The sequence below is a fragment of the Gordionus sp. m RMFG-2023 genome, chromosome 1, assembly GCF_954871325.1.
Source record: "Gordionus sp. m RMFG-2023 chromosome 1, tfGorSpeb1-WG-v2, whole genome shotgun sequence".
Lineage (NCBI taxonomy): Eukaryota > Metazoa > Nematomorpha > Gordioida > Chordodea > Parachordodidae > Gordionus > Gordionus sp. m RMFG-2023.
In genome coordinates, this window is record NC_088775.1 from 92,873,381 (window position 1) to 92,945,469 (window position 72,089).

General features: G+C 29.2%; 3 protein-coding genes across 4 annotated transcripts; 1 reads left to right on the forward strand and 2 right to left on the reverse strand.

Moving 5' to 3' along the window:
- Positions 1-17,102: 17,102 nt before the first annotated feature.
- Positions 17,103-28,283, reverse strand: LOC135931150 (ESF1 homolog). Its single transcript, XM_065468053.1, has 12 exons — positions 28,254-28,283; positions 27,841-28,210; positions 26,502-26,671; positions 25,473-25,593; positions 23,720-23,789; positions 22,657-22,770; positions 21,655-21,904; positions 21,329-21,587; positions 19,424-19,678; positions 18,878-19,041; positions 18,339-18,626; positions 17,103-17,367 (listed from the first exon to the last, which is right to left on the reverse strand). The coding sequence occupies exons 1-12, from the start codon at positions 28,263-28,265 to the stop codon at positions 17,224-17,226; spliced, it is 2,217 nt and encodes a 738-aa protein (XP_065324125.1). The 5' UTR covers positions 28,266-28,283; the 3' UTR covers positions 17,103-17,223.
- An 11,682-nt stretch (positions 28,284-39,965) lies between these two features.
- LOC135931719 (peptidyl-prolyl cis-trans isomerase D-like) lies at positions 39,966-58,333 on the reverse strand. The gene is made up of 9 exons (XM_065468991.1): positions 58,256-58,333; positions 58,050-58,214; positions 57,906-58,006; positions 57,658-57,852; positions 54,286-54,429; positions 53,788-53,894; positions 46,178-46,279; positions 41,929-41,986; positions 39,966-40,412 (listed from the first exon to the last, which is right to left on the reverse strand). The coding sequence occupies exons 1-9, from the start codon at positions 58,320-58,322 to the stop codon at positions 40,221-40,223; spliced, it is 1,131 nt and encodes a 376-aa protein (XP_065325063.1). The 5' UTR covers positions 58,323-58,333; the 3' UTR covers positions 39,966-40,220.
- A 512-nt stretch (positions 58,334-58,845) lies between these two features.
- Positions 58,846-68,826, forward strand: LOC135931364 (DNA-directed RNA polymerases I and III subunit RPAC2-like). Of its 2 annotated transcripts, XM_065468423.1 has the most exons (6): positions 58,846-58,969; positions 59,011-59,108; positions 59,154-59,230; positions 64,600-64,680; positions 68,003-68,087; positions 68,688-68,826. In XM_065468423.1, the coding sequence occupies exons 1-6, from the start codon at positions 58,943-58,945 to the stop codon at positions 68,695-68,697; spliced, it is 378 nt and encodes a 125-aa protein (XP_065324495.1). In that variant the 5' UTR covers positions 58,846-58,942; the 3' UTR covers positions 68,698-68,826. The 2 variants fall into 2 exon arrangements, with proteins under 2 accessions (XP_065324495.1, XP_065324496.1); XM_065468424.1 differs by lacking the exon at positions 68,003-68,087 and having other exon boundaries at positions 64,600-64,679.
- Positions 68,827-72,089: the final 3,263 nt, after the last annotated feature.

A 72,089-nucleotide genomic window follows, 5' to 3' on the forward strand; every position in this document is an offset into this window, starting at 1 on the left:
AAAGAAAGAAAGAAAGAAAGAAAGAAAGAAAGAAAGAAAGCAAAACTTTATTTTAAAACACAATATTGATATATTTAAGAAAGAAAGATAAAAAATTTTGTTAAATTTTGCGAAAAAAATATATTCTTCAGAGAATTACAATTTCAGAAAAAGAGGGAATTTCCGGCTGAAAGCCTCAAAAAATACTGAGATCTCAAAATTTTTAGAATGAATTATGAATAAAAATAAAAAAAAATAATAATTTGGAAAGAAGAAAAAAATTAAAGAAATCAAATAACAAAAGAGAACAATTAATTGGAAAGAAAATAAAGTGAAAAGAAGTGAAAATAATTTATGGGGGGAAAAAAAGAGAATGGAGAAGAGATAAAATACAAATAGCAAGAATTTTTAAAAAGATTAGAAAGAATAATAAAGGGGGAAAAAATAGTTTAAAAAAAATATACTATGTACAAAATCTTGGTCACTGACAGGTCATGTGATTATAAATAGACGAATAGGAATTTTTCTAAAAAAAATCAGATGTTTTAATATCAATTTCTTTGAGTTGGGGACCATAAATCGAAGCCCTAAAATAAAAATTATATTTATAAACATTTTAACCTTTTCAAAACATCAATCAAATAAAATAAGTGAACGTTAGTTTTTGAAAAAGTATCACGATACTTTTATTATTTACTAGTGAGTTTTCACTTTCAAAGATACTATTACGGCAACCGATTATTATGAATCGATCATATATTACAATGATTCAAAATTAATTTGGTAATATCGTAGAAAGAAGAAAGAAAGAAAGAAAGAAAGAAAGAAAGAAAGAAAGAAAGAAAGAAAGAAAGAAAGAAAGAAAGAAAGGCAGACTAATTATCTAACTTTGAGACCCACCCCCCCAAACACCCACACAAATACTAGAATGTAAATAATTTAATTTTTAGACCAATAGCAATCTCAACCAATAGCAATTTAATGCCAAACTACATTTCATTTATATTTAAAACATTAGGCGTCATGGTACCAATGAAATCAGGTATTTCCTATTTTATCGGTTCCAATTCCGAATAGTTAACCGGAAGCTTGAACCGTTAACTATCCGAACACCTGACCCGAAAGTTTCGGTTTAGATCTCCGGTTATGACTCTCTTTTTATTTGGGAACACAACTTGGTTGTGCATATAATTAATACTATGTTTACTCTTTTTCCTAGAGTAATTTTTTTTTATATATATAAAATTAAATATTATTTATTCATTTTGGATTTACAGGGTTAGAATGATATACTTTATTCGTTACTTAAAAGTATCGCGATACTTTATTCGTTGATAAAAGAGCTATTTTACTGCCCTAAATTTAGATTCAAAATTGTAAATGAAATAAAACTAATCGTTTGTCCGAGTTCTTCCTCCTTCTACTTCTGCCCACATCCGTCTAGACCCACCCGCCACCGCCAACCCCCTACCCCAATCAGCTGATGAACATATATAAAATGGCTAACTCACTCCCTCATATTTCCTGACGCATTAAATTTATTATGTTAAAAAAATACATATATATATTATAATTATATTCAAAAGTAAACTTTCTCGAAAAATAATATTTTCCTAGAGGGTCATAAAATTTTTTTAACGAACTAGGAATGTGAAAAAGGTCACATTTTATTTCCATCCTTCCTTATTCCATCAGTCCATAAATAAAAAAAAAAATAAATAAATTTTAAAAAATCAATAAAAATCAAAACAAATATTGATTATTTTTTTTTAAAAAAAAACCGATTAATCATTCATAGAGTGTAAAGAGGAATTTACTCTTGTGCCAATTGATTGATTATCGATAACTTAGCCGAATAATGTGACGTTTATTAAATTGACAGGTTTCGGGCATGCGAAATCGAATAGAATTCCGAATATTTGAGGGTTGGGAATTGTCATTTCGATTAACTTATTGATTTTGAGAAATCAATCATTTTTATAACGTTCATGTATCATTTCAAGTGGAACGAATATGAATTGTAAAACGATGGATAAAGACGATAAGAAATTTCAGAATTTTTTTTAGGAAAATTACGAGAAACCGTGGACTTAGTTGACCATTTCCGACCTGCGAATGATTAAACGGGCGGACGGTTATTCCACCTTTTCCGAACTGCGAATAATTGAACCGGGCGGACGGTTATTCCGCCTTTTCCGAACTGCGAATAATTGAACCGGGCCGGCGTTTATTCGATTATTTATATCATTTCGCAAATTTAAAGATAATTATTTTTATTAAAATAACACGCGTTTAACCATAACTTAAATATATTTTTATTTTTTTAAAAAAAAAATAAAATTAAAATAATGAATTTTTTATTTATTAATTTTTTTTAATTTTTATTACTAAGATTTGCTACGATATGTCCTTGAATGGATGGATGAATTTTTTAAGTTATCTTTCACTTTATTTTGTGTAAAATATTTATTTCAACTTTTCAATATTTTTTATTTTTATTTTATTTTATTTTCTTTTCTTTTTATATATTATTTTTGTTTGTTTTATTATTTTTTTTACACTCAAACCTTTTATTCAATAATTGACATTCCCTTAAGAAACAAAGCACGAAAGAAAGAAAGAAAGAAAGAAAGAAAGAAAGAAAGAAAGAAAGAAAGAAAGAAAGAAAGAAAGAAAGAAAGAAAGAAAGAAAGAAAGAAAGAAAGAAAGAAAGAAAGAAAGAAAGAAAGAAAGAAAGAAAGAAAGAAAGAAAGAAAACCCTAAATAAAGAAAGTCTCATTTAAGAAATAATCTTCCTATAATTGATTATCAGTATTTCTTTCCTGTTGTAGTCTTGAGTATTTCCTCCCCAATCATCTTCGTATCAACCTTTCGTTTTGCTTTATTGGTATAAAACCACCGTCACCACTCAACCAGCTTCTTTCAGGGCATTTGCTGGAGTTTAAATAAAGTAAAATTTTGATCAACGCATGCGCGAAAAAATATAAATGATTACACTCGCTATAGAAATTGGCGTTGCAAAGCAGAGGCAACTCGAGGCCGCCGAATTGATTGACAGTTTTTAAAAATTAGTGTCCTAATCGGATTTATCCAAATCCGTTCGAGCTATATCCGATCGAACTCGGATAGATATTCGGTTTGGCCGGACTAGAATTCGAAATTCGAAATGCTTGTCCTCAATCTTCCCCCCCCCCCACCGAATTCTGTAAATGAAAGTACAAGCCAATAATTCTTTTTTTCTAATATAAGGTCGGAATTATTGGACATCAGTGTAGATAGAACCTTCTAACCCTACCCCTCCTGACTCCCATAACACAATTGATTTATTTTCTTCTTTAGAAACTAAATTATATATTGATTAATTTATAAATACTAAATAATAAAAATACACTTTATAAAATTAAAAAAAAATTACTTTATCATTTACAATTTTATTATGTGTGTTGTGTATGTATACGTTAAAAGTTTATATATATAATACGATTTAAAAAATTTTTTTAACATTATCTAATAATCCTTTTTACTATATTGTTATATGTAATGTGTAGTAGTAATACTAAATAAATACTAACATCTTATAACGTAATTGGAACAGCTGCTTTAGACCTATTTTTATATAATAATATTAGAAATGATATAATATAATATAATATATGAAAAATTAGTGGGAAAAATATTTAAAAAAATGTAATTAAAAAAATGATTGTATTTTTTAAAAAAACTATATAAAAATTTAGGGATTTTTATATTATTTTGGAAAATGAATTGAGATTTTAATTTCTTTATTTTTGCTTGAACTCTATTCTATTCTATTCTTATTCTATTCTATTTCTTATATTTTATTCTATTCTATTTCTTATTATATTATATTATATTCTTTCTTATTCTATTCTATTCTATTTCTTATTCCATTCTATTTCTTACTCTATTCTATTCTATTCTATTCTACTATTTTCTTTTCTTTTACTTTTTTTTTTCATTTTAATATTCTATTTTCATTTCGTATCCGATTGAGATGTGTTATCTAATAAGGGAATTATAAAATATTTTGGTGACAAATCTATTTTTTTTTTCCTCGCAACAAATTAAAAATATTTTTTTAATTGGGGGATTTAAATATTTAATTAGACACCCTCAATTTTTCAAAATATGCCTTTTTCCCGATAAAATTTAAAAATAATTTTTACAAATCAAAAGAAAGAAATAAAATAAAATAAAAGAATAAAATAAAAAAATAAAAAAAAAGATAAATTTAGTTTTTATCGAGAAAAGGATCAAAATATTGAGAAAATGGCACCCTAATTATTCGTTATTTAAAATGCCTCCTTCTTTACCAGAGTTGCTAAAGTATCTACTCAAGGGGTCAGATCTACCCGACCCTAGCCCGAAGAACCATCCCCTGCAAAAAATTATTATTATAATGACTTTAATTTCACTACTTATTCGTATAACTTTTATACGGACATTTTAGATTTTCTTGACCCTCGAAGATTCTGGACGTTTCCAAATACCGGTTAATTCGAGTTCGAATCTATCGGATAGCCCGCCAGATTTAAGCCCGCGCAAAAGACCGCTGCATTTTGTATGCCATTGGAAAAACCTTCTCTGCAGTGGATGCAATGTCGCCCGAGGAAACATGTGTTTTTTTAACCGGGCATTTTAGTAAAATTTTTTCAACGATGTCATCTTTTAAAAAAAAACACTCCCAGAGGAAGTGTATTTCTTAGTCCCTTCACAATGTTACCACTTCTGACATGATTATACTACTTTTAAATATACTTCCTACATTGAGTGAAGTCTAAATATCTGCTCTTCGTACAAGCTCTTGCCTTAGAAAATCCGCTAAGCTATGAGGGACCAAAATCTCCAAGCTGATTTTTTATTCTTCTTCCGCTAAATAGTATATCCCGCCATTTTTTTCTAAGCCAACTATAAATTAGAAGGCGAAAAATGAGTGACATTATAGATCAATTTGCCAACCAATAAGGGTGCTCATCGATATCAAAAATTTATATCATTGATTAACGTTCGTATAATTTGATTGGTTAGAGTTTTAAAAAAAATATGTGAGCCTATGAGAAATCGATTCCAAATCCCGGAAGTCTGTGAATTCCATCCTCGGCAGAATCTAGAAAATAAAATGATACTTAAAAAAACATCTGATATTATACATTTCATATAAAAAGATTCAAAAGGTTGACATGTACAAATTAGCTTACCACTTTATATGGATGTAGATAGATACTGAATATTCTAATAAGGAATACCAGGTAGAGTAAACTTTACTTAAAATTTAAATGGTTCGGACATGTGACGATAACTCAACTTATAAAAACAAGTGACACGTACTATAAAAATAGTGTCACGCCATTAATAAAACTATAAATATTAAATGATGTAAAATACATAAACAACAATTTATGATCAAAATGATCAAAACTTGGATTTGTATAAATCCCCATACGACCCCACAAATGTATTCTAGCATGTGTAGAGTATTTACCCTAGAAATTTCAGCCAATTTCAGCCATAGACATTTTTTAGCATTTTAATTAGAAGTAAGTTTTCTAAAGTTCCTGGCAAAATATGCTGAGATTTATAGGGTAAAATAATCTACACATGCTAGAATCCATTTCCGGTTAAATCGAATTTTTAAATTTTTTTTTAAAATCCCACTCGGCAAAGGATTTAAAATCCTGAGATTCCGAATCCCCATACGACATATATTATATATATATACTTTTCCATATAATTATCAAATTTTAAATTATCTATAAGTTATTATTCGATCTAATTGACCCTTTAATATAATTTTAAATATAAATACGCTTATATTATTTCACGACAAATATATTGTTTAAATAAACGTTGAACAACCTTTATAACATATAACATAATCTTATTTCGCACCAAGTTCAAGTTCGTTCATCGAATCCTTTTTGTTTGCTCTCGTTCCCTCGCTGGAATATCGGCGACTTTTGGCTTGATCGTTTCCCGAATTTATATTGTCATCTATCATTTATCGATTCGCGTTAAACTAGCTCACCACCCTTTGTTCGTTAGTTGATGCACGTGTTCTCGTATCATATTTTTCTTTTTCTTCTACATTTCTAAGTGAAGAAGAGAGGAGTAAGAAAGAGGGAATCTACTCCTCCCATTACCCGCAAAAGAGTGTTAGTAATAATAATGTACCTGACGCCCTGGGTTAGATAATTTAAGAAGAAGAAAAAAGTATATGTCTTATGTTAGGTAAATATATCCTTGGAAGATAAACGCTATGTCTATATAGCGTGTTCTATTCCGGAGGCTTGTAACATCGGCCCCTGAAACCCATAATCCTTAGGACCTTAATATCGTTTTGTTTGATTTTTTCCTGTTTCCTTCCTTCTTTTTACCTTCATTAATTTTTGCCATTCACCTAGAGCCAATATCTTGTGTTCCCCAATAGATCTAGGGATCCTCACTATGTTTACCACATTATCATCATCATAGAGAACTTATTATCTTCTTGATATAGCAATATAAATCTCTTACCTTATCTAGCACGTTCGTCATAGATCTGTCCAATACGAGAGAATTTCATTTAATTATGCCGTTTTACTCTTCCCAAGTATACCAACAAACCTTGAACCCAGATGAATCAAAACAAGTGAGTGGATCTCACCCAATACCGTTTTTGTAGATAGTCTGATTTAGCTGAGCAAAAAAAAGTAAGATACAAGAAAATACCGTTTAATTCTAAAATTGTTTAAAATTTTTTTTAAAAAAAATATTGTAATCGAGGCATTTGATCAACGTACACTCCTACAAAATGGCGCTACAGCTGATTTCAATGTGAGAACATTTTTTATGCACGAATTGCCAATCTATTGTTATAAATGTGTATCATTGGATGACAGGAAAACGACTATATTTTAATTATGGAGATTAAATATATATTAGGTAAATAGAGACTGGAGCGGAGTGCGGCAAAATATATTAAAAATTACTATATAAATTTTGATTTGTGATATATTTTGAGTAAATATTATGCGTAATAGAGTTGAGCATATTTTTATTAAATAAGTAATCCCCTACAAAATTTAATTTTTCTAAGCCGCTGATTGGTTGAGTTCGAAATCCGCACTTCTCGCCATTGGGTTTCGGTCTTTCTCCTGTGTAGGTAATAATTTATTCGTTTATATTAAAATTACCATACACAAATCATTTCCGGTTTGTATTTACCTTTTACAGATGTAGTTTTCAAATTTTCTAAAAAGAAAGCAAATCAAGCCAAAGAACCAAGAATACGTGGGAAAAATAACTTTTCAACATGACAGAAGGAAGTAAGATTAATTGAATCGTAAAATTTAAATTTAAATAAAAACAAAAAAATTATATATTATATTTATTTAAAATATTTATGGTTTATCCAATTCAGGAAGAAGAAAAAAAATTAAGATTTTTGATCCGATCTCTCAGTTTCTATCATTTATTTTATTTCAAAGATCCCTTAATCAAAATCTGATACTTAGAAAAAGTTTTGAATATTTCATCCAAAAATCTGAAGAATTTTAAGCGGTTCCGTGAAAGGGTGATAAAATTGTTGCTTATTTCTTTGAAAAAAAAAAAAAAATTATTATAGGAAAACTAAATAATTTTAAAAAAATTTTGTCGAGGTTCTATCAGGGACCCTAAGAAGTACTATTTAAAAATGGTCGTAGAGAATGGTTTTTCTGGAAGATCGATTTACGGTTCTCTAATCTGATATGAATTGAGTTATCGTTTAAAAAGAATATGGCTTTATTACAGATTTTCAGTAGAGTCACTAGGGGTGGAGGGGAACGGTAGCTGCATGGGCTCGAGTGCCTTGAAAAATTTAAAAGACCCCACGAAGTCCCTCCCTCCCCCCCTTGATTTTATAATTAATTTGGCTATTCTAAGGTATATATTTGTTTTTGAAATGAACCCTGACCTTTTTAGTATATTTCTTCAAATTATTTCTCGGAAATATCATGCAAACGTGTTCAAACAAGTTAGAGAATAATTTTTCTAAAATTTTTATTTTTAAAAATATATTATATAATTTTTTTTTTTTAATTTAAATTTTACGATTTAATTAATCTTACTTCCTTCTGTCATGTTGAAAAGTTATTTTTTCCCACACATTCTTGGTTCTTTGGCTTGATTTGCTTTCTTTTTAGAAAATTTGAAAACTACATCTGTAAAAGGTAAATACAAACCGGAAATGATTTGTGTATGGTAATTTTAATATAAACGAATAAATTATTACCATCACAGGAGAAAGACCGAAATCCAATCTCGAGAAGTGTGGATTTCGAACTCAACCAATCAGCGGCTTAGGAAAATTGAGTCTCAATTTGAGGAAAAATAATGCGACCAATTATAATTTAGCAATAGATTTTAAGACAACTCAAATCATGTAAGAATTTTTACTATCCAAGATTATTATTATTTTCTTATCAATTTTGGGGGTGCTGGCCAGATTTTGGCGTCTTTTTTTATATTCTTTAATTTTTATATATCTATTTTCAAAAAAAATTTAATTTTTGATTCCGTTCTTGAAAGATTTTAGGTTTAAAATCTTGGTCAAAAACTTTTTCCTCTTCAAAAAAAATATCATGTTCAAAAAGATTTTTGCTCAAAAATCTTTTGAAAATTTATTTTTTCTTCTCAAACTCTGATTTTAATATTCATATAAAAATGAAATACAGAATAGATTTGTTGTTAATGACTTAAAGAAAGGCACTACGTATTACCTGAGAATTAGTGTGAGATACAGCAAAAATGATATTAAGAAAAATTCCATCTGGCAATTATTTCGAGGTATAATATTTATCTTAATTATTATTATTTTATTTTTTTTTGATTGAAATCAAATTTTTAATTTTTTTTTAGCAATTATTCTATGCTTGTTTCGAGGGAGTGATCATAATTAGAAAATCTTTGAACCAGTTCTTGGTCAGGAATCTAGCTTATCAAAAGATTTAATTAAAGAGATTTTTTTCGTCCTCTTTAGGATATTCTGGTTTGAGGGTTGTTATTAGTGTTTACCAAGTTTTCCCTGTGTCTTGTGTCTTTGCCAGCTTGGGCATGAACTATAATGATTATTTTTAGTATTTTACCATGGTGATAATAAAGTTTTTTGTAAATGTTTGAGAAGACTAGAATATGACAAGTAAAATTAAAGGCAAGAATTTGCTGTATGGTCATGGACCCCCACTAGTCTCCGTATATCGACGAAAGGCCAGTTGGTTGTATGACAGGGGAAAGCCTTGCTCTCTTTTGAAATATAAATTGAAGAGTGGCCTGATACCTACTGCATGTGTTGGAAGTGATGATTGCTGAGATAACTTGCTTGTGACATCTGAAGAAGTTATGACGTGTCAATGTTGCTGTTCAGCCGTATTGCTAGAAAAAATCGAAATTCTAGGTTTTTAAGTTGCAATCCAACATTAGGATCCCCAGTCATTAAGCTCAGCTAAGGATGAATGATCTTAAGAGTGTAGATTGGAGTATAGTTAATAAAGTATACCTTCTATCATCGAGGCATCCCACTCGTGTCTAGGTTGTCAGAGGCGTGAGGATCTTTGTTAAATTTATTAAATCGATTGAGCTTCTTCAAGCCAAAGATCAAGATATGCCGTACAATCCATAGATTATATAAGCAAATTGGAAGAGAAATAGGAAATACCGTTCTCGCCAGTAGGAAGCATTGGTTGAAGCTAGAGAAGTCATATTCAGATTGGCAACTCGCTAAATTTTCTTTGATTATTTAGTTTATTGGATTGAAGTCTCTTTGTGTTAAATATTGTCGAGGACCACAAATAATTATACGTATGGTGAAAGAAATTTGATGAAAAGTAGGCTTTATGGAGTGGTAACGAGTATAGAATTTCCTTCATGTTTTTTTGAAGCTAGAAAAGGAACATATCCTTGGCACCATCAATAGAGTTCATAAGACGAGAGATTTCAGCAACCTTGGATATTTTTGAAACTCTAGGAGAAAAATGGTTTCGCGCTGAACTCTAAGTCCAATTATGGGTCCCTGGCAATCTTTCCATTTTCAGGGGTGAGCCACGGATTAATTCATCGTCGTTATATCTTTAAGTAGTGCTGTTAAAAAGCTATATTCGGGTCGATATAACATTAGATAAGCCTAAAGATTCTTCTCATAGCTGGCAGAACTGCTCGGACATCTAATCTATTTGCCAAATCTCGATGCTTAGATAATAATATTTTAGCTAAATCTTAATCGGGCCGCGACACTAATTTTAAATGAAGTTCGAGCTTATAGTTGACTGATAATACGCTTGATGGAACTGTTTAGGCCCCCAAAAAACAGAAGAGATTTCAATGTCTGGCCCTTGTTGAATTTTTGCACAAGAGTATATTATATTGTCACTAGAGCGCACGTAAGCAGGGAAGGTTCGAGATAACACCTGATCATTTACTTAGAGCATGGTTGGGAGGAAATTTTTTTTCAATGGAATGGATAAAAATTTTTAAATAAATGCGGGATATTACAGGATTTAATGGGTGAGAACCTGGCAACCCTCTCCATTTACCCAGGATCGAGGAATTATTAGCCGTAATGAAGTATGGTCCAAATTATATTCCATACACACTTAACATTTAACTGACGTGATGGGCTCCATAAATTTCTAGAGACTTTAGGTCCACTTATTCTTGAATTTTAGTCGCCATTTATAAAAATAAATCGTTACATTTGTGAGTGGGTGGTAGTTGTTATATATTTATATATATATTATGATATGTATGAAATGTCAATATTATGATATGTATGAAATGTCAATCAAAAGTGATCTTTTGAAGGAGTTGGGTTGTAGTTAAAATCAGGTGATCTTTTGTTCGAGAGTTTATACTTGATATGTGTTTATATTATGATTATGATTGTAAGATTAATATTATGCATATATTTGTTTCTACATTTTAAAGTATGTGTTAGTGTTTAAATGTTTAAAATTATAGATGTATAAAAGTCTTGTTAAATGGTTTGTTTTGAACCGGTTTTTAAAAACCGGTAACTCAATATTTCATCTAGAATAATATTACGCAAGCCTTAAGATTTTGCTCATAGAAGGAAGCGAAGGTTTGGAACATCTGTTAGCCAAATCTCGAAGCTTAGGGAAAATTTTTCTAGCTAACGAAGCTTAGGGAATATTTTCTAGCTAAAACATTGAGTTAGCCGGTTTTAGCCGGTTTTAAAAATCGGTAACTCAATATTTCATCTAGAATAATATTACGCAAGCCTTAAGATTTTGCTCATAGAAGGAAGCGAAGGTTTGGAACATCTGTTAGCCAAATCTCGAAGCTTAGGGAATATTTTTCTAGCTAAAACATTGAGTTAGCCGGTTTTTAAAAATATCGAGTTAGCCGGTTTTTAAAAATACGAGTTAGCCGGTTTTTAAAAATATCGAGTTAGTAAAATGTACTCAATATTTCATCTAGAATAATATTACGCAAGCCTTAAGATTTTGCTCATAGAAGGAAGCGAAGGTTTGGAACATCTGTTAGCCAAATCTCGAAGCTTAGGGAATATTTTTCTAGCTAAAACATTGAGTTAGCCGGTTTTTAAAAATATCGAGTTAGCCGGTTTTTAAAAATATCGAGTTAGCCGGTTTTTAAAAATCGGTAACTCAATATTTCATCTAGAATAATATTACGCAAGCCTTAAGATTTTGCTCATAGAAGGAAGCGAAGGTTTGGAACATCTGTTAGCCAAATCTCGAATCTTAGGGAATATTTTTCTAGCTAAAACATTGAGTTAGCCGGTTTTTAAAAATATCGAGTTAGCCGGTTTTTAAAAATATCGAGTTAGCCGGTTTTTAAAAACCGGCTCAAAACGAGCCGTTTAACAACACTAGTACGTGGGAGCGGGGGTGCGGCTGTAAAGAGAAAATTGTAATTAGCTTAAAATGATTTTTTTTTAACGAGAATTTCATAATATCCCATGGTTATATACGTATTGTGGTCCTAAACTATTATTCGATGTTACTTTAACATTCAATTTAGATTCCAAAAAACAAAAAATTTAAAAGGTTCCACAAAGAAAATGTGTTTGAAACGAAATTATCTAATCATTAGCTTTCCAGGAATTTGTATAAAATATCTTCTTGAAGGAAAATTTTTTTTTCCAAAATGTAACTCCAGCCCCATTTACGTTACAAAGAAAAAGGTACCTAGCGGAGTTAAATATTTTTGTGTATTTTATTTGCAGGATACGAACGATTCGCTTTTAACATTTTATATAAACTTTATTATATAAAATTTTACAAACATATTTTAGATATGCTTTATAATTTAATTTACCTTTTTTTTAAAAATGATCGCTATTTTTTTTCAAATTATAGTTCCTTGGTATATTGTATACATATATATTAGTGTTGTTAAAGTAACTAGTTATTTGTAACTTAAAAAATCACTGTAACTAGTTATATTTTAAAAATTGTAACCAGTTATGTTTTTACCAATGTAACTAGTAACTATTTATGTTTCAAAAGTAACATTAACAACACTTAATATATATATATAATTAATAAATTTGAAATATATTATTTTTATTATAATAATAATAATATAGATGGCGTCAAATGAGCGGGGTTTTAATCGGATTCTAACCGGAAATGCATTTCATCGTGTTTAGAGTAATACCTATAATATACGAATTTCGGGACAATTTTGGATACGTACCTTTTTGGACTTAATATAATTTATAATAGTTTTTTTCTATAGAATTGTTTTTAAATGTAAATTATAAATGATTCCAAGATATAAAGGGCAAAATTGTCTACAAATTCATATGATTAGGTATTCTAAATATGCTAAGATACATTTCCGGTTAGAATCATGTTGTAATTGTGGAAACATTCAAATTTACTGGATTAAGAAAAACGCCAGACAGGCAAATTACTTTTAAACAAAATTACGAAGCCGAAAGATATTCAAATCTACTCAAGAAAAAAGAATTAAATTTCGATACAAATTGAGATTATGCAAATGTTGATTAAAGAAAAAGGATATATAATGGAAAAATTATGATGCGAAAAATGATGGTTAAATTATTATTTTTAACTTAAATTTACGTTTTAATTTTTTAATCTTTTATTTTTATATTAATTTTAATTTTATTTTGATTATGTTTTTAACTTTGTATTTAATTATAGATTCAACTATAATTTTAGTATATATTTCTTTTTATATTTAGGTTTTGATTTCCAATGTCAAATAACTCAATTGTGACAAATCAGAACTCTAAATTTTTTTTAAAACAACGCGACTCAAATAATGATTATAGAATTGAAAATATAACATACTTCAACGTATATGATAACCTTTTAAAATAGCTAAGAATCCATTTATTCAGCCATCATTCAGTATACTCTCGTTAAAAAATCAATCTTTATTAATATTTATTTTGATATGTCCAGTGAGTCCAGTTGATGAAATAGACCTCACGAGTGTATACTTATTATTTAAAATTGGTATTAAAACTCTATAATAGAAACATATTATTTTACATTGTATATAGTATAACTACTTAATAATCCGTACTTCTCTATGTCTTTAAAAGTTAATTCGTTCCCAAGATTAAGAAGGCATGTGTAATTGATTTGGGTAACGGAAAATTGAATATATCGGTAAGTTGGAATATCCCCCAAAAAACTTATAAATGGATCGTTGAATTAAATTCTTCCCGTCTTGACAAATCCTCTCTTATACAAGAATACAATATCGAAGTAAAAAATTTTTTTGTTTTATTAGAATCGAAATTCGGAACCAATAACTAAGGAGTCATGATCAATCATATATGTAATGATGATCACAATAATATTTATAATCCACTCAGACACGTAAATGGCATTCTTAGAATAGCCACTCTATATAATTTCTTTGTCATTTATAACTTAGCAGATCTGCCTATCCTCTACATTTGAGTAAACTTAAAACTAAATATCGGATTTTATAAATGTACCTAGACTAATATTAATTTAACTTGCAACATTAACATTTATAAATCCAATAACCTCATCACTACCCTTGTAAAGTACCTCATGATACTTGCTAAATATAACGAATTTTAATGTTTGTCAGTTACTCTTGTAGTGTGTAAAAATACCTATAAGGGAACACATCTCAATATAAACCTAACCAAATTTATTTAGTTTTAACATCGGTTTTTATTCTATAAAAATTTTATTATTTAAAATATTGGTCATGAAAGAATTTAATTTGCAAAATTCAAATTTAATTATTTTGTATGAATTTTGGCACTTTTTATCAAAGTAGCATGTATATGGATGGCATATACTTTCTGAATTTATACATTATTTTAAAAAAAATTTGGATCATTTTATTTGTTTAAATTTATTGTCTGCGTTGATTTTGTTATTGCTATTCTTTTAACCTCGCGAATTTTTGCCAGCGTTTTAAAGACGGCGTTAAAGAATTGAGCAGGGAACGATTCTTAACATGGATCTTTAGTCTTCGATATTGGTTCCTACTCTTAAAATCTTCATGACCACCCACCCCCTTTAATATTGTTTGGACAATTCTTAATTGAACGCCAATTTCTTATATATATATATATTTGTTTTTATTTGAATTATATTATAGCTAGAAGACCAATTCTCATACTTTTAGTAATGTGACACGAAACCTCGAATACAGAATATCGATAAAAGTTTTACTCAAAAATGATTATTATTTCTATCAAGTTTACGTCTGTCATACTCTATTAGTAAGTACTCCTTCCTGCTTCAATAGTTAATCCTAACTAACATGATTCAAAGATAACTATGTTTACCATAATTATATAATTATTATTTATTGGTTTTTAAATGGGATTATGTGTATAATTTACTTTTACAAAAACGTTAATCAATATATCAATATAAAATATTTGATTATATTTTTTTTGTTAATAAATGACGATATAGGCTTGGATCAATTAAGGATCAAATTAGACAAGAATTGAATATATTTATTTAATGGGTTCGGGAAGAGATTTAATTTATAATGTCGTTAACAATTTCTAGGATTGAGGCCTGACTGGCCATGAAAGAAGACGTGCTTTTTACCAGGAATTTTACGATTGTTTTTCATCGGAATTATAAAAAAAATTTCAATGATTTCGGCATAAAAAAAACACTCCCAGAGGAGGTACGTTTCATAGACCTTGAACAATGTGCAGGGATTTTAAGGATTAAATTAGACAAGAATCGAATATATTTATTTAATAAAATAATGATTATTTATCAGTATAGCGTCAATGTTGCTATTTTTGGAAAATTTAAATCATTTTTTGAAGCGCGTTTTTTTTAAATTTAAAAATCTCATCTTACCGGAAATGAATTCCATCATGTTTGGAATACCAATCCTATAAATTTCAGTTAATTTTGCCGTAAACTTTAGAAACTTACAAAATTTATATTTAGATTTTTCCATAAATTTTCTTTATATAAATAATAAATGACTCAAAGGTTAACAGCAGAGTTGTTAAAGGATCTGGATACAAGTATCTAGATCCTGTATCTAGATATAAAAATGTGGTATCTGTATATGTATCTAGATAGATTTTTTATTAAAATATCGGTATCTAGATATTTTTTTAGACGATGTGTCTGTATCTAGATCCATTTAAAAAGTATTTTTAACAACTCTGGTTAACAGCAACATAATACATTAAATTGACAATACCACCCCACGAAACATCTTTTGGCGACTAATGGAAATCTAAAAGGTTCCCTGTGTTCTGGGTCTAGAAATAGGATCACCGTCTCAACTCGACGGGGTGCAAAAAACCTAAAGGGGGGGGGGGGTGATGTCAGGGAAGGTCACCCGATTCTAAAAACCTTGCTACAAAATTTCCTAACGATTAAATCAGAGGGAAAACTGGCCAACCTGGAAATCGCCATTAAACGGAGAAGAAGCGTATAATCAAATATTTGCTACGAATTTTTACGATTGACTTAAAGATTAGAATGCCCTATCTCCTAAACTCTGAGCTCGGCCCCAACTTGAAATTTTGCACATTTATTTAATTAATCTATATATTGAAATTTGAGAGGAAAGGAAATGCCGATTTGATTTTAAGCTCATTTCCGGTTAGGGGGCATTAAGATTTTTAAAAAAAATCTTTAAAATTATATTACCTTAAAGGCCTACCATTAGGTTATTATAAAGAAGTTTAAATGAGGCTTCTAACTCAATTACAATCCAAAGATATCTAAAAATTAAAGGAAGAGTAATTTCCCAAAAATGCCCCATTTTTTGACCTTTATAGGCCCGTATCTCAGCCGCTGTTTGGAGTTGGAAGCTAAAAAGGAAAGGCCCGATTGTAAAAAACCACGCTACATGACCAACCTGGAAATCGCCATTAAACGGAGAAGAAGTACATAATGCAAACTCTTAGTAAAAAATGTTAGAAAAATTTGAGGAAGTCTGGTTGAAACTCCTGTTGATTTTGGTCACTGAATTCACCATATATAAATAAGTTCATTAATCAAATTTTTGAATTAGACCAATGTTCCTTCTTTAAAATAGAAAGACCTAAAAAATATATCCAAATTTTATTATTTATGGTGGAATCATCCAAGAATCCTCCCCCCCCCCTACCCCCAACATGATTTATATAAAAATCTTGGATAACTAGGGGAGCTAAATTAATTTATTTTTTTTGAAAAATATTTCGAGCAGGGTTCTAAATTTTAGTAAATCTATTCAGGGTAGTGTTGCTAGATTACCTATCTTTGACCATCTCTATTGTGTCTTAGAGTCAAGATTTTAGACTAAAAAAAATGTCAATTAAAGCTTCTGAGTTGAGCCCCTCATCTTGAAGATTGATTAGAATATTTCTGGATAAAAATATGGCTAAGCAGTTTTATAGTTGACTAAAGAATAGGTAGTTTAAACAACACTAAATTCAGGGCTAAATATTTGAAATCTTGTCTCTCGTCAAAATATAAAATGACAATTAGAATTCAATTTGCGGATAAGGGAACAACACAATCCATAAACGCGTCGAATATATGCGTATTTGAATTTGGAGTACGCGGATTTCGGACCATTTAGTTCGGCTATAGTTATATTTTATTATTTTACAGATTTCGAGAAGTGCGTGTTTTTTATCGAGATAAAAAAACACAATATTTTTTCTTCTTTACACACAAAAAAAAAATAGAAATATTCAAGGGAAAAATTTTTTTTTTATTGGGCTTCAATTCAGCTCTTATTTCTTCTTCTTTGCCTTTTGGATTTATGTTTCGAATTTTTAGGAATATTGGATTTGAAATTGGGATTCGAAGGATCTAAAGCGTAGTTGGGATTGGAACGAATAGCCAGGAATCTATCGTCGTTTTGATCGCACTTTTTGGATAATAATATAGATAAATATTATTTATATATATAATTAATTAAATATTTAAATGGAGACAATGCTTCTAACTATTCGCAAAAGTTAAAATATCAAGTTTTCCAGTTAAAGTTGTTCTCTATGCATCATTATTAGAGTTACCGCTCATTTTTCAATGTGCCAAATATTTAGAGCTTGCTACCCTCCATCCAATGATATATAATAATACCTAGACTGAGGATGCATTGAAGGCGTTGTTGAATGAAAATCAGCCGGACCCGCCATTTTGGTAACCCATATACCGATAAATTGATAACCTGCTTCATTATTATCTCGCTGATTAAGGCAATTCTTTCATAGATTTTGCGTTAGAGATAGGAATAAATTGACCTCTCGTTTAAAATTTTCAATAATTATATGGGTTAATCAAAATGGCATCCCAGCTGTTTTAATGAATGCAACTAGGTAATATGTCATCGCCTCCCATCTCGTTTAAACTAAACTAAATTGAACCTTATTATGGCCCGTGCCTGTCAATCAACATAAACATGTGTTAAGTAAGCCTAATATTAAATTTCGAAACTATTGTAAAATGGTCGGCATTTAAGATCACTTTTAAGAAAGGCCTTATTTTTAAACGAATAATAATAATCCCAAACATGCAGATGGAACAAACAAATTTTTAACGCTGTTTAGATGTAAATATTTATTATTTAGATTCCTATGATAATTAATTACAATTCATTATACATACGTAAATTTATGGATAGACTCCATTATACATATGCTGCTCGCCTTAATTTGGAACATATGATTTATACATAAAGAATTTAAAATGAAAGAATGAAAAGAAAGAAAGAAAAAGAAAGAAAGAAAGAAAGAAAGAAAGAAAGAAAGAAAGAAAGAAAGAAAGAAAGAAAGAAAGAAAGAAAGAAAGAAAGAAAGAAAGAAAGAAAGAGGTGAAGAATAAAAAATAATATTCAACCTCAAACTCATCATCATCTCCCTCATCATTCTGAATTTCGGCGTCTGTAATTCTTTTCTTTTTCTTCCTGTCGAATTTTCTGGAAACCTTCTGAGGTTCGGCAATATGTTTTTGGTTGGGATCTAAACGCGATAAACTTTCGTTAGTCGAATTCTGGCGCTTTTTTGGTGGGCAACGCTTGTTGGCAGAATTAGCAACGAGATTGTCGTCCATCATTAGAAGTTCTAAATCGGCCTTCGAATGATTGGCACGCATATTATCGTCATCGTCTGAAGAGAGCGAATATTCCTGCGATTTGTATTTAAGAATAATATTTTTTTAGAGTTACAGATGATATTATTGTCAGAGACCTGCAGGCCCGGCCCTAAGCCCGGCGCGTATTTTAATTTTTTTTAAATATACCCGGGCCGAGTTTGAAATCACCATAACCCGGGTCGGGCTGAGCCGAATAAAATCCGGGCCGGGTTGTGCACACGGTACCTCTGCAAGTCTCTGATTATATATAATTATCTGGTTTCTTCTTCTCAAAAAAAAATTACCCGATCTTCTGTACTAGCATTTCGAAACTTCTGCAGTTTCTTCTGTTTCTTCGCCATCTTTTTGGCCTTATCCTTAGCCAAATATTTCTCCCAGGGAGCCATACTTCCTAGGTTCTGTTGCTGCAATTTATTGTCCACCAAATCTTGGGCCATATCATCGAGTTCTATTTTTATTAATTTTTTTTTAAATTAGAAAAAAATTATACAGGAGAGGATCAGATGTGAGTTTGTATCTGTACAATATTTAGAGATCCAAATTAGAAGTTACATTTTACCGCTTTAGTATAGGGGGGGGGGGAGAATAACGCGAATCGCGAATGTTAATTTTTAAAACCGCCACATCTCAACTCGTATGTTGGAAGGGGGGAATTTATTTTTTTTATTTCAGCACTCCCTCTAGATAATTTTTCGGAATGTTCACTGAAACCGGAAACGTTTAGACGGTATTTTCGTTTCTCAAACATCTGTTAATCGGTTCGGGAAAGTTATTCGCACAAATATATTTTTAAAAAAAATTTTTTAATAACCGAATAAACCAAGAATTACCGGGCTCCCAGGTGATTTGCATGACTTTATCCGTGGCATCGGCCATGATTTCCTCGCCATTTTTTTTTCGGTTCTCGAAAAAATCGTCATCGAATTCGTCGTTGGACGAAAGTTCTCCATTTTTGGCGGAGGAGCGAGATGATCGATCCGGCAAATCTTCCCCTTCCTTCCCGCCCAAAACTCCTTTCAATAATCGCCGGTATTTGGCGTATTTGTCCTCTCTTTTTGACACATCTTTCGCCGAGGAACTGTCGCCTAGAGGGAAAAGGGGGGGGGATTTAATTTTTTTTGAAAAATAAGCAAAAAATCGCTAACTTAGTAACCTGAAGATTTTGCTCGTAAGATGGAACGAAGTCTTGGAACATCTACATTTTTTTTTTCTGGCTAAAATATTGAGTCAGCCGTTTTTTTAGAAATCGTACCCAAACGGGAGCGAGTTTGTAAATCACTACAATTCGATAATATGCAACTTTCGGAAAACCGATCTCACAACCGGTTAGTTTGTTATGTTTGAATAAATTTATATTCCCCTAACTCCGGATAATTTATTTTTTTTGTTTACAAAAAAAAAACAAATATGGCGTGGGCAAGTGTTGTTATAAAACCCCGGTTCGGGCCGATTTTAAAAACCGGCCCGATAGACCTGAAGATTTTGCTCATGTAACTGGCAGAAATGCTTGGAACATCTATTTACCCGATACTCGGTGCTCACATAATATTATTTTAGCTAATATCTTAATCGGGCCGTTTTGAAAAAAAATCGACTTCAAATCGGCCTTTCTAACAACACTAGGCCAGAGTTGACAGGAACGAGACTCGCCCAATCAATCGCCATCCGGGCCAGGAAGTCACAGAAGCGCTACCTCTACCCCGTACAGGAGGAAGTCAAGAGCCCCCACACTAGCGCCACCGCTGCCGATCATGCGGTGGTTAGTATTTCCATGACTGTAATAGTATGGTGTCCTACTACATCCCCTATATACTAAAACTTAGTCAAAGGTAATTGTTGAATGATATTAAAAAATAATTCTAATAATTACATCTCACAACAACATTTTAATTCATTAAATATATGATTTTTAAACCATCACTTTATTATTTTTGTAGCTTACACAAAGGGGAATCAAAAAAAAAATTGATTGACATTTTTTTTGATATTCGACACAAAACTTGTAAAGATCGTCATTTGATAATTGTATAAAATTAAATATAAAATATACGAATCTACATTTAAACATTATTTGATTGACATTGGATATTATACAAAGTTATTATATATAATGTAAAAATACACAATTACAATAGATACGATAACACAATTAAAAACACAGATAGAAAGAAAGAAAGAAAGAAAGAAAGAAAGAAAGAAAGAAAGAAAGAAAGAAAGAAAGCAGTTTTTCAATGATGATTCCACTATTAAAGTCTCCATAATTCATTCCTATTTTCAATATCCTAATTTTCAAATTTAATTACTTTAAATAATTCATCATCAGAATAAAAAAATATATTCAAAAATTCCAAACACGTTCATTTGTTTAGACCAAATTTTTTGTCATAAAAATTATTATTTCTCGATATTCCCCATGAAAAATAGGAATTTGAAACTCAAAAAAAAAATATATAAATTTTTGGATCTTTCTGAAATTCTATACCATCGAAATATCGGATTGAATTGATGCTAAAAAGATGGGAGCAGTGTAAACTGGTGATCTACATTGGGCCTAATTTTTCAAACCCGGCCCGGCACTAAATTCCGAAACCCGTTCGGGCCGGGCCTACTTGTCTCTAGTGTAAACCTTCTAGAAGAAAAACATAAACCGGACAACTTCATTTTTGAAAGCAATTTTTAATTTCATTGCTTTAGACTCACAAGGAAAATAATAATTTAAAAGCGTGAAGGTCAACCTTTGCTATCATTTGCCTCGGTGATCTTCGTCATTGCATCTTCTTCGCAATCGTACCCAGATTCGGAGGAGTTTGACGAAGGGGGAGCCAGAAACATGCCCAGATCTTTCAGTTTATCGCAGGATTCCATCCGCCCCTTCGATTCGTTTACCGCCGTATCGGGAACGGAAGCTGACTCAGGACCGAACTCCAAAAGGTTTTGCAAGAGTAAGGCCTTTTCTTTCCTTTTCTGTTTGCCGCTGTTCTTGCTTTTGCCTACCTAATGAGAGAAAAAATAATTAACATTTATTTCTCTATTCCTCGGTATTTATATATTTGTTTAAAACCCTGATTTCGTCTTTTCCCGTGGAATATAACGATGACAATTGTTTATTTAGTATCAACTGACGTGTTGGGTCCTGGTTATCCCAGGTTAAGTCGAAATTCGTCTGGCTTAAGCAGGGGTTAGGAACCAACGGGAGTGACTCGTTTGTTCGAATCGAAGGGATGATGGACATTTGCCAATCAAATCGGGAAAGAATATCGGATTCCGGATTATCGGCGGAAGTGTGGAAAGTGGTCTCCTCTGGGACGTATCTAATTTGCAAAAAAAAATATCGTAAAAATATTGGAGCGACTATTTAGGGTTGGGTTACGAGCAAAAACCATGCTAATTATTTATAATTTAGAGTTGCCAGAATTTAATTCTAGGGTTTCTTACGAGTACGCCTCTCCCTTCTGACGGCAGTGGTCAGCTCTTTTTGACCATAAATTTTTGGGGAAAAATTTACGATATCATAATTTTAAAAGCGATAAATTAAGTAGGTTTAGGGTGTTTATCAGAGGCCCTTTTTGCTCAAAAATATCTTTTTATTTGGCGTAGAACGTTAATAATCAAAGTATAAAATCTTTTTTACTGCTTTATTCAGATGGAACATTTTAACAATAATACCCATTACAACTATACTCAAAGGTGATGTATGTTATGCAAATCGTTTATAGCGTGAGTTATATAGAGTTAGGTACTAAACTCCAGGGAACATGGGTTTAATATATTTTACTAAAAGGCGCTAAATAAAACTAGAAAGGTCAGTTTTATAATTCTCGGGTAACAGGTCCTTTTAGCGAAATATCTCGAACCAGGAAAGTTTTTCTCCAAAAGAAGAACATCGGTAAAAAATAAAAATTAGATATAAAAATATATTCTTCACACCAAATTTAAGGTCCTTTATGACCTCGAGGGTTAAAACGCCATTCACGTTCACATTGCCCCTGTCAATCACTCTATCCATCTCCTCCCCCCTCCCTTCCTTAAAAATCGAAAGAGAGTTTTACTAAACCCTTATAACCTGAGATCTATTATATTAGATGTTTTCTCGAATTCTAATCCGTTGCACTCGTCGTATATATGTTGCGCGGTGTCGATAGTGTCGCACTCCACGATGGCGTACGCGTATTTCATGCTAAAACATATGTTTTTTTGAAAAAAAAGACATATTCATAATCTAATTGTCCGATCGATATTTGCGTTTTTTCGCGGTGACCCGCTTAAAAAAATATACTTTAAAAAAAACGCCCTAAATGTCTCAAAAGCTGTTTAGAGATGTCAAAAAGCTGTCAGAGATCTCAAAAGTTGTTTAGAAATGTCAAAAGCGGTTTAAAGATCTCAAAAGTTGTTTAGAGATCTCAAAAGCATTTTTTTTCGCATGCCTCAAAATAATATAATTAAAAAAACGCTAATTTGCAAATTATCCAAAAAAAATAAAATCAAAATCTTATTTTTTTTTGATATAAATCGATTTCCGTTTCCTGTTTAACTCACTATTTTTTAAATATCATTTGATTGCTAATAACGCGACATGTCAACGATGTGCGGTAGTTATTTAAGATCTGTTTGGATCTAAATCTAAAAAAGGGTTGGAGAAATAAATGGTCATCAATGGTATGTCCCAGGATGTACCGAGCTTCGTCGAAAGGCGGTGGTCACCCCTGTTTGAGTTGACGTGGAATTGAACATATCTAAGTACACTATATATCAAAGACCCACAGGTTGATTCCAAGAACCCGGCCCCGAATATAAATAGATCGATTCCAATCTTAAGTCATCTTCAAAACCCAATACTGGGAACTGGGTTGAAAATCGTGAAAAGGGAATCAATGTGACATTTCATTTTGCCATCACTGATTCTCAATTTTCCCTTTTTGAGACAATTTACAAAATGGGAGAACAAAATCAATTTTAAAATTTGGCAAATTTTTTTATAATTTAGGCCAGGCGAAAATAAAAAAAATTAAGAATTCCAGGCAATCTCGTGAAAATTAGAAAAAAATGATAAAAAGAAAAAGAAATAGAAGACAACAAATGGATAAGAATGGAAAAGAATGGAATGAAAAAACGTGCATAATTTTTACGTGTTTATTTGATATCTCCTCAATTTTTCGATGTCAAAATTTTCCGCTTCGCTTTCGTCATCCTCGCTACCTGTTGTGCGTTTATTATTCGTGTGATTTATAAGAGATATATGGGAGAAATATTTTTAAAAAAAAAAAATTAGGGCTCTCGAAATATAAGAGACACGTAATAGACTAATACGTAATCATGCATAGGCCGAAAGCCAAAAACTCGATCCGATTTTATGGATATCGAATACCGAATAGCAGTAATTCGATTCGAGTAACCTTTAGAATATCGAAACATCTGTTCCATCCATAATTTACATCCCTTAATTTTCCTAGTAAATTTCTTTTTTTATCAAGTTAGGTTATATCCTAATTTAATGCATTAGAAAAGAAGTGGGATGGAAGGAAAAAAAACAAAGAATGTTAAATTTTTTTTTAAAATAAAATTTACAATTATATCACGAATCACCCCTCAATTTTTTTACCCTATTAAAAACCTAATCAAAATTATATTTTAAGCTTGTTTTTTTTGTTGTTTTCTATATGTTTTTTTAAATAAAAAAAAACTTATTGTTTTTTTTATATATATCCCCAATTAGAATTTAAAAAACAAAAAAAACACAAGTTCGCACAAATACTCTTTATAAATGTTTTACCTTATAAAAATTAACAATTCAAAATTTAATCGAAAGACCTAAATACCTTATAGTAGATTCAAAAAATGATATGCATTTTAGATTTAATATTTTGCTATGTATATAGGGCTATGTCTAAACTTGTCATCCTAACCCTAACCTAAATCCCTTATAGATTCAAAAATGATAGATACCTTAGATTTAATATTTTGCTATGTATAAGACTATGTCTAAATTTGTTCTACCCCTAACTCTAAATACCTTATAGAATCAAAAATGATATATACACTTAAGATTTAATAAAATGCTATGTATAAGGCTATGTCTAAACTTGTCATCCTAACCCTAACCTAAATATAGATTCCAAAATGATAGATACCTTAGATTTATTTTGCTATGTATAAGACTATGTCTAAACTTGTTCCAACCCTAACCCAAAACCAAAATCCCTTATAGATTCCAAAATATAGATACCTTAGATTTAATATTTTGCTATGTATATAAGGATAGTTCTAAACTTGTCATCCTAACCCTAACCTAAATCCCTTATAGATTCCAAAATGATAGATACCTTAGATTTAATATTTTGCTATGTATAAGGACTGTGTCTAAACTTGTTCTAACCCTAACCCTAAACCAAAATACCTTATAGAATCAAAAATGATATATACACTTTAGATTTAATATTTTGCTATGTCTAAACTTGTTCTACCCCTAACCCTAAACCTAAATACCTTATAGAATCAAAAATGATATATACACTTTAGATTTAATAAAATGCTATGTATAAGGCTATGTCTAAACTTGTCATCCTAACCCTAACCTAAATCCCTTATAGATTCCAAAATGATAGATACCTTAGATTTAATATTTTGCTATGTATAAGGACTGTGTCTAAACTTGTTCTAACCCTAACCCTAAACCAAAATACCTTATAGAATCAAAAATGATTTATTCACTTTAGATTTAATAAAATGCTATGTATAAGGCTATGTCTAAACTTGTCATCCTAACCCTAAACCTAACCCCCTAATGCCTTTAAGAATATAATAGTTCCAACTTGATTCTTTGTGGAGAGCCATAAATAAAAAAAAGGAAGGAGATAGAATTAATTAAATATAAAACTAAACTCGTCTTTTTCGCGGGCTTGTTTGCCGCATTACCCGGTTTAAACAGCTGATCCATGACCGCGAAAGGTCCCTTAGCGTCCTCTTCCGCCTTCATCCTTTTGCCGTACTCCGATCTGTATATCTATATTTTTTTACATATATATTCAATTTGTCGCGTTTCAGACATTTAAGTATCAATTTACGGCGATCGCGACGAATCGCAAAATAATTAATTCAATTCCATAGTCTTTATATTTTTATCGCGATCCCTGAGCGTTACGCGATGTCTTCACTGTAAATTGAAACCTCGGTAAAATTGTAAACATTTAAAATAACGATGTTTATAAGTTAGTGTTGTTAAAAGGCTCGTTTTGAGCCGATTTTTAAAAGCAGCTAACTCAATATCCAGAAAAATATAGCCTAAGCCTTAAGATTCCGATGATATATGTTCAGAACCTTCGCTTCCTTCTATGAGCAAAATCTTCAGGTCTTGCGTAATATTTTTCTAGGTGAAAAAGGACCTCATTATCCCGGTTTATTATAACCACTTTAATAACAACTCCAAGCGTGCCGAATTAACATAAAATCTGTATCCGGTCATTTACCAAGGCATTCTCGCATTCGAAAAATTTATCGTCAGATAAATTATTTTATTTAAAAAAACTGTAAATACGTGGTTATAAATAATAGAGATCAGTTTTAAATTATAAAATATCTTAAAATATGAGGATTCGTTTGAATGTAAAAATTATTTCCCCCTATCTGATTTTTTAAAAATTCTTTAAGTAATTTTGATATTCGATCCGGCATGGAGACTAGGAAATATATTTTTTAAAAGGCCATGAATTGCACCTACATTTTATTAACAATTATAGCAACACCGGTTAGCTCTGTAGAACTATAAATGTGTGTATTACATGATAAAATATTTAAATGTAAGTAACGTACAAATTTTTTTTAAAAAAATGTGATGGAAGTTTGCGTGTGTAAGCATGATAATGGAAAAACATAATAATTATTATTCAAATGTGACATATAAATTGAACTAACTGTGACATTTTTGACAATCCCTCCAGCTGGCTTGATCGAATCGAATAACAGGAATAGGTCTTTCGCATTAATCAATTCCCAAGTCATGTTGCAAACTGCTAACCTGTTAGTTGTCTCACCAATTTCTGGACAATCAGCATCGAGTTCTCCCCATTTGTGATCAATGTAATCTCAAATTTAGTTTCGAATAAAATACTAAAAATCATGCTAATAATATAGTCAAGGGATCCAAACCTTAGAACCTCTAAATCAAACCTGAACTGTTATAAATAATTCTAAAATCTGTAAATCTGTATGGATCTTTCGATATCGTATATTTTTTTAAACATTAACTTATTTTGATTTTGAAGTTAGGTATCAGTGATTGTCTTTGTATATTGCTATTTGAATGTGCCATAATATAATTTAAGAGAAGATAATCTTAATAATATTTAATTGTGTAATGGCACAATATTAATTTTAATGGATAGTGATAAATTAGATAAAGAATGTGTGTTTCTTTACATAATTCTAATAAGCCTCAATCTAAAAAAAGGTTTAAACAAGTTTTTTAAATCGTCAAACCAAATACTATCATTTTTTTGATAAATAAGCAAACTTACACCATTACTTGTTATTAAACTTAAATCTGAATCAGAACATGCTTAGGTTCATTATTCTGGCATTTGTGATCATATATATTGGAGATAGGGTTGTTAAACAGCTGATTTGTAAAAATGGTTAGCACAATAGTTTACCCAGAAAAATATTGCCTAAGTCTCAAGATTTTGCTTATAAGATCTTCAGGCTCCTGTAATATTTTCCTAGATAAAATAATGAGTTGGCCCTTTATAAAAATCGGATTGAATTGAGCAATTTATCACCATTATTTAGAAAATCTGCAGAGTCCAGGATTTTGAGCCAGATGAATCATGCACAATATATATATAGGCTAGGCTGGTGTTAGAATTTCCCAAAATTTATAAACTCTTTATTTTTATAAAATATATTATGAGTTGTAAAAAAATATTTTACAAGCCATGCAAATAAATTTATAGGATTTATTAAAAAATATTTACATGCTGGTTCAGGCATATTTCTAATATATTATTAGTTGCCGGATATAATCAGAACTCTCATAAGGGGGGGGGGGGGGGGGGGGTCTTTTCTCCCATGAAATGAGCTTTAAGCCCTTATGTTTGGCAGGGTTAATTTAAAAAAATATATTAATAATTTTGAGTTTAGATGATTACTATATTTAAAATGCCATTTTAATTTTTTTTTAGTGCCCCAACTTTTGACTGCATCTTTGCCAATTGCAATCATATTTAATCAAGATTGACTAAGATGAAAAACAAACCTTCAGATAGAGAATCATCACTATCCGTTTGAGTGGATTCTGATTCTGATGGAGAATCATGTGTAGAATGAGATCCAGGCGATTCAATTAATTTTAATGCTTTATTATCTGTTTTAGGATATTTAACCGAACTGTCTATTGCATCATCAGTCTCTGATTCTGTATCGATTTTGTAATACCTTTTCATGTCTTCGTTCGATGTTAGGTTAACATCTCTCCCCCTCTTGTCCATTGTGCCTTTTATTTTAAACTTTTCATCTGTGAACATGCCCTTGAATCGTTTATCAATCTTAATTTTATTAGCCTTAACTGACATCCTCTTGAATTTTGGATTGTTATATATGTGAGAAAACCTATCATCTTTAAGAATCTATAAATTATATAAGAATCATTACAATCTAGAGCTAGATTACTTTTGGATCCATGCTGACTTATGAATGAATGTCAGCAATTAAAATTATTTACAAAAGAACACTTTATTGGAGGTATTTAAATTTTTTTTTTAATTCCTTTTATTATTCATTTTAAAATAATGTCTAATATAAACAATTTAATTAAAAAAGAAAGTTGTCATTGAATTTCTAAGGAAACCAAATAGTTGTCTCAAAACACTGGGCTGATTATTAAATTTAAAAGATCTACGATCTAATCCCCATTGATTTAAGAAATCTTTAACCCAAAAATTTAATTTTTCTTGATGGTAGACTTTTGCCAAGTTTAAATGATTGTTACTTTCAACTTAAATTGTTTTGTTATATATCCGAAGGATATGTTATTATTTTATCATTTTCGATTGTGTTATTACTAACGCGTTGAGATAATTGTATCCTCAAGATACATTTTTAATGATTGATTATATTAACAACATTATATTTTTATATATATTTGAGATGAAGAAAAAAGATATTCGTTTTTAAAATGTAGTTTAAAAATTGGGATGATTAAATTTCAACCAAGGCCCCCTAGTTTTACAATTAAACAAAGATAAATATAGATATGTAGTTTTCGTATAATCTTAATGCTATCAAATTTAAGAAGACTAGAGATCATTTAATATGAATAAAATATTGATAATCATATTATCGTTAAACGATACAATGATTATTAAAATTAAATGATCTCTTACATTTATAAGACAAGAGTAACTTGTAGAAATTTCATTAATGTGTAATTGATAATATGAGATGAAAATTGATGTAATCTAAAAAATAAAGAAAGGATTAAGTGAAATTTTAGCCTGAATCTTCTTATTCACATTATTTATTTCATTCATATTTAGAAAGTTGAGGGAATATTGTTTATATCAATACAAAGAAGATTTTTCAAATCTCTCAATCCATATTAGGTATGTGCACCATCAATTCTCGAAATTCCATTCATCAGTTTGTATAAAATAAATAAATAAAATAAACAAATAAAAAAAATAAAAATAAATACGTACCGATGACATGACGTAGCGATGACATCACGTCACGAGGACGTAGTGTGGACATCGGAAAATTATAATATAGATATGATCGTTTTAGTATAATTAATGAAACCACATTTAAGGAGGATATATTTGTACCCCTTATATCCGCCCAGCTGACTAACTCGGTTACAACATCGGGACAATTCGAGTTTAAATTTGGAGTTGGACCGAAATTTGCAGCTAGAAATAAAAAATTTTTTTACCATATGGCAAACTTTCTGAATTATTCAGGCTAATGAGATAATTATATGTCAAAGATTCAGGCCCACCCATCTTTTGATATAATTGCAATATATTAAACAAATTACATATTTTATTAATTAAATATGCTTATTTATGTGAGTTTGCAAAGTGAGCTAAAAAATGGATTATGATATATGAGTTTTATAAGCAAAATAGTTAACTATTTTATATTACATATATAATTTTGATACGCCTAATATTAAACCTATGATTAAATATAGAACAATCATTTTGCTATTTTATCAGGAATTTATAGTAATATCATTTTTGACACGATTTTTGTGTATTAAGGGTTTGAACGGGATTCAAGTAATAGCTTAGACGAGAAAGGAATATTGAAAATGTTATTTTGGCCCAAATTCTAGGATTGAAACTTCTATATAATAATTTTAAAAAATATTTTATTAATTCTCGCAATATAGGCTTTTGCTTGTTTGCATTTACAATCCACCTTCTAGAGATCTGCAAAGGTAGACCCTGCCCAAACGAACTTCGGGCCAGGACTGGGCCTAATTTTTTTAAAAAAACCGGGCCGGTGTCGGGTCGGTTCTTGGAAATTTTTTTAAAATATATTATCAATTTTATATAGAATTTTTTATGTAAAATAAAAATATCTGATTTTATTTATAGAAACTAGACACCATATAACATATATCTTCAGGAATTTATAGTAATAGCATTTTTGACACTTTTCTTAACCGAGGTTTTAGGCAATAATTTCAGAGAATATTGAGTTATTAATCAAGCTCTTTTTTTTGGAGTTGTCAATTCCGATCAGATGCAAGATCCGTCAAATATGTATTCGTGGGATAAAGACTGATCGTGATCTTTTTTTTTCTCCCTTAAGATATTTATCTCCTTTTTCCATAAAGGAAAAATCAAAATTTATAATATTCTCCGTATTCTTTCATAAAATCGCAAATAATATATCGCATCTTACCAAGATGGAGTCCTATGTTTCGGACAAATATTATTTTGATAGAGCCGGATATATGGCATGTAGTTTTTTTGGATAAACTTCCTCCTCCGCTACGCCCCTCCTAACGCCTCTCACATAGAAAATTTGATGGACCCTTATCTTAGAAGCTTCTAAAATTTCTTATAACATCTTGTAAATTTTTTTCTTCCAATTTAAAATGCATACAAAAAAAACATATAAAATATTCTTTACATTTATACCAGAATTTTAGTTCCTTTATAAAAGGTTGAAGGTTTGAAACTATCTATTTCCGAGTGTGGTGTATCGATTACTTCCTAGGATTTATTATTTAAAAATCACAAAATATTTTTAAAAAATACTAAAATACAAGGTATGATCAAAATTCCTGCTGGAGGCATTCTCGAAAAAAAAATCTTCAGAGAGATGAAGGATCTCTGAGGATTTGAAGAGCATTTTCAAAGTCAGTCTGGATTAGTATTTATTAATTTTTTGGAAGACCACTCCGACTATATCGTTCTCCAGAACACTGGAAAGTTCAAGAATTCAACAATAATTGATTATAAATTCAAAAATATTACTAAACTAACATTTATTGAGAAAAAAAATCTAATAGTAATCAACAATTTTTTTTAGCGCCACAATATATTATTATTGGTTTTAGTTTGAAATATAACTAATTTTTTATAAATACATTATAGATGAAATATTGCATTTGTCCGAAAACGTTGTAACTACTTCATCAGACTCCCATTTCATTTCTATTTTTGAAGATTCATCGTCATTTAGCTCGAGAGTGTAAACGTAAGGAATATAAATGCCAATCTCGTGAATATATTCTGTAAGCTGTCGGATCTTCTTTTCGTATCTGTAAATGGTGGTCTCGTCACATTTTACCGTTATAGTTGCTACTAAATAAAGATTAGTGATTGACGTGAACTGTATCCCAATTATATACATTTGATAACAAAAGGTAAACGGCGCCATTTCGAAATTTGATTGCCATGTGGCAGTTAGAAAGTATTCGTAACAATTTATAGAACCGTAATCATTGTCGGGAAAAGACATTCTTTTAATCAAAATATCTATCATTTCAGAATCGTCGATAATTTTGCGTTCACGAACTAATTGCCTAATATCTAAGCCATTGAAGTATAAAATGTAATCGGAAATGAGATAGAATTGGTTCTCCGATAATTTGGAGACTATGTTGCTCGAATTGTCGGGTATTCGGCATTTGATACATTCATTTTTGGCCCATTTTACCAAAAATTCGAAAATAATTTGTTTAGGAAGCAATTTTTCGTCATTTAAAAACGCGATATATTTTTGTATCATATGAATAGGGGAGGTTATGAAAATCTTTGAAGCGAATAGAACATACCTACAATTTAATTTTAGACGCTGAAAAAATTAATGAATGTCACATCAGATATAATTAATCTATGCTAACACATTTAACCTCGAGACAGATTCCGCTATCTATTTCCGGGTGAATTGACGACGCCAAATATAATTTCAAAGCCCGACAACGATCATCTGTTACTCTATTCATTTCTGCGACACATTTCGAGATCAGATCCTTCAGCATATATTTTTTCGCTCCGCCTAAAATTTCCAAAAGTATATCAGTATCCATATCTACGAAATCGATTTCGCCCGTATATATGTTCCTTGGGGGACGATGGTGGGGGTAAAAATAAAGTTCAAAATTTATGTAAAAAAGATTTATACTTCAGAATAATCTCGAAAGCTTTGAATGACAGATCCGCAACGCGTACGCGATTGTCCGCAAACTCTCGACTGCCATAAAATATAGCGTAAAACATTTCACTCTGATATGACAGAATATGTTTATGAGCGTACAATATGTTCTTTTCAACCTTTAAAGAAAGAATAATTATGGCAGAAAGGGAAATATAAATTTTAGTATAAACCTCGAATCTAACATCCGACATGTAGGAACTGTTATACTGACTTCCGAAAGTTTTTGTGGGAATACTCAGATCTTTAAAACTTTCTATCATTTTCCCTATTATAAAAAGAAGATAAAAAAAAATTAAAGTGTGTAAGAATATAAAATTAATAATTAATTTATTTCATTCTCTTCACAGGAATACAAATAATATATGATATATAGGTGTCAAATTGGATTAATATAGGGTTAAATTTAAGCCTTTTACCTTGTATAAATTACTTAGGTTGCGAAAAACTGTACTTCTCATGAATTTTTGCATGAATACTATCAATTTATTAACTAAAACTATAAGCCTTCAAGTCTCATTGGTTAAATTAAATGGCTTGACCTTTATACTTAGTTTAAGTTAAACGGATGATACAAAAGTGCTGATATATCTTAAAAAAACAAAATAATATATTATTTTGTTCACATTTATGAAAATATTTTTTGCCCTAATGGAAAAAAAATTTGAATATCACCCATAAAAATAATCATAAAAACGAAATATTTTAAATGAATGAACGGGTTACGCTGTACTTATAAGTTAGCGCCGCGATTTTCTCAAGCGGGGGCTAAAATAATCGCTAGCGAAATCACAGCTTATTCGTCACAGCTATAAAACATTTTTGATATATATCACAACAGCTGTCGTTTTTTTACATTTTAGGGGCTAATAAATCCCACATAAAAGTACGATAAGGATATATAATAAAAAAAATACTTACAGGTTTAAATGAGGTAGATTTATCAACACTAGATCGGGCAAGAACGGACTTCTTTTGATCTTTATATAAGGATAAACTTAAATTTAAATTTAAAAAAAAAATTATATTTCTAGATTTTTATTAAATGATTTAGTAATAATAATAATAACAATAATCAAAATGTTCAAAATGGAAGAAATAAAAAATAATAATAATAATTACATAAAAATTAAATTATTAAATTAAGAAAATTTTATAAAAACATTTATTGCTATAAATAATAAAATAATGTTTCAGATATTATACTCCCATTATTACATTACAACAACAACAATATATATATATAATAACTCTTAAATACTAAGTGCGATATTTACTAACAATATTATATTCACTCCTTAAGTACTTTGTAAACAAAATGTGTAATTGGACAATTGCGAAATACTCCCTACATTAATTTGTTCTTAATAAAAGTAGCAGAGTTGTTATAAGATACTTTTTAAATGGATCTAGATACAGATACATCGTCTTAAATAATATCTAGATAAGATATTTTAATCAAAAATCTATCTAGATACAGATACCACATTTTAGGATCTAAAAACTCTGAAAAGTAGCATATATAAAAATATAGGAAAATGACATTTTATCAAGTTTTGTTTTTGACTATTAGCCGTGTATATTTTAGAGATGAAAGTAATTATAGATCATGCAGAATATTTTCTTATTTGCTTCTACAGGTTTGCTTCTATAAGTATAAAATATTAATTTATTTTATATCAAAATAATAATATCCTATATTAACATATCAAAAATAAAACAAAACATTATTTTATAAAAAAAAACGGAGGTGTGAGTGCAAGTTCCCAAAAAACATGATTATTTGTAGGTTTTGTTTCAGAAAATAGTATTCTTTAGGTTCTGATGTAGGGGCTCTAATCTTATCGCCTATATATTTTAAGAATTTTAAAGTTCCGCTTGGCATATGTCCGAGGGAAGGGATAATGATCGGAGAATATTAAATAAAATAAAGTATATAATTTATAATTGTGAATTAAAAAAATATAATTTTTTCTATATTTTATTATAAGAAGAATAGTTTCGTATAATTTTATTCCCTATGATATCTAATATTATGAGATCGGAATTACCATTTCGTAAGATTTTGGCGGCCCGAAAATTTTTTTGATATATTCCCTTAAATTTCAAGCTTATATTTTGGATAATACTAACTTGAAAAAAAAAAGTGTTACAATGTGTTTATTAATGTGTATTTTAAAGAGCTGTTTATAAACTAAAATACTAATAAATCTATAAATAATATGTAGTTAAATTAACAAGATATTAAATAAGTTATTCATGATATCTTATTAATAACAAACGCGGTTCAGAGTACAAGTATACAGAGATATGAAACACAACGTATAACACAATTGTTATAACCATCAAGGAGAGATATAATAATAAAAGCTATTGACAATTGAGAAATAATTAGGATATAAATTAATATTTTCAAAAATTCTTATCAGAACCAAATACAACTTGATAGTTCTGGATTATAAGTAAAAATTTCAAAAATCTTTTGAAATCCTTTGAAATGAAGGTCTTAATATCGATGGCATGTTCATATTATTCCAAAATGGTGTCTCTTTTTTTATAAAGAAGTCATTTCGTCAACAAGTGGATTATCTAGATGAAAATGGATTAATACATTTTAAAATCCTTGGAATATTTTTTTTTAAAAAAAATGTTATTTCTGATTTTGCTTTATATTTTTACCATTTTAAAAATTAGGGCTTAAAATTCTATCGTGAAGAACAGCACAGTAACTATATTTTTTTTTCTCTTGGAGTTCCTAAACCCTTTAAGATTTTCAGGATCCCTTGACCTGCTACCCTTCCGCCACCGCATTTTAATAATATCCAACCTATATACATAATTTGTCCCTTTACAAACATAATTTTTCCCCATTTTTCAGTTTCAAAGATTTCTGATCTCCGAAGATTTTCTACAAACTCTTCGTGCTAGCTTTTTTGATCAAAATGTTACTCCGATTTTCTAAATCTATTGTAAGCAAGTAAATCATTACTAACTTTAATCATCATTTAAAAAATAATCTTTTAACGATTTTAGGAAATGTGAATTATTAGATATATGAATATCTTTTATTTGATATCAAAGGGTAAAACGTAATTCGAATATTATTTGTCATAATATTTATCTATCTAGAGTTGATTATTAAAATGGTTCCTTATCCAGCAATAAACACCTATAGAATAAATGTGTCGTACATAAATAATGTATAACCAATTAAAGATATATACTTTATGTGATGGGTTTTATTTATTTAGAAACAATGGATAACAATACTATTAGCAATACTATTGAGACTGAACTGTTTATATGATATAAATACAAAAACTACAATAAACATTATTTTCCCTAAACACGGCTTATATTTATTATTGATTTCTAACAAAAAAAAAACAAAGGTAAAATAAAAAACAAAACATAAAAAACAAAACTATTTAATTGTTTTGATTTTCCTAAATAATTTTAAATATGACTGTTTTAAAATATGAGACATCGAAGATATAAAATTTGCTATTTTTGTAAATAACTTTTATAAATTTAAAAGAGTTTAGCAATAAAAAGAAGTAGATAAACTTATGGCATCGTTGCCATGCGATATACCCAAAATCAGTGTTCTTATAAATATGTCTCAAAACTTTTGATCAAAAAAAAATCTTATACAAGATGCCAAAATTGACCTTAAATAAGAGATAAATATCTTTTAAAAAAAATAATTTTTAATTCCATAAAAATTTAAGAGTTTTAATTTTAAAAGGCATAGGTTTGGATAGTTTCGTGCGCCAGTTTCTATCTAACAAAAATTTGTTAGAATTATAGGAACACTTCTAAGGTTAGCATTCAAATATATTAGTATCAAAAATAAGCTTTATTCAGGTCCGTCTTAAAATAATAAGTAAGGTCCAAATTTCCCGAAAACAAAATTAACGGTTTTATTTTATTTTTATATAAAGGAAAACGAGAATGATTTAATTTTGCTAAACGAGATGAAAGATCCATAGGAAAAAGAGGAAATGAGAGTAAGAGATCATAGCAGCAACCAGACCATAACTGGAGAATATATCCGTTCTTTCGAAGGAAGATCATATTCCTTTATTGTATAATTTTTTTTAAATTAAAGTCTCATTCAAGATAAAAAATTGTAAGGTGTTATATTTATTGTTTTTAAACCCTGGTCCAGAAATAAAAATTAAATAATATTAGAAAAACTTTGCAAAAATACTATTAATTTTTTAAATTATATAAATTTTTTGATACCAATATTACTTAAAATTTTATTTTATAAAACATTATTTGATAAATATTTATAATATCATATCATATTTATAAAGCGAATAAAAACAAAAATTCATTATTAAAATTAATAAACCTACCATAAGATGACTATCATTTACGTGATACGTGACGTATAGCGCTTTTGCCCTCTAGCGTTGAAGGTTCAACAGAGCTAAGCTTAGGGTTTTCCTCATTTCCATCTAATTGGAACAGAGGATCTCTCCACACGTTTGTGGGCAAGCCGCGCGTACTTGTAGGCACAACATCCCGAAAAATGTTGCTTAAACCTCTATAGGCTTATTAAAAAAGGAGTGGGGATGAAAATAAGAGCCTATACCCGAGAATTACAATGTAATTTAATTACTTTAAAGGTGGGGGGGGGGGTGATGGCTGATTTTAAGTTTAAATTCTTTAGTGTAAAATTTATGATTACTATCAGTATTGAGATATAATGTTCAAAGAATCAAAATAAATTTGCCTGATCAATAGATATAGTATTATTATTTTTTAGTAATGATTCCAACCATTACAATACAGTACTATCACTTCAAATTTTTGGAGCGGATGGCATCATTCTGATACAAATTTTTTTTTATAAATTAATTGCTATAAATAATATCAAGATTTTATGAATAATTCCATATAATTCTAAATAGGGTTGTTTAGGTATATCCATAATAAGATTACGTTGAGTTTGTGGAAGAGAATGGTGATCAATAACCAGGGAATTTTATAGATATAATAATTTAGATTTTATAAACTAACATCTAAGGTGACCAAATGCCTCATTCTTTCAGTAAAAAGTGAAATATTTTTTAAATTTTCTCTAAAAATTAATGATATATATTGAATTTTATATTTTGTAAATTTTTATTAAGTAAGGACGAAACTACAAGTTATCAAAAAAAAAGGCGCAGTTATATTTTAAAATAATAATGTGTCGGAAATCAGCTCAAATACCTTACAAACTAGAACGCCCGGATTCTTTAAGATCAGATGGTAAAAATCCCTGATGGGATCGGATCCTCAAGTTCCATGGAAGAGAGTCCAATTTTGTGACAATTCTTGTAGTTATGCCCTGCCCATCCTTCCAAACATGCCCCTCAACCGTCTTAGACAATAAAGAAAAACATGAAATATATAAATATTCAGAACTCTCTGATGACCATATGTTCTTACCTACCATATCGACCGTACTTACCAACTTTCGTGAACCTGCCCTAATATTCTTCAAAAATCTACGTTCCCAAATACAGAAGAACCTCGTGATATTTTCCTGCGATAAAGGCCGGCCATGTAATCCTTGCTACATTAGACTCAATGACAATCTTCTTCAGGCCCCGTAGCCAGGGGTTTCCAGTGGGGGAGGGGAGAAACTGTTTAATTTGGAGAACCAATATTTATTTTGAAATAAAACAGAATTGAAAATTCGTAAAAATAAATATTACTATAAATATAATACGAAGATTTGAATTTTTTAATAAATGAATTAAAAGATAAATTCTGGGTTATTTTTTTTTTCTCATGCCATTAAAACTAAATTTTGTTTTCGTTTTAACCTTCATTGATTTTCTAAACAATTGGAAGTAAAATGTCGAAACCGAAAATATTGAATAACTTACGTTGTAGTCAAATATTATGGAGAAATAAGTAATTACAATGTAGGGTGACTGTCTGAGTACCTCTAGGTGCCCGAGGTTGGTTCAGTTACAATTCACTATTAAATTTGATTATGTTAAATGAATATTTGTCCAGTAATCTATAGATGCGGTAATACGTTTAGGGGCAAATCAGATTTTTCGAAATTTATACCACGAATTTCATATCTAGTTATGACAAATATAATTTTGTTAGGTTAGATTTCATCGATATAGAATGTCCAGGTATAACAATCTCTCAATAATAATAGGTCCCCCCCCCCCAGAAATTTTTTAAAAACAAAAGTCACATAATCTTCGCAAAACATTTCCTGATATTGTTTTAAAATCTTAATTTATTTATTAAACCTAGGTGTTAGCAATAATTTCGTAGACAATTGAGTTATTCATTAAAGTCTGTTTTTGGAGTTGTCAATTCCGATCAGACACAAATCCGCCAAAAACGTACTTTTCGGAATCTTTTTTTCTCCGTTAAAGATCTTTATTTATCTCTTTTTTTTCCCAGAAAGAGAGAATCAAAAATTTCTTATTTTCCTCGAGCATTTATAATGTTCCCCTTATTCTTTCATAAAATCGCAAATAAGATATATATCCGTTAAATTTATTTTGGTCGGATTGAATTGAATATTATTTGTTAAATAATATATCCTATCAAGTCATATCAGTCGACAAATTTTATTTGACATAGCTGGACATATGGCGCGGAGTTTCGTATAACCCCCCCCCCCCCTCCTCTCACGTCTTTTACATAGTAGAAAATCTGATGGGGATAAACGCTTCTATTAGAAACTTCTTATTTCTCATAACATCCATTTAATAAGTGTGCATAAAAAATAAAGTATTCTTTACATTTACCAGAATTTTAGTCCCCCTATGAGGGGTTGAAGGTTTGACACTATCTATTTCCAAGTGTGGTGTAGCGGTTACTTCGTATTAGTTTTGTCGTATACTAGACAATAGTTAAGCTCTAGTGCTCGGGCAAAAACTCATTATTTTAATAACTATTCATCCGTTTTGGGTATCACATTTTCCAACTTACCATGAGTCATATGTTTTTAAAGTTACCACTCCTAATTTATAAAATTAATAACCGAAACCAGAGATACGTAGAGCGTAATACTATATCTCTGTAGTGTTGTTAAACGGCTAAGTGTCGGCTTTAAGTAAACAACTTTAATGAGTATAATATATAGAGGGACTCTGAAGCCGACTCAGTGAGCCGCTCAATTTGAAATGAGTTTTGCGACTCCGACTTGAGTTCAGAGTCGTAAAAACTCGACTATTTAACAACACTATATCTCTGACTTCTCATATTTTTATATGTGAGAAAGGATTGTTGAAGTTCAAAATAATTAATTAGTTCTCTTATATTTTTTAACATAGGAATAAATTGGGCTCTTTAAAAAATTTTTATAATGATATGGGTAATCAAAATGGCGTCCACAGCTGTTTTCATTGGTGTAACATTTTAATGAACGCATTGTCAGTCTAGGTATCATAAATGTCATTAGGTTAACCATCTAACATTTATCGAGATGATCAATCATTGTGTAATTTACGATAAATAAATATTGTATGACCAAATGGCATATATTAAATATAGTATATTAGTACCACCAATACGAATACGTAATTATGTAGGCCAATATACAACTAAATATTATATAAAATAATGATTTATTTTTCTTTTAAATATATATATATAATTTAATTTTAAAATTCTTGAAACTTTTTGTAAAATGGAAATTTGGAATTTAGATTATTAAATAATATATTATAAAATAATAAATTGACTATGTAAACATATTTTTCTTATCGTAAATATAATTATAATACAATATTTAATTGTCGTAATCATAAATAACTAGAGTAAATTTACGATATAATTTTAGGGAGATAAATAAATTAGACAATGATTACTTTATAGTATTTTTTTTATTATTTAATTTTTATATAAAAAAATATATTATGATAAAATAAGTTGTATTTGGATTAGGAAAATGTTCGACTAGAATATTTTGTGTCGTTGTCGAAAGAGAGTTTAGGATTGAATTTTGTAAACGCTCATCTCACCTTTTATGGCGATCATTTCTGCCATCATAGCTTTATCGTGGGGCTTTAGGGTCAACCCTTTCTGCAGTTCCATCACGGCTTGAGGATATAGTGATAGCCCGTGGTAAGACTGAGCTTTTCTAAGGTAAATCCTAGGATTTCTGGGATCCAGATCTAATGCCTTATAATAAAAAGTAAAAGAAGTAAGTGCATATAACATTATTTTCATTAAAAAAAACCGAATTTCGTTTTAAATACTACTTTTCTTATTTTTTTAAAATGTCAATCAAATACAATGACAAATCCTGCATGTTGTGATTGACGTTGTAGTGTTAAAGAAGTGAGTCAATGACCGATCAACAAATCAATTATGTTTCTCTGACAATCAACTCTACTATTAATAATTATATATTCTAGATTATTGTCAGACATTGATTAATAAAGTACAGAGTTATTTTCACTTTCCTACACTAAAATAATTTAATCAATGGGGCTATTAAATTATAAATGCAAATGTTTGAAATAGATAGATCCATCCACGTCAAAAACTAAAAAAAAAACAGATGGGAGGGGGAAGTTGTAGGGGGAGAGCACCCTAACCCAATGACGTAACAAATCATTTGAATCTCCAAAGTAACGAGTTTTTGATTTGTATAATTTGGCAAGATTTAGGTTTATATAAATATGGGCAGGCTTGCTCGCCGGCTAAAAAACCCGCGAATTTCAGACCCCTAATCACGAATTGGTATTATATGTTTGAAAAATAATTTTATACGTATGGGCATATTTGAAAAAAAAGCTTAAATTTTTTGAAAACCGTACCAAGCTACCCAAATTCTGCCGGATCCGAGAGGCACATATAAAGATTTACTATGTACTTAGTGTCATGCACTATTTAAGTTATGGAGGGGGGGAATGGCCGGACCAAGTTTCTAAAACCGGGTGACCACCCGATTTTCGTGAACCCGTTATCGGTCACAGTAATTGTCGTTTATTTTGAGACTCATGAAAGATAAAAACTTTTAAATTTATAAAATTTTAGCACAAAAAAAAACGAAAGCATAAAAAATATCCGAATGTTTAGCCAAAAACCGAAACCGTTACAAATACTTTTTGAACCGGTACATAAATTGTTAAAATTTATATAATTTTTTCTTATTCATCATATTTTTTAAATAATTTTTTCTTTATTATATCTTTATGATTATATACCGTAAGAAAAACCCAATATAAATGTTCAAAAAATAATCGAAATGTAAACCGAACCGAAATCGTTATAGAACTCTAAGTTAAGAACGGATAATTTTCCTGTAAAACCCGCGTTTTTTTCTGAATAAAAGGTGGGGGGGGGGGGGTGTGCTGGCTAGATAGAAATACGTATATATCAAAATAAATCGCACATAATAGTGCGCACAAATTGAACGTTTCAACGCAGCTCCTCAAAAAGCAAAAAAGTGCATTTTATACGCATTCGTTTTAAATTGGACAGCCATTTTTTTTTTGTTATAGACGTTCCATATTAAAAATAAATAAAAATTAACGCTTAATTTTTAAACATGATAGTGCGTTTACGTTTTTTTTATTTGCGTTTTAAAAACGTCGCGCGATGTAACGTTTCAATTTGAGCATTTGGGTTTATGAACTAGATTATAAGAAGTTTCAAATATATATAAAAGGTATAATGGTGTGCATGATACCTCATCGCAATCGTGGATGGCTTCCTCGAATCGACTCATTTTGATTTTGCAGGCAGAACTTTTGAGGAAAATAAATGTGTTAGGTAGGATTATTAGTAATTAATTTGATAACAATTGTAATTCATTTTGTTGATATATCAGATAACATTCGCCCCTCTATTACGTAATCAAGTAGTAATAGAAGGTTTATCCGAATAATAATACCTAGACTGACGTATTCATTCATAATGGTGCATTTGAGAGTGTCGTTGAATACAAATCAGCTGGACGCGGTATTTTGGTAACCCCTATAGTAATTATTTTCATGGTAAAAAACTACTATTTAATTGATAACTTACTTGCTTCCTTATTATCTCCATGATAAGGCAATTCTTCAATAAAGTTTGCGTCAGACATAGGAATAAATTGGTCTCTCGTTTAAAGTTTATAATAATGATGTGGGTAATCCAAAATGGCGTCCCCAGCTGTTTTTCATCGATGTACACTTTTAATGAATGCATCGTTAAGTCTTACGTATCATAAAAACTAAAATAAATATGACTTTTATTATTTGTCCAATATCGGAACATGAACATAAAAATGTCGCAAAAAAATATAATAAAATACGAGCTAAGGCCTATAATAATGGAGAATTAATAAAAAAAATATTATGAATTTATTATAAAGAAGTCTCAAGCTCGAGCCAAAAAAAACATTTCCTATGCTCCTACATGATCCCATCCAAATTCCTTAATACCCATAACCGTGTCAAAAAGGGTATCTATAAAATTTCCCGATAAAATACAAAAGATAGTTAAAGCAAAAACCGAGAGATAGAGAACAATATACATGTGTCGTATGGGGATTCGGAATGGAAATGTAAGAAGTAGTAAGAAGGCATTTTTTTATTCTTTTGGATTTTCTTGGAGTCAAATACGAAATATTTTTAACACTCTTTTATTTTTCTCTATTATATATATTTTTCACGATTTTTAAACTAAAAAAAATAAAATCAAATAATCGCCGATTTTTACAAAATAATAATATATTTCTCTTTAATATTATTTTTTTTTATCAATTAATTTTTTTATAATACAACATGTACCACCTTTTCAAGGTTACTATATGCCACATTCAACCATAACTATCATTTAAGAATATATTGTATTTAGATTCTTTTGATTCAAAACTTCGCGTCATTGAAATTCTCTTGATATCGACATTGAGAGAAACTTCATATCGTTGATAGATCGTTTTGGTTGTTATCAAAAATTATATTGGTTAATGTGAGTCATAGCTTGATTTATTCATTGCATCCTTGGTCATTCATGATCATTCTATTTTAAGCTTGGTATCTTTATCCAGCATCGTTGATTATCAATAAATTTTAATGGTCAATATACCATAGATCAATCGCATTATTGTTATTTATTGAGTTGATTACACAGAATATTACACAAAGTAAGTCAAATTTTTTTTTTAAATCGCTTTATCATTTTTTTTACATAATGAACCCTTACACAAAACAACAACATTATTATTTTCATTTTATTATTCCTTTTACCCTTAATATTTCCAATGATTTCTCTATTTAACTACCAGTTGCTTTTCCACAATTTACGTTTCTTCTCTTCTCAATACCGCTCACGTTTTATAAATTTTTACTACTTAATTCTTTAAATAATGAATTACTTTTTAAAACCAACAATTTTAACAAACTAATTACAATCCCAACTCAGATATAAATATTTTATCTTCCCATCCTTTTTATTCAAAAAAATAAAACACGTTAAACTTCAATACAACTACCCACATATTTTACTTCATGATTTTATCAATATAACATTTTTTGAAAATGCAGGTGTGCATCTATTTTTTACAATTTTCTCATTAACAATAACATTAATCCAATTCTACAATATTAATATTTAAATTCCACACGACCAGAGTTGTTAAAAGATACTTTTAATGGATCTAGATAGAGATACATCGTCTAAAATATTATCTAGATACCGATATTTTATTCTAAAATCTATCTAGATACAGATACCACATTTTTATATCTAGATACAGGATCTCGATACTTGTATCTTGATCCTTTAACAACTCTGCACACGACTATCAAATTTTCAACTCATCTAACATTTTAAATTGGACTAGGCGATCCATAACCATTCCCCTCAAACAAAAATATATTATATAATTCTACAATTCCCTCAGATAATTAGTGTTTATATTCCTCATATACATATTCTTAAATTTTTCCTTTAATTCTTTCCTTCCTTCCTTTTTTCTAAACTACATTTTCATACCCTTTTTTTAAAAATACTTTATGACCCCCTTCATTATCCTCCACTCTCCTTTAAACAAATATCAACCTTATAAATCTATGAAACAACCCAATTTTTCATCAAATAAATTTTTATACATATTCCTTAAATCAATCATATCATTCTTTAGTAGAACCTAATTCTCTTCTCCTTCTTCTACCACACTTTCATTTTTTTTAAAATTTTTTTCTCACAAATTTCAACCGGAAAATTTTTCGATACAGGTAATTTTTCCCTCTCCAAATTTGAGTCTTTGTAAATCTCATCACATTTTATATAATTATTCAACCATCCTCGATTTCCCTGAAATTATATTGTCTATTTCCAAATTAAAATTTTCATCATCAATTCCCAAAATATTATCAACTTCCAAATCTACCGAAATATTTTCAATTTCCAAATCACTATTTTTTTTAAATTTCCGAATTTTCCAAAATATTATCAACTTCCAAATCAATATTTTTTTCAATTTCCGTATCAAGTTCGGGTATTAAACTTATATCAATGTTATTATCCAAAATATCAAGTTTTTCCTGACCCATTTTATCACTTATAATTTTTTTCATTTTTCTGAACTTCCTCACAATTATTTAATAAATTTTTAATCTCATCATCTTTTAGTATTTTACTTTCCACAAATTCATTTTCTTTATTATCACAAATTCTTTGATTATTATTTATCATACTCTCAATCACGAGTTTTTAACATCCACCTCTTTTACAGATACTTCAATATTTTTATTTCCATTTTTCCCCTGAAATATTTTCTAAACCAAATTTTGATATGCAATTCCATCCCAAAACTGTATCAATTTTTTCTTCTAATACCCACAAATCCAAATTTATTAATTCGTTATTTACGGGACTCCTTCTCCAGTCTGTTGATCAATCCACGCATTGTGCCATTTGTCCGCTAGTGGATTCGTCATGTCTAAAGATTTAATCTGCAACATAGTTCTATTGGTCTTTATGTAATAGGTCTCCATAGATTAAAAATATTTTTCTTTCTCTCGATTTTAAAAAAAAAAAAGCTAACAACAAATAATTTCTTTTTTACTCACCGTCTAAAAAAATTTTTTTTTTTAACTTATACAATTTTTTCAACCTCGTCTCCCTTCGTAGTAAAAAAAATTCGTCTTTTACACACCACCTAAATCGTATTTAAACTTTTACAATTTTTTATTTTACCAATTTTTTCTAATTAATTATCCTTTTTTTTTTACTCTTTAACCATCACAATTTTATCCGATTTAACTGGTAATGTATTCTAGCATGTGCAAGGTAACCTAAGCTGTAAATTTCAAGCAATTTTGCTACGAACTTTAGAAACTCACTTCTAATTTATATTAAATTTTTATGCGGATTTTTCATATAAATTATAAAAAAAATACTAAAATGTCTAATACAATTCCTGTACACAGATTTTTTAAAAATGCAAAAATAGCTCCTTAGGTAAATGAATTAAAATTGAGAGACACCGAATCCCCACGGATTCGGAAGCCCCCATACGACATATATATATATATATAATTAAGGTCCAATAAACCAAAAAATGATGTCGCTTCTTAATAGTGCGCACAACGCTTGCAAAATTGGTAAAATTACCGTTTGGCTTTAGCAATCATTTTAAAAAAAAACGGAAATAGGTTCGCCTTTTCCCATTACCATTTCCGTTCTTCGTTTTGTAAATATTATATAAAAATGTAAATATATTAACTTACTTGTAATCCTAAAAAAAAGAAATATTGTCAAAATTAAAGAAAATAAGAACGCAGACGATAAATGTAATTTCCAAAAGACAAATTCCTTTTTTTTTATTTTTAAGAACTTATTTAAAAATTTCGAATAGTTAAACAAGTGACGCGTTGGCGAAACGCGAACGCTCAATTTGTGCCGCGCGCTATTACTCCCATTTTGTAAAATAAATTAAAAAAAAAAACCTATTGAGAATACAAGTGGATATCAACTTCATGATGGCGTCATTCTGTTCGTGGCTGATGATGGCTTTGCTACTGGAATATTCCAGAAACGCGTTCAGATATCTGGATCACAAAAAAAATATAAATTATTACATTCTATTTTTCTTCTTCTTTCATATATACCATTATCTTTCCCTCCAATAATAATAGTATCATTAGGAAGATGTACCGATATTTTTTTTAAAAAAACAAAAACCGACCTGACCCGATCCGATAAAAATATCGGTTATTAGCTGATAAATATTAAATTTACCGATTAAAATGGCGTTTTAAAAAAAAATTTTATTGATATTCAAGAAAATATATTTTATGTATACATCAGAGATCTAAATATTTTACAACCGAATATTTCATAACCGCCATTATTAGCTACAAAAATCAAGAAATCCAGGCCGGGCCGAAAATACCCGGGCTGGGTCGGGCCGAATATCTTAAAACCAAATTATTTGAAAGCCATTATTAGCTATAAAAATCAAAAAAAACAGGGACCGGTGTAGAGCTTGTAAAAATCAATACCGTATTGATAATTTATGACCGAACCTCAACCTTTTACGATCTAAAATTTAAAATAAAATTTACGAATCTTCGAATGGACCATTTATAGATGAATCGACAAAGATTAGATTGGCACATGACAAAATTTTGAGAAGATTTCTCATTCAATCAATTAAGGTACATCATATTAATTTATTTGAATTCATAATATCATTTTATTTGTAAAACTTTGGAATCAACAAATTACAGAGCACTTCACAAAATATTTTAATGAATCAAACCTTTACTGCTAAAAAATTATCCAGATATTCTGATGTATGGCTAAACAATTTTATGGTTAAAGAAGATATTCTTTGTAGAAAAATTAATTTTCCATTTTTTTTTAATTAGCTTTAGTAATAATGGAACAAAGAAGAGAAACAAAAGGGTAATATCTGTTATTCACCAAGGATCAGATATATCCTTAGAGTCTAAAGCTATTGGTGCTGCCCACCTAGGCATTAATAAAATCTCAACTTAATCTCTCTGAAAAGGTATTTACTATGGTCGTTAAATTTGTTCGTTTTTTGTGTTTATAGATATTGGTGGCCAAAATTAATTCAAGACAGACACTATATGATTTTATAAAAATCACGTGATAGATGCCAAGAAGGCCAAATACAATTTTTTTCCCCAAAATTTCTTCCACCTTGAATCCAATAGATGTGGCACCTCTTTCCAGGGGCTCAAATTAGGAATTGATCTTTGCAACCTGCCAACTTCGGAAGAAGGCTCCAGCTGATAGGATTTGTGAATTATTTTTTTTCTATGAAACATCTTCTTTAACCATAAAATTGTTTGCCATACATCTGAAATTACTTATTTTTTTCACCCGGATAATTTATAAGCAGTAAAGGATATTATCCTGTTACTAAGTCTTCTCTTAATTGTTGGATATTTATCTGCGATTGCTTTATACATATATAATATTTTCTCGAATATTAATTTAAAAAAAAAAAGTAAAACGCCATTTTATCGAATTAAAACCCGGTGTAACGTGTGAAAGTGATTTCATGAGATTTTGATTTTTATCGCTTCAAATACATTGGGGGCCATTTAAATCGTCAAAATCTCACGGCTATTCAATATTTTTAAAATCTCGCATTATTAATTTAAATATACTTTTAAAACGTCAGATTTGAATGAGGCTGTCAAATTAGAAATATTTCTATATAATACAATTTAATTTGTAAATTCTTTTTCCTCTCGATAAGTATATTTCCTGCATTATGGAAGTAATTTTTTAACAATATATTTTTTATTTCAGAAATATTTTAGCTCAAATTACAATGATTTATATGACTTCCTAAAATGTTCTAAAGTTCCAGTGAATGTTAATAAGGCTAACTTTATTAGAAAGTGTACCGGCTTCAAGATTATAGAAAATCAATTATTCTATGGGGAAAGTAAATTTTAGATATGTCATGATTAATTTATTAAAATTAGCCATTATAAGTTTAATGCAATATATTATTTTTTAACATTTGAAAAATGCTGAGGCCATTGATTATTATCTTTTTTTCATCTAAAATTAATTATAGCTGCAAATGTAAGTGTGCATATATATATATATGTAAGAACATTTGATAAAATTTTACATATAGGCATTATTAAATGCTATTTTACAACTAAAATTTAATTTAGATTATCACATAAAGATGAAAAGTAAATGTTAGATACTTTTATTATAATGTATATTGGGCTTATAAATGATTGCATAATTAATTTATTAAAGTTAGGTATTATAATATATACAACTAAAATTGTATGACAAAATTAAGTGCAGTTTATTATTCTAGCCATTGATTATATATTTTATTTCGGCATCACAAATATTATTATATATATAATTTAATGATATTTTAGAAGAAAGAAAAGTTATACTGACAGGAGATGAACAAAAAAAATAATTAAAACAATACATGAGGGGGGTGTATCTACAGTTGCAGGTATTGCTATGGGAGGGTATCTGGGGATTAATAAAACTAATCAAATAATAGCTGAAAAGTAAAAATTTGCAATATTCTTTTAATTATTTTTTTAAAGCTTTTATTGGTTGGGGAGCAATAAAAGTGTTAGAAAGTTTATCAAATCCTGTGAGGTTTGTCAAAAATCAAGCAGTCGTTTTGATAAAACCTCAAATGTTTTGCACAATATTAAAGTTGTGCCAAAGTCTCTGGTATCAAATTGGCATCGATTTAATCCAGATGCCAGAATCCAAGGAAAAATACAAATATATTTTATGTGCCATATGCTATTTTTCAATATATTTAATGGCTATTCCTATTAAGGATAAAACAGCTAAATCTGTTGTAAAAGCCTTACACATCATTGTCAACACCCACGGATGCTATGAAGTAATAAAATAAAAATACCAATTTTAACTGAATTTTATTATATAATATATATTTTTTTTAAATTTAATAAAACTAAAATATTTATTTATTAAAGATTCAGATAAATGATCAAGGCAGGGAATTCTGTAACAATGTTTGTACAGAATTCCATAAATATTGTGGGATAGTTCAGAGAATAACCTCAGCCTACCACCCCACAAGCAAATGGTTTGGTTGAGCGAGTTAACAGAACAATCCAGAACCGAATAGCAAAATCGGTTTTGGATATCCCAACTGACTGGCCAGATGCTTTGGTAGGGGTGTGTGGCACCCACAATTCTTGCATACACTCTTCTACGGGATTCTCGCCCTATGAACTGATGTATGGTCAGAAACCACGACGCCCTCTTACAGTAGAAATAATTTTTAATGTTATATTTTTAATTATTATTTAGTTACAAAACAAAATTGAGGATGTATTAGCCTTACCAGAGGTTATGGCAAAAATAACAATTGATCATTGTTTAAAAGAAGAGTTGGAAATTAAAATGGCTCATCTCAAGAAAATAACGGAACTGGCTATACAAAATATTGGTATAGCCCAGCTTAAACAAAAAAAAGGATTACGAAAAAAGATGAAATGGTTCTAAATCTTTTATTTTGGGACCAAAAGGTTCTTGCTTGGAACCATAAAAGGTCAGATAGGAAAGGGGGGAAAATGTTGAACCACTGGATAGGCCCTTATTTGATCAATAAAATATTTGATAAGGGTAATAATTTTATATTATATTAATTATTACTGTATATCAAGGTGAATATGAATTAATAACCACGAATAATCTCATATTAAAAACAAAATATAATTTATCCAATTTAAAAGAATTTATTGTAAGAAACAATGAATATCCAGATGAAAATGGTAATGATTTTTAAAAAATTACATTTTTTATGAAGTAAAAAAAAATATTTTTAGATACAAAAATTAATATTTAATAACTTTATAATTATTTTTAATGTTTTTATTATAATTAACGCATTGCCTTTAGATAGTAGTTCCCAAAATGGCCTTTATGATGAAATTATTCCATTTGCTACGGAGTTTGTTGATCCAAACTCTCCCAGAGGTATTGTATTTAGGATATATATTTGAATTATCTTTTGAATGATAATCTTATAATTATTTTTTGAATAATAACCTTATAATTATTTTTAATGTTTTTATTCTAAATGCATTGCCTTTAGATAGTAGTTCCCAAAATGGCCTTCATGATGAAATTATTCCACTTGCTACGGAGTTTGTTGATCCAAACTCTCCCAGAAATATTGTATTTAGGATATATATTTGAATTATCTTTTGAATGATAATCTTATAATTATTTTTTGAATAATAACCTTATAATTATTTTTAATGTTTATATTATAATTAATGCATTGCCTTTAGATAGTAGTTCTCAAAATGGCCTTCATGATGAAATTATTCCACTTGCTACGGAGTTTGTTGATCCAAACTCTCCCAGAGGTATTGTATTTAGGATATATATTTGAATTATCTTTTGAATGATAATCTTATAATTATTTTTTGAATAATAGCCTTATAATTATTTTTAATGTTTTTATTATAATTAACGCATTGCCTTTAGATAGTAGTTCCCAAAATGGCCTTTATGATGAAATTATTCCACTTGCTACGGAGTTTGTTGATCCAAACTCTCCCAGAGGTATTGTATTTAGGATATATTTGAATTATTTTTTTGAAAAAGCAGCACGTGCGTTACTTATAGATAGTGGTTCCCAAAATGTTGAGTTTGAAGATAAAAATATTCAGCTTGACAGGGATTTTATCAATCCAAAGACTCCCATAGGTAATGTTATTTCTGATATATATTTGGTTTATTTTTTAATTTATTACGTATACAGAATTGGATGATGATATTTTGATAATAAATAAATTAGAAAATATCCCTAGATATTTTTTTCCTACAACAAAGGATTTTATCATAAAGGCCATTTTGGGAACTACTATCTAAAGGCAATGCATTAATTATAACAAAAACATTAAAAATAATTATAAGGCTATTATTCAAAAAATAATTATAAGGTTATCATTCAAAAAATAATTCAAATATCTCCTAAATACAATACCTCTGGGAGACTATGAATCAACAAAATCTGTAGCAAGTGGAATATTTTCATCATAAAGCCCATGGGAACTACTATCTAAAGGCAATGCATTAATTATAATAAAAACATTAAAAATAATTATAAAGTTATTAAATATTAATTTTTGCATCTAAAAATATTTTTTTTACTTTAAAAATCATTACCATTTTCATCTGGATATTCATTGTTTCTTACAATCAATTCTTTTAAATTGGATAAATTATATTTTGTTTTTAATATGAGATTATTCATGGTTATTAATTCATATACACCTTGATATACAGTAATAATTAATATAATATAAAATTATTACCCTTATCAAATATTTTATTTATAATTTATCGCCTTATATATATATTTTTTATGAAAGTTGTAGTTTATAAATAATATTCAATTACATTCTGATATGCAATATATGATAATAATTATATTTTTCCATGATGTTTTTATTAAATTTAAAATTATGTATAAATATTTATATCAATAAAGTTCTTCGTCTATTTTCTTATACCAAACAAAGTTTTATCTAATATCTGTGACCCAATTCAGTACAAAATAATATAGAGATGGATTATCTTTGAAACATTATATTAGGTAAACAAAATAAGCATTACGATTAAGCCATTTATGCTAAGAATTTATCTTACTGTTTCTTTGCAGTGATTTTTAGAGGGTTGGGTAGAAAAGGCGGTTTGCCTCTAGTAAATTTTCTGTCATATATGAGCTTTGTCTAAATTAATATCTATCGAGAAGATGTACTTTGTATAAGAAATATCATGGGATCGGAGTATTTGGTTATTTTATAAATTTCATGTTGTGTAAATTAGCATGTTAGTAAGGATCTCTTCCCTACCTAAATATTGCTAAACTTTAATTATGATATTGATTGGAGCCTCCTATCAATAATCTGAACTAGAGGTCTGGATTGGGTGGTTTTTTCGCCCGTACTTTAAAAAAAATATTTTCAACATTGGGCGAGAGGGTTAAAAAATTTGGCAGAATTTGATATTTTTCTTGCGAAATGAGCAGAACAGTAAATAGTTTTTCATAATATTCCATATTATATGTTTAATTTAAAATACATTAAAATAAATAAAGAGCCAAACCAGCCATAAAATAATTTTAAAACAAAATATATATAAAAAAAATTATAAGTGAGAGCGAGGGCAGGTTAAATAAATCTTTTCGCTAAAAACCCGCCCATTACAGACCTCTAATCTGCACATCTTATCACACACTATTTGGTATGATATGCAGACTAAAAATATAAATTTAAAACTATAGAGAGGCGCCGACTATTTAGACAAGATAGATTTTAAAAAAACAATTTGAATAAAAAAATGTACCCTACATGGATTTGAACTTGCATTTTGAGGATAGGTAATGTAAGTCTTACTAACTAGACTACCCACCACCACACCTTGTAATACTTAATTTTATTTGTTATATATAATCTACTTTTTAATTAAATTTATATATACATCAAAAAGAGAAATTTGATTATATTGTTAACTTTAATGATGTTAAAATAAAGATGAGCTCTCGAAATGAAACAATATATATATTTTTACAAAGCATTACTAAAATATTATTTTAAAACATAGATTATAATTAAATAGTTAGGTGGGATACCATTATTGTCTCTATATTATATTTTATATCCTTTACTTTAATTATGTTCCATGATTTTACAGCTCTCATTATCCGACTTAATGATCTTAAAAAAAATAAAGATGAGTTCTTAAAATGAAACGATATATATCTTGCAAAGCATTATTAAAATATTATTCTAAAACATAGATTATAATTTAACAGTGTCTCTATATTATATTATCATTTAAGTCATGTCATGAAAATTTTTGCTTTAGATTTATCGCTTCAAAAACATTGGTGGCCATTATCATCAAAATTTCACAACCCATCCGTGTGAAAGTGATTGCGTGAGATTTAGAAATCTCACAGATCACATTCACACGTTACACCGTCGAACAGGGCAGGAAAAAATTTTTGAAAAAAAAATCCGGGTTGGTCCATGCAAATGGTACCTCTGCAGGTCTCTGTTATGCATTAAGAACAAACTTTATAAAATAATGATTAAAACTAACTAAATACTTGAAAATATGTTTACGATTTTTAAACTTGAGTACTGAAATGATTCCAACAATTTAATCGAACACGAATAGTGTTGTTAAACGGCTCAATTTTAGCCAGAAAAATATTGCCTTAGCCTCGAGATTTCTCAAATATATGTCTAGAGACTTTCGTTCCTCTTCTATGAGCAAAATCTTCAGGCTGGCGTAATATTTTTCTGGATGAAATATTGAGTTAACAACACTAATGTTTAACATTTATTGAATGAATTAGGCCCAAATGATAGGTGAATTAAAATTTGATATATCGACATTATATTTTTAAAATGACTTGTAAGTTACGGCAATAATTTCGGATTTAGCAATATCGAGTCGGTAATCGGACCGGATCGGTTTTCAATAATTGGTATCCGGTATATTCCTATATATATATATCATACTCATTTTTAACCTTAAAGCTTTGGCGTATTTCTGCAGCGCGGAATCGTAGTTTTGCTTCTTGAACAAAATTTTGCCAAAGTATTTTATGTGAGTCACGACGCTTAAAATGCCTTGAACCTTGAGAGAGATTTTACCAGAAAAAAAATAATAACTGTAGAATGGGTTTAGAGTAAGTATTCTTTTTCTTTGGTTCTTATTGGTTAACAATTTATTAGGGATGTTGGTTCAGATCAGCTGTTGTTAACAAACAGTAGGTTCCAAAATAGACTCGTAGATTTTTATAATGGCTAATAAATGCTAAACGCGCATATGTTGAATAAGAATCCTTAAATGTAATTTAACGCTAGAAACCTTTCACCTTTTAAAAAGGTACTTTTAGAAATGTAACGAAATACTTTTTTCCAGAGTATTTCGCTCGCCCTTGAGGGGTTACTACCCGCCTAACTCATTGCGGGAAATGATCTTGATTTGATGTCCACTTAAAAATATTTTAGCATAAAAAAAATACATTGGTGAAAAGAAGTAGATTGCTATTATTCAATTCATCCTCCGGCCATTCGGCATACATGTCCCTGATTCCGTGGTCTCCTATGGTATTGCTATTATCTGAACACGTGACATCGTGGATTCCACAATCGTTTATCTTGCATTCCTATAGGAGAAAAAAAAATATTCCGTGAAATTTAGCCATGATTGTCAAATTATTATTTTTTTTTTAAGGTGCCGAGGCTAATGTTAAATACAATTTGCCTAAACAATAAGGCGATATTCTATACATCATTCCCCCGAGAAGGAAACCAAGTTGGCTTCGGAAAGAGAAAAAATTTAGTCCGTGCTGGGATTCGAACCCAGTACTATCAGATGGCCGCCACAGACGTTATAATAATATAACCAAATCGGTTCAATATATCCTTTCATTTTTATAAAAATTTGTCCGAGTTCCGGTTTGGCGCGAGATTTTGAAACGGGTCGGGTGGAGTTTAGAGCGGGTTCGGTTTAAAAATAAAAATTTATGGTTAAAAATTAGTTTCGAAAAGTTTTTCTTTTACCCGTAAAAATTATGTGTATACAAAATAAAAAGACGACATTAGTATCGCGAATACTTGTATCTGAGATACAAGATTCTTTAGAATCTTTTTTTGACATTTTTAATAAGATACTAGACTATGTATCTAGATTCTATTTCCGGTAGACCTGGCCAACTCTGCATCTATTTGAAAAAGCTAATTCAAGCGTAGCGTATAATAATTAATATATCTCCCAATAAATTATTGTTTATTCTAGATCTATAGGGTTTGATAATATAAGTTTTAACAAAGAAAACGCTGCGTTTTCAACGTGGATTTGCGTGGCCGAAAACTGCGTTATGACCACTCGAGAATGTTTTAAAAATTTCGGGCCTGAGTTATCTTCATTCGGTTCCCACATCAATGTATATTCCCTAGTCTTGGTCTATTCTACATCTAAAATGAATATCCAATAGAGGGCGAACAATAGATTAATTATACTGAAGTTAATTTATCTAGCCTAAGAAACATGTTAATAAAGTACAATTCTTTCGTCATTTTGTTGAGCAATGTATCTTCCCAGGATTTATACTCTTTTTTTTTCTCTGCCTCAAACATAGCAGTTAGTCGTTATGAATTGTATACCATCATAAAATACTAATTCCATCACCCACGTTTTTCCGCATTCACGTTCATAACCAAAAGAGTGTCTTCTACTTCTGATACTAAAATTTGGCATCCAAGATCCAAATTCCAGGGGCAGAAAGTAATAAAAAATATCTAATGATAGTCACGTGCCCGTACTTTCATGCTATTTGCTAATGCATTGGCAAGAGGAGTGTATCGTCATCAAAAATTTTAAACTATTCCTATGACTGAGGCGAACTTTATTAAAGAATCGCCTGATCATCGAGATATAAGGAACATGAGAATATTCACTATGCGGGTTGCCAAGATGGTGGCTCCAGCTGATTCGCATTCAACGACGATATCAAAATGCGTTATCGTAAACGCGTCGTCAGTCCAGGTATTATTATATGACATTGCGTTCAATATACAAATAGATTCTAGTCTATATACATTTTTTTTTTGGTCAAATTATAGTTTTATTCTTTGAAATATAACATTACAAGAGAACATAAAATAGCGATTAAAATTATGTCTTTTCCAATAATTTTGCAAGTGTTTCGTAGTTATAACAAGATGCATTAGAGATCAAGAAATCACAACTCGACTCCTAACCGGCCCGAAACCCGTTCAGGACCGGATAAGGTCTATTGCAGATCACTAAGACGCCTACCTAACAAATTACGCAAAAATTTATACCCAGATAAAAAAAAAGTATAAAGAAGGTATATTTTAATCTTTATTTTTCCTTCCTATTTCTTTTAATCTATTTTTTTCATAAATTTCAACAATTTTATTATTTTTTTTGTGGCATGGTTGTTATCTAGATCCTACAAAAATATATGTTTAAAAAAATAATATTAAAGCTTGAAAGAAAGAAAGAAAGAAAGAAAAAATTGATAATATGTCATTTTAACAATTTTTATGCGAGTCAAATAACTTTATCTTAAAAATAAATTTTAAAAAAATATAAAAACGTTTTCCAAACCTGGTCAAACACTATATGTTAGCATCAATGTGTTATTTTATTTTTAAAAAACACTTTTTGATGGAGTTTTTAAATAATTTTAAAAATAAATCTGATTTTTCCAGAAATGTTCATGTTCGGGAAATACCTACCCTATGAATTTAGGATAATTTTTCCAAGAACTTTTAAACTTAATAAAATTTATCCAAATATTTCATATATAAATTATAAAATTGACTCAATGGTTAATGGCAAAATTGTCTATAATTCATAAGATAGGCATTCCAAACATGATGGAGTATATTTCCAGGTAAAATCTGATTTTTAAATTTAAATTTATCATTTAAATATAAAGTAGTATCTGCCTAGCAGATCATTCAAGAAGTGATTAACTTGTACGCTGACATTGACATCCACCAAGAAGGAAAAAAACATCCATCACAATATTTCAAGGCAAGGGTCAGGAGATTCAAGTGCTAAGAAATTGAGTGGAAAAGTTTATAACATTCCTTAAAAGGGGGGTTCCATTGTTTATTAAACTGATCATTTTTAAAAAAAAATGCTGAAAAACAATAATAAGTTGACCAATATGCTTGTTACTATTTAAAACATATAAAAAAAAATACAAAACATGTCAATTTGTAGGCACTATAAGTGTATTGGTTTTAAAATAGTATTTGTAAGTAAAAATCTTTTCCAAAAATGAAAAAAATTATTTTTCTATATTTCCAAAACTATTTTTCAAAAGGAACTCCTGGTAGCAAACATTACAAAAAAATATAACATGCTAAATAACATTATTTTAAAAACGATTAAACCGGGGTCAAGTTGCATAAGAATCCACAAGATTGAATTGTAAAGTTTTGAATAATATTGAAGAAAAATATGAAGAATATTAATTTAATCTTTTGAAAGTGAGAGAGAAAAAAAATATGTTAAATAAATCATTTTTATTTAAAATTATAAAATAAATGTATACATTAAAATATTCTTAAATTTGCTAAGAGTTTAGAAGATATCACTGAGAAACCCAGTGATTAGAAGAATCAAAAACAAGATTTTCCCCAAATGTTTTTATAAGAAATTTTAAAATGGTTAGTTTAGTTCAAAAGTTTTTTTAAATCTAATAAATATGAAGGGTAATTCAAATTATTATACAGCTGTATTTTGTATATAAAATTTATTGAAAAATGCATGCTTATTTAATTTAACACAATAGGTTTCACTAATAATTATTCATCAATATTGGAATATAATATCAAGGTTTTCATCAATGAACCTTTAAAGGAGAACCATTAAGAAGAGTTTCAAGCTCCTGGATTTGTTTCACAACTCCCATACCTTTATATATATGACCAAATATAAAATATTGGCAACCATTTAATAGGGATAAAGGACAAGTTGTGATTATATAAAAATAATTTCCATTTTTCTCTCTTTCGTCAATAATGCACAGGAGGCCAATTTTATTGAGCTTTGAATAAAAAAAATATATTAAATTATCAGAATATTCAATTTTAATAGTACCAAGTTAGGAAATAGTTTGGAAGCATCTGCGATATTGTAGTGATCTTTTAAATTAGTTTGAGGGTTTAATGCCCCTATGTGGATATATTTGTCAGGATAAACTGAAATGTATTAAATAAAAGTAGAATTTAAAATACAATTTACTTGTATTTATTTTGGATCCCTTATAAAAGATGTAGGAATTTTCAGTATTTAGTGTTTCAGGAGAATTTTCTGGCTCAAGCCTGGAAAAGCCTGAACATAAGGCCAAAAAGTGTTCACATATCTTAGGGCAAACGTCATCAAATAATTCAATTATAATCTTTCCGACTAATAACATACGTGTTAAATTATATATAAATCAAGATTACTTATTATATCGCTTATTGCTATTTCCAAAAAAACTTGAGGTCGAGTTATGATTTTATCTACATCCATCCTAAAATAAGATGAGAAGTGACTGCGATGATGACACATGCAACATAATGGAATTTTACCTCAGGTTATGTCCAATTTCCTATTTATTGATTAGCTTTATTTTGATGAGTAATAATTTGTTGGACATTTAACCAAAAAAAGTTAAACAAATAATTTTAGACGTAAAGGCAGATTAAAGCATCTAAAAAAAACCCCTTTATAAAGTTATAAACTATAATTTTATAATTACCATTATTGTCATCAAGAGCTTTATAATATAATATTTTTTATATTGGTTTTTAAATTTAATTTTATTATAAATTTTTTTAATATTTGTATATTTTAAAATATAATTACTCATTGAGAACTTGTAGTCCCACCTCCTTTTTTATATAATATTGTTTTATTTTATTTTATATTTGATATATTAATTATAATATCAATTTTATTTCTATATATATTTTTAAAATTTAGAAAAAATAGGCATAATTGGGATTTTACTCCGTTTGATTCTCATTTAAACATTTGATTGACATTTTATTTACGACATGAAATAATTTTAAGATTTTCTAATAAGTCAAAGATTACATTTTTTATGGGAATCATCATTCAAAATTTTTATTAGCTCCACATTTATTTTCATGGAAGAAAAACCTAGCTTTGAAATAGTAAACTAATTTTATAACTAAAATTGAATATCAATAATTAGATCCATATTGAAGATGATAATCCCAGAGCAAAAACATTTATTCTACATAAAGAGGATCACACTTTAGGAAATGCTTTATGTAGAATTATAACCAAGATGTCAATATATTTTTTTCATATTTAGTATTATGTTTTTTTCAATAGGCCTGATGTTGAATTCTGTGGGTATACCATTCCTCATCCATCTGAACATAAAATTAATATAAGGATACAAACATATAGTATGCAAAATTTTTATATACAACATAAAATTAATAATTATACAATTTAATTATTATACAGCTATTAATGGATTCTTAATTAGTTGTTAAATGGCCTGATTTGGGTAGATTTTTAAAAACAGCCAGATTAAAATTTTAGACAAATAATGTAATATAACCTTAGAGATTTTTCTCATAGATGGCAGAGAGGTTTGAATCTCTATTTACTGAATCTTGAGGTTTACATAATATTAACTTTGTTATTTTTTACCCCATTGGGTATTAAATTCAATACTTTTATAGGATGTAAAAATAAAGACATTAATTCCTCAGTTTTTAAATATTTACCAAAATTATTAAAACCATCCCCTATCATAGAACTTTCTTCAATAGGGGTAGTTTTAATGTCTAAAGCTATTTTAGACTGATAAAATGCTATAGATGTCGAAGGCTGATTGGACAGAGAAAGTGGTATATATAAATTTTCAGCAAAATTTTTAGATTGAGCTTTGATTGAACTTTTAACTCTCCATACACAAAATTAGTAGGAGAAAATATACTACACGTCCAAAATCTTAATTGGGTCATTTAAAAATTGACTTAAATCAAGATGACTAGCAACACTATTATTATTAATATAAGCTTTTTAATATCTCTTTGAATTGTGAAGTAAAAAAACTTTCATTTATGGTGCTTTTCATTGTTTTTGAGCATCCCAGAGATGTAACATGGTTCTCAGCCAAAATTTTAACCTGATGTTAGTGGCTGATACTCAAAAATTATAAATAACATTCATAAATTAAATTTAAAATATTAATTTATGTAAAAATAATTATAAACCACCAAAAACAAAAAAAGATGTTGTTAATCTATATTTACAATTTCTTTTTATAAACTTTGTGAATTACAATCTACGAACAAAATCTTCAAGCTTACCTAATATTCTTCTGGTTAAAATACTGATTGCCAGTTACAACAAATGTGCAAAATAGTCACACATTTGTGATATTTTTTGGGCATGCTAAAATACGTGTCCCCGTAAACTATGTGTCCCCAGTCAAATGGGTCTAATTTATATAATATTAATAAAAATCTTATTTCGCTTTATTAGATGAGTCAAAAATGTAAAGTTAAATATCTTGACAAAAATTTTCAGTAAAGAAAATAAATATTATAATTTGCTTTCTTTATTAGGGCTATGTCCAATATTTTTTATTAAAAAAAGAGTTCAAAAACTTTCACAAATTTTAATGAAATAATATTTTAATTTTTATAAAATTCATAATTTTCTAGAAATTATGTTTTGGACATGTTTTTATTTATATATTTAATAAAGTTTCGAAAGTTTGTCAATTTAATTTTGATATTTTCTTGAACACAGACTTATAAATTTATGAAAATCAATTTTTTTTTCTTCTTATCAGTACAAGGTGGTTTAATATAGATTAATTTTTTTATCCTTTAATTTATGAGTGTTAAACTTGTCAGGGAGTTAGACAAGATTTAATAAAGTAATTTTAAAAATTTTATTTATTTAATTTATTTAAAAAATATTTGACTGAAAATACAATATATTTCTATCCTTTATATAGTATATTAAATCAATTTATAATAAAAAAATCTATTAAATAATTTACATCAAACTATCAAGTGAGGTTAATATTAATTTAATATAAAGAATAAAAAAATCAATCTTTAAGGTTAATATTGAGTTAATAGATAGCGAAAAATTAAATAAAATTAATCAGGACATCGCAACATTCCACCCTTTAAGAAATGAACTCCATTCCGGTTCTTCTTGGATGTAAATCTTTTAAGTTCATAACATAATCTCGATATCGCGTAGGCAATGCTTTAATTCTATTCGGCCTTTGACTGTTCAAACTCTGTTGTTGAATTTCTATATTTTCATTTCCCGCTGGTTCATCATCATTTCTCTGAGTTCCTAGGTATTGTATTATTAGTATTTGTTTTCATCAGAGTACAAGGTATTGTATTTTTGGTATTTGTTTTCATATGAGTCATTTCATTACTAAAAGGTAAGATATTCGACCTTTTTTTGATTTGGTCTAAATGTCTTTTAATAATTCTGTTTCCTGTATCTATCTCATATAATAAATTCCCATTTTTGCGTTTTACCGTGCCTTTGTCCCATATATTATCCTTGAAGGTTTTATACCAAACTTTGTCACCATTCATGATATTTCTATTTGACGATAAATTACGATTAAATTCATGCACTTTATCTTCTTGTGGTTTGATCAAATCTCATCTGGTTCTTATGGTTCTGTTGAACATCACTTCGCTTGGTATCTTGTTGGTTGTTGCGTTTGGTGTGTTGCGATAATTGATTAAAAACTTTTCTAAAGCTATATCTAGTCTATTTTATTATTACTTTCCATGTTCCTGTTCATGCATATTTTCATTGATCTTATCATTCGCTCACACTGACCATTGGACTGTTGGGGGTGAGGCGCGGTGAGAATGTGTTTAATTCCATGATCATTGCAAAATTTGTTGAACAAGTTGCTTGTAAAATTAGTATCATTATCACTGATTATTTTATTGGGTATACCAAATAAGCTGATTATTTTTAACAATTCTTTGATTGTTAACTCAGTGGTTTCTCATTCTTCTAATGATAGGAAACTTGCTGAGTGCGTCAACACATACCATGAAATTGCTACCTTCAAATTATGCAAAGTCGATGTGTACGCGTTCGAAGACATTTACAGCTGTTTCTCATGGGTTTTGTACATTATGTGTCCGAATATTTATTACACGTATCACAGTTTCTCACCTCCTGATCTATTTCAGCGTTTAGACTAGGCTACCACATATAATCTCTCGCCAATGATTTCGTTTTCCCACCACCTAGATGCCCTTTATGTAATTTTTGCAATATCTCCTTTCTCATATTTTTTGGTATTATCACCCTATAAAGGCAATTTCCCATAATACATAATTCCGTTATCATATTGTTGTATGTTTTATTTTTTATCGTGTCACCGTTTCTAATATCGTTAATTACTTCCATTAATTCTCCGGCGTTAAAAGTTACTTTTTCTATCATTTTTGAGTTAATTGATATTTCCCATAAATCATTATTTTCTTTTGCATGGACCACAATAAGTATATCTTCTTCTGAAGATGTTAATGGCAATCTGGATAAACACCGTGTTGTGTTAACCCGCTCTATGTCTTATATCGAAGTCGTAAGCTCCCATTGCAATGTTCCATTTCTGTAACCTCATCGACATGGATGAATTTTCTTTCGATCTCTTGGAGATAATATAAATCAAGGGCTTGTGATCGGTGATGATGTAAATTATGTTCCGATCAGATATTCATGAAATCTTTTCATCGCAAAGATAATCGCCAACGCCTCGCGTTCAATGTTAGTGTAATTTCTTTCCGAATTAAGTTGCCAGACCCGCAAAACTGTTTGAAAATTCATGGTAATAGCTCGCCATGCCTATGAAATTAGATAATTCTTCTGAAATTTTTTGGTTCCGGCATATCTACAATTACTTTTTTTTTTATCATCATTGGGATGTATGCCATGTTTGTCTATATCATGTCCCAAAAAGCGTATTTTACCTTGCAGGAATAAACTTTTGTCGATAAGTACCCAGATGGGTTTTAATCAAACATTGCCTAAGCGATATCGAGATTATGTTATGAACTTAGAAGATTTACATCCAAGAAGAATCGGAATGGAGTTCATTTCTTAAAGGGTAAAATGTTGTGATGTCCTGATTGATTTTCTTAATATTTATTTTTCGCTATCTATTAACTCAATATTAACCTTAAAGATTGATTTTTTTATTCTTTATATTAAATTAATATTAACCTCACTTGATAGTTTGATGTAAATTATTTAATAGATTTTTTATATATATATATATAAATTGATTTTATATACTAATATACTAAATAAAGAACAGAAATATATTGTATTTTTCGGTTAAATTTTTTTTAAAATTACTTTATTAAATCTCGTCTAACTCCCTGCCAACTTGAAAGGTTAAATAGTAACAAAAACTTGAAAAATTTTGAATTAGTACCGAATATTCAAATTGAAAGAGATTCTTACAAATTAAAAGAGATAAATTATATGATAAAATTTGAAATTTGTGATTATAGAAAATAACGGAATAAACATTAAAGAAAATAATGAAATAAAAACTTTTATAATTGATAAAAAAATTAAAAAAACTGTGAGAATAAAGAAACGTAAAACAAATATTATAAAGAAAGGCAAGGTGAACTGGATGTTAAAAAAGTTTTTAAGAATGTGATATGGAAATCATTTGTTGGAAGGCGAATTAAAATTCTTTTAAAGAACAATTTAAAAATAATTTGATATGAAAAAGTTAAATGTCTCTCCGGAGTGGTTAATGATGCTTACTACCAAGTGAATGTATGGAAATATTCTAAATACCAACATAATTTGCTAAATACAGACCAAAATTTATTAAAATGTCATAAGACTTATTATTTAATATATTAATATGGAATCACGTGGTCGAGTCCGGCCTTCTATATATCATACCCCCAAGGATGGAACCACCAAGTTAGAATAAGAAAAAAATATAATTATTATCGGGATTCGAACCCGTGACCATGGGATGAGTAAGCGAAGCTCTAACCGACTAGGCCATAGAGGCTTTCCAAAAATTACGATTTTTCAAATATATATTATAAATATATTTGGTAGTGCCTATCCAAATGAAAATAAACAAAATTCAAATATGATAGATGGTACCTTAAGGTACCAAGCATCATTAACCCTCCTTCGTATCCCTCCGCTGCCACAATGTTAAGGTTGGCAGGGAGTTAGACAAGTTATAATGAAATTTATTTAAAAAATATTTAACTGAAAATACAATATATTTCTGTTCTTTATATAGTATATAAAATCAATTTTATATATAAAAAAAATCTATTAAATAATTTGCATCTCAAACTATCAAGTGAGGTTAATATTAATTTAATATAAAGAATAAAAAAAAAATCAATCTTTAAGGTTAATATTGAGTTAATAGATATCGAAGAATAAACATTAAAAATATCAATCAGGACATCACAACAATGAGTCACAATATACTATTTTTTGGGTAAACTTAAAAGTATTGGCCGATACAAACAGATAAATTGTGATAATCGATTCAAATGTATCTGATTTTTTAATTTTGCCATGTTGGGATCTAAATCTCGATAGGAATGGAAAGCTTTTGTGATTCAATTAATTTTATTTGTGTACTCTAGAGTTATTAAAAGACTTATAACAATTAATTGGATCTTTTAAGCTTTGTTACCTTCTTTTTTTTTAGTATACCTTAAATTATTCATACAAAATGCCTATCTTAATTTTATTAATACACAAGAAAAACCTGCTATTGAAATTCTCCAATCAGGGCTTCGAGAACTCAGCGAAGTTTGTAAACACGTGTTGACCACTTTCGAAGTATTTTTAATGTTCAATTACGATATCGCAATTTTTACAATACGACACGGAGTTGGGCCAAACATTTCCACAATTTTATTCTTGTTATCTTATAAAATTAGAGAAAAAAAAGCAGAAATAAAGTAATTTAATGTAAAAATTTTGATCCGTTTAAAATGAATAAGGCACCGTTTTAATTTAAAATATAAAAATGAGCGATCTTCATCGGTCTTAATTTTTCAAGTCTGGCCCGAACCCCAAATTTTTTTTAAAAAAAGTTTTAACCGACCCGGTCCGAACCCGAAATTTTTTTTAAAAAGTTTTAACCGACCCGGTCCGAACCCGAAATTTTTTAAAAAAAGTTTTAACCGACCCGGTTCGAACCCGAAATTTTTTTAAAAAAGGTTTTAACCGACCCGGTCCGAACCCGAAATTTTTTTTAAAAAGTTTTATCCAACCCGGTCCGAACCCGAAATTTTTTTTTAAAAAGTTTTAACGATCGAGTTCATACCCGAAATTTTTTTTTAAAAGTTATAACTGACCCGGTCTGAACCCGAAATTTTTTTAAAAAAGTTTTAACCGACCCGGTCCGAACCCGAAATTTTTTTAAAAAAGTTTTGACCGACCCGGTCCGAACCCGAAATTTTTTTTAAAAAAGTTTTGACCGACCCGGTCCGAACCCGAAATTTTTTTTAAAAAAGTTTTAACCGACCCGGTCCGAACCCGAAATTTTTTTAAAAAAGTTTTAACCGACCCGGCCCGAATTCGAATTTTTTTTAAAAAAAAGCTATGCCGGCTCGGCCCGAATTTATTTTAAATATAGAAAGCTAATTTTTATGATTACTCAAATATAAAAGATATAATATGTTTTATACAGCTACATAAAAAAATTCAACATAAAATCGATAGATTTATTTAAGATATATTTATAAAAAAATTTCCAAAAAACCCCACCCGAAGCCCTTCCGGACCGTTACGGATCTCTGATAAAAATTTGCCTAAACCTCAAAACTCCTCTAATATATGCCTATTACACCTTTGTGCCCTTCTATGAACAAAATTTTCGGGGTTTGCTTTCTCGAGTTAACCGTTTTTAAAAAAATCGGCTCAGGAACGAAACCCGTTTAACTAACACTCAGAGACTGACTGGCTCGGCCCTAAGCCCGGCCCGGGTAGCTCGGCTCACCTTCTGAGATTTAGGACATCCTTTTAAAAAATGCAAGAAGTTTCCCCAAATTACCCTCCATTTATATCTCCAAATAGCTCATTAAAAGGGGTTTAGCTGAATGCCACGATTTAGCTTCTGTCATCTTACAATAATCCTCCCTTTAAATAATGACTAAAAAATTTATTGCAGGGAAAATGAGCTTGTTACCAAAACCCGGCACTACCGACCATAAATGATTGACTACCCTGCTTTTCCTTAACATTTTTCTTATAAATAGGACAAATAACACACAATATGAGGTTTATCGAATCGATTTATAAGTTTATCATATTATTGCATAAAATTACAAAAAATAAAAGACATTGCAATTAAATTAAGATCAAATTTTGGTCTCATCTAGATGACCACCTTTATTCTTAATAATTGCTGCCAAAAATTTTTGTAATCTTTCGATGAGATTTTTTTAAATATTCGGAAGTGTTATTGTTCCATTCTCTCTGCCATATTTCCCAAAGGTGCGAATGAGAGGTTAGAGGGCTTTTTCGCGCTTGTCGATCAAGGTTATCCCATAAAAGTTCGATTGGATTGAGATCGGGAGACTGGGATGGCCAAGTCATCAATTAGAGAATACCGTGTTGTTGTATATTTTGTAAATAATCTTTGCATAGCCTGGATGTGAGCTTTGGGTCATTATCTTGTTAAAATAAAAAGTTATTCCAGATCAAACACTTTCTTGATGAAATCTCATGGTCCTCGAGGATTTGCCGGTATTCCTCCTTGTTAAGGATTCCTTTAATTTTGACAATGTCGGCGGTTGCCACGCCACCAAAGCACTTCTACACCATAATAGACCCTCCCCTAGAATTTGATTGTAGGAATTATGCAGTGATCGCTCTCCAGCTGAGCGGCGGATATATTGCCTTCTTTTAGAACCGAAGATTTCGAATTTTGACTCATCACTCCATAAGACGCCAAAATTGATGTTTTCGTGCCTACTCTAATCGCTTAAGTTTATTTTTTTGCTCAAGAGTGGCTTTTTGACCGCTACCCTACCATAAAGTTCCTAAGGCGCCTTTTCACAGTTGTGACACTTATCGGGTTTTCCCGAGTCAGATTAATCACCGCAGCTATCTCTGAGGCGACAAGGCGTCTATTGCCTTTACTGATCCTTGCTATATACCTATCATCGCCTAAAGTCGTTTTTCGAGGTTCACCAGGCCTCATTGGATTCCATACTGTATTTTGTTGCGTAATCTTTTAAGTTACACTTTAGGGTTAATTCTCTTGTCAATTCGGCCATTAATTTTACCACTTATGTGCAAATTAATTATTTTGCAATTAGTTGGAATAGAAATTTTTTTTTCTTTTGATCATTTTGGTCGAATGTTCGTTAAAATATTTATAAAGATTGAAAGTTTCGCTAAACATTGATTTAAAACACAAAAGAAAATCTAATAATTTTAAGCAGATTAGAATGTGATTATATGACTTTCTTCCAAAAAACATTGGGCAACTTAAAATTGTTGCTGAGAAAAAAAACTAATGAACCTTATTTTACCAAATTGGTCATTTTTGACATGTTATAAGGCTGAAATTTCCATAGAAAGATTTATAGAAATTCTGAGTTTTTTATTTCTAAACATGTCTAGACATCTTTAAATTAATTAATCGATTCTGCTTTTACCCAAATAAGTTAAAAGTTTCTAAGTTATTATTTTTTTTAAGGTAAAAATGCAAGGTGGGCAGTCATTTATGGCCGGTAGTATATATGTACAGCACCTTAGACATGGACAAGCACGGATCTAAGAATTATCGCAATTCCAATATTGGTCGTATGGTTTAAAATGTTGTTGTAAATATCAGAGACACGCAGGACCGGGTTCACGGGCCGGGCCGGATTTTAATATTTTTTTAATATACTCAGAACCGGGTCGGGTTTGCCATTAACTATTGAAAATTAGAAAATAAATGTAACTCCCTCCCCTTCCATAAACCCGGTTTAAATAGGTTCACTATTTATAAACGCGGGTTTTTCGAGATTTGTTTTCCCCTAAAAAAAGGGTTGCATTTGCGGTTCGGTTTTTTGAACTGCTGATGCTATAATATAACAAGACCGTAAAGATAAATAATTGAACTGTTTAAAGATGGAACTATTACATTTTTATATCTTAGGCTCCCTCATTTACGGTAAACGCGTTAGGCTCAAGCGGAGGGCGCGTTATCTGCGGAATAAATGGAAGCGTTATGATGTTGGCGCTACGGTAAAATTTGAAAAACATATGTTGCGATAAGGAAGAAAAAAAATGCGAATCTCGATCTTTAGCCTTGTCTTATTTAAATCACAGCCATCCGTGAAGAATCAGCTGTGATTTAGATCGCGTTAAATATTACGCGACGCTTGAACATAGCGCGTTTACTATAAAATCGGGATTCACTAATATCAAAATGAATATTTTTTGTTGTTTAAAAAAAAGAATGTTATTTTACCCTAAGAAAATTTCTATAATTTGCAAGCATCCTCTGTATGTATCCCGACTCAGCTGGCACGCACATAAACATGACTCAGGAGATATATTTATTTGAATTGACCCGTTAGTGTTGTTAGATGTTTCAGCCGATTTTTCCAAAAAGGGCTAACTCAATATTAGAGCCAGAAAAATTAGGGGTCTAAGCCTCGAGATTTGTGATAATATATATCTAGAACCTTCGTTCCTCTTCTACGAGCAAAATCTTCAGGCTTGGCCTAACATTTTCTGGATAAAATATCGGGTTCGCCGTTTTTTAAAAACCGGCTCGAATCGAACTGTTTAACAACACTATTCGCGATATTCGTTATAATATTTATCGCTTATTTAATATAGGATTCGATGAAAGAATACGAAAAAGAAAAAGGGGGATTGACAATAGAATGAGAATCAATGATCGAAGTCACATATAATACAAGAATATATGATATGAAGTTGATAAATTAATATTATGGAAATAAAGCTTGTAATTCATTTTTTTTACTATAAAGGGTTAAATTATTATATAATTGAATTGAACTTCTTTTTTTCTATTAATTATGATGTGGTTTAAAGCAAAAATCACCCTTTTTTGATTTTAATTAAGAGTTTTAAAGCCTAGCAAAAATCAAGATTTTTTTTGATTTAAATCAAGTTTTACAAGGTTGAAAAAAAAATCATTATTTTTTTTGATTTAAATCGCGTTTACTTAAATACATTAACTAGAAATTTTTAACTCATCAAAAGTCTCTTTAATATTTTCCTTTACATGTATGTTATAATAGATTTTATAAAAAAGTATTTATTTACTCCCAATTATGGAAATGGGCAAGTCTATCTTAAAGTTATATACGACCGAACCTATAATAAACGTCATTACATTTCCCTTTTAATAGGGCATGATTGGTTTGGGGCCTATGTATCCACAGCTGATTCTCGTAAAAACGAAGGAAATACCAATCATACCCCTGATTGAATATCACCATTACGGTTCCCAATACAAATCGAAAAACGATCCTACTAAGATTTTGACTAGAATACTGTTATGTATGTCAAAAAAATAATGTCACAGAAGATGTTATTTTTTATCGTCATTTAAAGGGGCCTTATATATATTTTATTAGGAAGCCTCACAGTTAATGGTACCAATTCGCCTCATATTATATAATTAAGGTTTAGAAATTTATAAAAGTATAATGAGATAAGATATAGGCTTTAAATCATTAAAATGTAAACAGCTGTTGAAACTTAAATTTTAATATTACAAATTTTAAGAAACGTCAATCTATATGCATTTTTTAATTCTTGTAAATTTTATTATGTATTGTTTATATGATATTTAGTTTGGTATTAATATTTGGGAATGCAGAAATATATTGGATATAAAAGTCTTTTTATATATTAACATGTTCACATACCTTAAACATTTCTTATTATTAAATAAAATTAACAGTTTCTAATCAATAATCCTGCTTACATCTTTATCTTTTAAGCTTAAGGCTGCATTCAAAGTGGAAGACGGACCCGTTTTTTACCGTTCCGTCAAAAGTCAATCTCATTAAAAATGATATATATGTTCATTGTACGTCCGTTCCGATACCTTCCGACTTAAAAACGCATCCGGCTAATTTTGAAGTCAAAACTTTTTTTAGAGCGTTTTAACCTTACTGTATCATTTTTTAAAAAATGATATGATATATTTTGTTGATGCTATTAGAGAAGCCAAATTCTCTTTTCTTTTTACGACAAAACAGATGAAAATTACAAAGATGTAAATATATAAAAAAAAACAGAATATTGGAAAAATATAGGATTGCCATTATGTCAATCAGGTATTTAAACTTTATAAATATAAACATAACCTAACTTTGACCAATTATGGCTTTAGTATGGCCTTTAGCCTTAAAAAATTTGAATTAATTCTAATTTGAGTCTCAACTTGAAGATTGTGTTTGGAATATTTTTGGTTGAAAACATAGCTGGGCGGTGTTTTATAGTTGACTAAAGTTACGTAGTTTAAACAACACTAATAACTGACACTCTAAATAATTATGTAGATATTTAAGTCTATTTATTCATTTTTTAGAGGAAAAATTTAAGAGATTATCTTAATAAAGAATATAAATTACGATAGGTAGTCCAAGTGGTTCTGCATCAGCTGGACCACCATATAAATAGACATGGCCTTATTGTTCAGCCTGACCTATAATTATATCATTTTAAGTTATAATTTCAGGCAAGTGGCTATTTATACAAGTTACTTTTTTTAGAAAAATGACACATTAAAAAATCAGAGTATCGATTTCTAATAAATCTTATTATTACCCATTCGCCAAGTATTTACTTTGAATAATATAACAGACAATATTTATTTATATGTAAACTAATTTTATTGATATTTTTATATAAAAATCCGTACACAAGATGGCGCTAAATACCTATTAATTAAAATATTCTAATTTTTTATAGTTTTTTTTTATTTCATTTTAATTTAACTTTTATATTTTTTTATTATTTTTTGTTAAACACTTTTGTATAATAAAATATGAATAACTACAAACTATCAAAAAATTATTAATGTGAAAAGATATATCATTTAGAAATATGAATTTAAAAATCTTTTCCCTTATTTACGATAAATGCATTAACATAGTATAACTGTTTGGTATGAATATGAGTTGGTTGATAGAATGTGCAACACTTAGAAATTTAAAATACAGCAAGGAAAATTATAGAGAGAAAAGTATGTTCTATAATAAAAATAAGTTACTATGATTGAATGTTATATAGATGTGTTCAACATTTAGCAATATATGTATTAGGTTTATAAATAAATTATATAATAAATTTATTAAATACAATACATTTTATTACGCTTTGATAACCCCGCAATAAAATAACCATATCCCATCTCCCACCATCAAACCCCCCTTACCACCTCTTTTATATAGACATGGAGGTGGTTTTAAATTCGCAAGGCCTTAGTTGATATTATTTTAAATTTAATTTTTTTATTAAATAAATTATTTTAGTACTATTCCCATTGAGCAAATTAGAAATAAATATAAGAATATAATAAATTTAAAAAAAAATTTTTCATATTATTTGTAGAAGTCTAAACACTTTCTCCTTTCCAATATTTTATAAGCTCCGTTCTCGAAATGAGTCTAGAACATCCTATTCTCATATTTCTGACAAATTATTGTCTTAGAAAAGGGCTCATAAAAACATATGAAGTTCGCCCTTGGTCGGGAAATTGTGATTATTCTATCAGATTGGAATTCTGTTATCCGATTGGTCGGACCCGTAATAAATAAATTCTATTCTATAGGCAAGGCATGGATTAAGAAAGAAAATATTCTTTTTTGCGTATAAACCTGAACGATAAATAATAATCTATTTTTATCAGTTAAATATTTTATTTCAATTCCCATGGAAAGAAAATAATATTTAAGTTACACGTTACCTTATATAAAACTTGTCAAATTGGTACACCCCCCTACTCCCCAACAATATTAGTTTTTATTCGTGATAAGAACTTATTACTGTGCCATTCTTGCTTTTATTTATCCTAAAATAAAATTGACTACTACAAATATATTCATACATTTCTTTGGCGATTATTGACAATTTTCCTTAAATTTATCTCCTCAGCCTTAAACCTATATTATATATTATTTTTTTTAAAAAACAGCTGATACACCAAGATTTGTGATCCATCGCCATATCTGTTTCGTATGATCAACCATTCTTCCCTTT

Bases quoted from the DNA above. Each gene is read 5' to 3' on its own strand.
- LOC135931719 (XM_065468991.1), bottom strand. From the start codon at position 58,322: ATGGATGTAGATAAAATCATAACTCGACCTCAAGTTTTTTTGGAAATA. The intron at 53,895-54,285 runs GTATTTTTTTTA...ATCTCTCTCAAG, and splicing joins ATCTACTTCTTTTCACCAAT to GTTCAAGGCATTTTAAGCGT. The intron at 40,413-41,928 runs GTATCATGCACA...TTTTATTATAAG, and splicing joins CCATCCACGATTGCGATGAG to GCATTAGATCTGGATCCCAG.
- LOC135931150 (XM_065468053.1), bottom strand. The intron at 23,790-25,472 runs GTTTAGTTTTAT...AACGCACAACAG, and splicing joins CAAGCCCGCGAAAAAGACGA to GTAGCGAGGATGACGAAAGC. The intron at 21,588-21,654 runs GTTTTAAACAAA...TTCTCTCATTAG, and splicing joins CGGGAAAAGACGAAATCAGG to GTAGGCAAAAGCAAGAACAG.
- LOC135931364 (XM_065468423.1), top strand. From the start codon at position 58,943: ATGGAAGAAAAACCTAGCTTTGAAATA. The intron at 59,109-59,153 runs GTCAATATATTT...TTTTTTCAATAG, and splicing joins TGTAGAATTATAACCAAGAT to GCCTGATGTTGAATTCTGTG. The intron at 59,231-64,599 runs GTATGCAAAATT...TTAATACACAAG, and splicing joins TATAAGGATACAAACATATA to AAAAACCTGCTATTGAAATT.